The 72,089-nt window shown below is 42.4% G+C and overlaps 1 protein-coding gene across 2 annotated transcripts; it reads right to left on the bottom strand.

The window, feature by feature from the left end:
* Positions 1-480: 480 nt before the first annotated feature.
* On the bottom strand, positions 481-48,561 carry LOC145348469 (protein phosphatase 1 regulatory subunit 1C-like). 2 transcript variants are annotated; one of them, XM_080196654.1, is made up of 6 exons: positions 48,430-48,561; positions 41,464-41,530; positions 22,177-22,208; positions 16,800-16,863; positions 10,758-10,886; positions 481-620 (listed from the first exon to the last, which is right to left on the bottom strand). In XM_080196654.1, exons 1-6 carry the CDS (start codon positions 48,505-48,507, stop codon positions 580-582), a joined length of 411 nt encoding a protein of 136 aa, XP_080052780.1. In that variant the 5' UTR covers positions 48,508-48,561; the 3' UTR covers positions 481-579. The 2 variants fall into 2 exon arrangements, with proteins under 2 accessions (XP_080052780.1, XP_080052781.1); XM_080196655.1 differs by having other exon boundaries at positions 10,754-10,886.
* Positions 48,562-72,089: the final 23,528 nt, after the last annotated feature.

A 72,089-nucleotide genomic window follows, 5' to 3' on the forward strand; every position in this document is an offset into this window, starting at 1 on the left:
TGTCAGAGGTAGGTTCTTTACCCAGAGGGTGGTGAGGGATTGGAATGCCCTGCCTGCTGCAGTTGTAGATGCGCCTAGTTTGGGGCGTTTAAGAGGTCCGTGGATAGGTTTATGGATGGAAAGGGATTGGTTTAGGTTAGACAGTCATTGCTTTTTCGTAATTGGTCAGCGCAACATCGTGGGCCGAAGGGCCTGTTCTGCGCTGTTCTATGTTCTATGTTCTATAATATAGACATCATAAAATGAGCAGTGGGAATACAATAACAGAAAATGGTGTACATTATAATCAAAATTTAAATAGTTGAAATGTGCTTCTGAGAAAGTGCTAATACTGGGACTATTTGATTCTAGTATGTCAATAAAATGATCCAAAAAAATGCCAACAGTATACCAGACCATATTTTATGAAAGAAAGGTTTCATAAAATACCTTTATGAAAGAAAGGTTGAAGTGTACATAAGAGTGAGAAACTGGCAACAATTCGGAAAATACATGTTTTTAATCCTGTGTAATGCAACATGGCCAATTACCACCATTAGATCTGCTGCTGCCAATGCTACCAGATAGTGAGTGATGAATTTACTTTCGTTGGAAGAAGTTTGCAATCGCCGACAAGTTAACTGTTAGAAACAGAAAAGAACAAAAAATGTTAAGTCTTTCCCAGGAAAATGTAATCAAACTATTTGAAGTTGCTGATGGAAATATGGTGATATCTGTCCTCTAGTTCTAAACAACAATATGGCTTAAAGTAATGTTTACTCCTTAACAGCAACATTAGGCAAAATATGAGAGGAGGGTATGGGAACAATTATAAATGTCAGTAAATTGTTAATATTGGAGGTTTCTCAAAGCCCGTGTTTTTCCTGGATTACTTTGGCTTTACAGGCACACAGCTGACTCCTTATTTTGTAGTAGCAGTCCTAGAGATGAGGAACTTCCCATGTTGCGGCCTTTTTAATATGGAGCTTGCCCTATCTCCCTTTTGAGTTATAGTCAGTTCAATGTGGGAGATCATTCTTTCCACTGCTGAGTTCAGAACTGTAACATTATGGAATGTGACATTCAGAACTGCTGTCAAATATTTTTAGCCACAAACCTGGAAATCATTATCTGGCAGGGCAAATCATCAATAATTGAAATCATCTAGATTTCCCTTCCATTCACAACCAAATACATCATAAATGTTGGATTTTGTTTCGGGTTTGCAGAGGAGTCATTTTGGACTCAAAATTTTAACTGTGTTTCTCTTCCCACACATACCACCAGACCTTGAGAGATTTTCTAGCATGATTCATCAGCATGAACAATCTCCAGAATTTGAATTATATTGCATTTAGTACAGATGTTCAGACATTGACAAGGTCCCAAGCCTCTAACATTACAATTTGGTACATAAGAACATAAGAACATAAGAAATAGGAGCAGGAGTAGGCCATCTAGCCCTTCGAGCCTGCCCCGCCATTCAATAAGATCATGGCTGATCTGTCGTGGCTCAGTTCCACTTTCCCGCCCTCTCCCCATAACCCTTAATCCCCTCTCTTATCAAGAACCCATAGAACATAGAACATAGAACATAGAACATTACAGCGCAGAACAGGCCCTTCGGCCCACGATGTTGCGCCGACCAGTTACAAAAACAATGACCCACTAGCCTATACCAATCCCTTTTCGTCCATAAACCTATCCAGAGATCTCTTAAACGCCCCCAAACTAGACGCATTTACAACTGCAGCAGGCAGGGCATTCCAATCCCTCACCACCCGCTGGGTAAAGAACCTACCCCTGACATCCGTCCTGTAGCTACCCCCCCTTAATTTAAAGCCATGCCCCCTCGTGCTAGCTTTCTCCATCCGAGGAAAAAGGCTATCACTATCCACCCTATCTAAACCTCTAATCATCTTATATGTTTCAATAAGATCCCCTCTTAGCCGCCTTCTTTCCAACGAAAACAACCCTAGATCCCTCAGTCTCTCCTCATAGGACCTCCCCACCATACCAGGCAACATCCTAGTAAACCTCCTCTGCACCCTCTCCAACGCCTCCACATCCTTCTTGTAATGCGGGGACCAGAACTGCACACAGTACTCCAAGTGCGGCCGCACTAGAGTAGTGTACAGTTGCAACATTACACTGCGACTCCTAAATTCAATCCCCCTACCAATAAACGCCAAGACACCGTACGCCTTCTTGACAACCTTATCTACTTGATTCCCAACTTTCAGGGATCTATGTACACACACACCTAGATCCCTCTGTTCATCCACACTATTCAAAGTCCTCCCGTTAGCCCTATACTCGACACATCTGTTGCTCCTACCAAAGTGAATTACCTCACACTTCTCCGCATTAAATTCCATCCGCCACCTCTCGGCCCAGCTCTGCAACCTATCTAAGTCTCCCTGCAGACTATGACACCCTTCCTCACAATCTACCACACCTCCAACTTTGGTGTCATCAGCAAATTTACTAATCCACCCAACTATACCCTCATCCAGATCATTAATAAAAATTACAAACAACAGTGGCCCCAAAACAGATCCCTGAGGCACACCACTCGTAACTGCACTCCATGATGAATATTTACCATCCACCACCACCCTCTGTCTCCTATCTGATAGCCAATTCCTGATCCAACTTCCTAGATTACCCACAATCCCATACATCTGCATTTTCTGCAGAAGCCTACCATGGTGAACCTTATCGAACGCCTTACTAAAATCCATGTATACCACGTCAACTGCCTTACCCCCATCCACCTCTTTGGTCACCTTCTCAAAAAACTCAATAAGGTTAGTAAGGCACGACCTACCTGCTACAAAACCATGCTGACTATTTCTAATCAATTCATTACACTCCAAATAACTATAAATCCTATCCCTAATAATTTTTTCTAAAACCTTGCCCACAACAGAAGTAAGACTCACCGGTCTATAATTCCCGGCAAAGTCTCTGTTCCCCTTCTTAAACAATGGGACAACATTCGCTATCCTCCAATCCTCCGGGACTACACCAGAGACCAATGACGACCTGAAGATCTGAGCCAGAGGCTCTGCAATCACCTCTCTAGCCTCCCAGAGAATCCTAGGGTAGATCCCATCCGGACCAGGGGACTTATCTATTTTCAGCCCCTCAAGAATTTCCAGCACATCCTCTTTATCAACCGTAATACTGTCTATTTTACACCCCTGCAACCCAATGTCCTCCTCAGCTATATTCATGTCCCCCTGCGTGAACACCGAAGAGAAATATTGGTTCAATACTTCTCCAATCTCCTCTGGTTCCACACACAACTTCCCCCTGCTGTCTGTAACTGGCCCTAATCTTGCCCTGACCAACCTTCTGTTCTTGACATACTTATAGAACGCCTTAGGATTCTCCTTAATCCTATCAGCCAAAGTCTTCTCATGTCCTCTTTTAGCCCTTCTCAACTCACTCTTCAACTCCCTCCTAGCCAATCTAAAGCTTTCTAGTGCACTATCTGAGCCCTCCAATCTCAACCTGCTTCTTAAAAATATTTAGCGAGGCAGCCTCCACCACTTCAACGGGCAGAGAATTCCAGAGATTCACCACCCTTTGAGTGTACATAGGCGCTCAGAACCACAGAGTGATAAAATGATAAGATTTGTAGACATGCACATGGTCAGTGTCTACAGTCAATCAGATAGATAAAGATAGTAAAGACACAACATCACTGTATCTACAAATTCAAATAAAGGCGGCAGTGTATAATGTCATTGAGACAGTGCCAAGTTCGACAGGCAAACACACAATGAAATGCTGCACATGTACACACACAATAATCAACAGACTACCACTGTTTTTGATTCATAGAATCATAGAATACCGACAGTGCAGGGGAGGCCATTTGGCCATCAATTCTGCACCGATAACAATCCCACCCAGGCACTATCCTTGGAACTCCATGTAACTCCTGACATTAAGGAGAAATCCCACCCAGACCTGTTTGCCATAACCCCAAGTATTTACCCTGCTAATCCCCTAAACTACATATCTTGAGACACTAAGGGGCAATTTAGCACAGCCAGTCCAAGTAACCTGCACATCTTTGGGGTGTGGGAGGAAACCAGAGCACCCGGAAGAAACCCATGCAGACACGGGTATTAGGCAGATACACACAGTGAAAGGACCCACAGGGAGTACAAGGCACTGCAGACCCTCATGCAAAGACAAGCTCTATAGAGCCTCAAACAATTATTGTTGAAAGATAGAATCAATGAAAAGTTCTACACACACACACACACACACACACACACTGTGGGGAAATACAGGTAACATGAAAGCTTTAAAGAAATCGACATAGTGGTGTGGATATAGACAATGCAGCGACACTCAGAGTGGCCGGCTCTCCTGCCACTCATACAGAAATCAGAACTATAGTCACTCACAATGAAGGTGTAATTGATACTGATACAGTGACAGTGTCTTGATGAAATCAATAGTATCAATGATGGTATTTTGGGATCAGGCCTAATTGAAAATAGAAACAAAGAAAGAGAATGAGGTAGGAAGCTGGCCTTTACAGTTTTGCAGGAACATATGTTGAATGCAAGTTTTGGAACCAATACAACTGAGGAAACAGAATTTGTTAACACCTTATGAATAACACAGTGATGGTGATGTTAATCATACCAATGGTGAAATATAGATAGGCTAAAAAAAGACACTCAGATTTGGCAAATGTGCATGCAGTTACTTCGTCTGCTTCTGTTTCTTCAAGATATTGCTCTTGGATCTGTGCACTCCAGGTAGTCATAAGCAGAATTGAGTAGATTCTTTACAGCTCTGTATCATTTTGCTTAAGATCTTGCCAATGGTTGGTTATGCACTGCTGCTGACTGGGGGTGTGTTTGAGTGGTAGAAGGAGCTGAAATTCTTTGTGAAAAAGCCTGTGTTGTGAAGCACTTTACGACTGAGAGTTAGGATATCTATGCAGTGTGCATTGCTGAGCCAATTCATAAGATGTGCCTGAGTTGGATCTGCCACTTTCTATGAAATTTATGTGTTATAACTTTACCTGTTATATCATGTTTTAATGCACATAGATGTTAATGTTTGCTAAAAAGGTTGTCACTCAATGTAATGTTCACTGTGTGCTTTGACATTTATATTAGAAAGCCTTATTGTGCTGTAACTCATGCTTGTGGCTTTGTATTTTCAGTAAAAAATGGCAATTTTGTATTTATTCTTTTTCTAAAAAATATACTGCCCTTGGTCAGGATGTTAAAAGTTTACATAAACACACAAAGGGACAGGTTCTTCAGAATTAGACATGATGAGTCTAGAGTCTAACACACAATGATAGGTTCTACAGATGCAAGAGCAATTTGAGGATCCATAAACCTAAGCACGATGTTTGGTTCACATATGACAACAGGTTCTGGACACGGGTATAATGACACATCTACGGATACAAAAGCATTGAGAGTCTTGTGACACTCACATGTTGAGAGTGAATATGAACACTCGCACAATGGGATGGTTTAGAAAGGTCCAAAGAGTGAGCAGTCCGATAGGTTCACAACAGCACAGCAGAAGAAAAGAAGCAGAGTGGTAAAAACCAGGAGAAAATGCAGCTGTATATCGGGAGCCTAATAGAGCAGAACAGAAGAATGGTGGTGGCAAATGTGGATCGCTAGAAAGGAACATATGTATATTGTACACACTTTCCGTAATGGGGGCCATCCAGTTTGATTCAGTCATTGATTAAATTAAGAGCATGGTGTGTATTAAAAAAAAACAAGTCGTAGGAAGTTAGGAAATATTGCTGCGGTAAAATCAAGCATGGAGAAAGACAACAACTTGTATCTGAGTGAAGATATGAGCACGTGCGCTTGGAAATGTGTTGAGGGACAGAATTTTAACTGTTATTTTAAGCATTAGTTTTTCTTAAAGTTAATGACATTTGCATTTAGAGTTTAGCTACATTTCACTGCTCAAGGTAAGCTACTTTCAATCTTATTCGGGGAAAAAGACAAGCTCCCTTCATAAGAGCTGGCCTCTTTAAACTTGTTTAGTGTTTTGGTGTTCACTGCATTCTAGGCAGAAAATACCAAAGATTCATGACCCTTTGAGTGAATTAATTCCTCCGCACTTCTGGTTCAAATTTGACACCAATTAGCCTAAAATTATGGCATTTCATTCTAGAATGCCCAACAAGAGAAATGTCTGCCTTACGTCTCTAATTTCATATTTATACCTAGCATATTTATACTTAAATTAGATCTCTTCTCATTCTTTTGAACTCAAGCATGAATTTCTCAATCTCTCTTCATAATCAAGTCCTGGAATCATCCCTGGAATCAATCTAATGAACCTTCTCTGAAACTCATCCAATGCATTTCCGTTCTTCCTGCAACAAGCAAAACTGTGTGCAGTATTCCAGGTTCAGTCCTGTCAATGCCTTATAAAGTTGCAACGTCAATTCCCTACTTTTATACTTGACAAGGAATGCCAAAATTGCACTCATCTTCCTTATTACCTGCTGTGTGCTTTCTTGCTGAGCACAAGGTAAGCATGCACAAAAACAGCAGCTGGTCATTGTGTGCAGCTCTACAAAGAGCTTGTACTTGGAAATTTTCTGAGTTAGGAAATTGAGTGTAGGAGTTGCTGCCGGCATTAAAAGCTGGATTACTGAGGTGTTTATAAGAATGAAGACAATAACAGACCCACTCAATAGTGCAGGCCGGCTCTATTGAGTACTTCAGATTTTTTAAGCATTTGGAGCCGATGACACCTCTACAAGGTGTAAATGTGGCATCTTAGGACGGTCAGACAAATACTGTGTTTGGAAAATTTTGCTTGAATTGCTTGGCAGTTTTTAAAATAGGTTGTTAGAGGGATTGTCACCAATGACAGGGGGTCATACAATGTTGCCAATGGTCCAACGCATGGCAGTAAATGACACTGGAAAGGACACAAACATCATCAAATAGTTTCATATACATGTTAAAATGAAAAAAATGATTACATCTGAAGTTGTGAAGCAGTCATAATAAGGTAGATGAATTGGTGGTATTTATAAAAGTAAATGGGTGTGATCTTATAGAATAGAATCCTTACAGTGCAGAAGAGGCCATTCAGCCCATGAGTCTGCACTGACTCTCTGACAGAGTATCTAATCCAGGTCTTCTCCGATGCCCTTTCCATGTAACTCCACACATTTAACATGGTTAATCCATCTGACCTTGGTATACTAAGAGAGAATTGAGCAGGGCAATCCACCTAACCGGCACATCTTTGGAGTGTAGGAGGAAACTGAAGCATCTGAAGGAAACTCACGCAAACACCGGGAGGGCAAACTCCACACAGTCATCCAAGGATGGAATTGAACCCGAGTCCTTGGAGCTCCGATGCAGCAGCGCTAACCACTGTGCCACTGTTCTTATAATGGAGCTAAGCCTGTAGGGAATTAAATGTTCCATGGTTTACATTTAAGAGGGATACTCAAAATCGAAAAGGAAAAGTGTTATTAATAGCCGACTTCAGTAAATGAGCATTAGATGTTCTTTGATTGAGTTTAGGTGGGACTAGATGGCAGCAAGAGAAATAAACCATTGTTCATTAGGCATCAAAATTTTATGGCAATGTAGGATAAGCTATCCATCAGGAACTCCAGATGTAGGTGCATGTAAGACAGACAACTCTTGCTATGTGGGATGTCAAATGTACAGACTGGACAAATATAAATTGATCAAATGTGGTGTGGCATGAATTCCTAGAATATATGTGACATTTTATTTTCATTCCTTCACAGGAAGTGGGCATCACTGGCTTAGCCAGCATTTATTGCCCATCTCTAAGGGGCAATAAGTTGCAGTTTATTGCAGTCACATACCAGAGAAAGGCAATGGATTTCCTTGCCTATGTCAAATTTCATTATTTGCAGTGGTGGAATTTGAATCCAGGTTCCCAGAAAATTATCCCTAGTCTCTGCTTTATTAATCCAGTGACAATACCATTCCATCCCTGCACGCTTTTTGGCAACATTTCCTTGAGGAACCAACTATGATACAAACTATTTTACATCTTGATTTGCAATGATTGAGGGCTAAAAATATTTTTTTAAACTACCGTTAGAGTTGGGTGATGACAACATGCTTCGAATATTGCAGAACGTCTTAGGTTCATGAAGTTCAATCAGGAAGCAAGGTTTTAAATCTAAAGTATGAAATCTACAGAAGTATGATTAGTAAGGTGGTGATGGGTAGACCTGGAAACTGCATTAAATGATATGACAGTATCCAGAAATGGTTAGCACTCAAATAGTTAATGCATGACTTACAACAAGTGTACATTGCTTTGAAGCACAAACAAACAAATCAGGGAAGGCTGGTCCAATGATCGCTAAAATTAAAGCTCAGATTGTATTGGATTAAATAAGTGGTTAAGGTAAATGTCTAAACGTGCAAACTTGGGGCTTACAAACTTGTTTTTACAATTTATCACATGATAGTGAAAACAATGACACGACCATAGCTAATAGGATTTTTGAGTAAACTGATGAGAAACAGAAAGCGGGATTATAATCATTTGTCTGAGTAGGTGAATGTTGGCAAAGACAAATGTGAGCCCAACACAGACAGAGCGTGGATAATTTATAATGGAAAATATGGAAATGCCATAGAAACAAAACATTTTGGCTGTCATTATGGAAAGAAGTACACAATGCTTCCAGAAATGGTTGAGTATAAGGGACAAGCAGTGATGAGGAACAGGAAAAAAATATTAAGTGATACTAGAAATTAATGCAAATTAAATATAATAAGTCCTGTGCATCTGACTATCCACTGCCAAGTGTCTAGAAAGAGGTAGCTGTAGAGATAATGGATGCATTCTTGACCACTTTGCAATATTCTATACATTCTGCAATGGCGCCTGTATACTGTATGGCATGAAGCATAACTCAGCTACTTTATAAACAAGGTGCCACTAAAGGGTGAGGAATCGACCTGTTTAAACTAGCCTCAGCAGCAGGGAAATAAAGAATACGTTCCAAATAATGAGATATTAAATGCTCACAGTATAATGGTGGGAAGAAGCAAAATCAACATGGATTGGTGAAATGGAATTCAGGTTTGGCAAACGTATTGGAGTTTGCTTTAAGGATGTTACCTCAGAACAGTTAAGGGAGAATCAGTGGTTATGGTGCATTTCAATCTCTTGGAATAGAAATTTTTCTGAAATGTTCCACACAAGACCTCAGTAAATAAAACTGCAGCACATTGGACTGAGTATAATAAAGCTAACTCCCAGGTGTACCAATCTATTCTGATATTTACAGGTGTCTTAGCATTTATCTAAAGGGAATCTGAGACAGGATATCTTCATTAATTTGTATGGAATCATACTTTGATAGCATGTGGAGTTTTGCTCTCCTTCCCTCAGGAAGAATGTTTTTGCCAAAAAGGGAGATAAATGACAATACATCAGATTGTCTCTGGAATTGTTGGAGTATCTCCTGAAAAAAGATGTGGCAAAGTGGGCCTTTGTGCTCTAGAATTTCAAAGAATGGGAGGTGATCTTAATTAAACCTGTAACATATTTAAAAAGGTAGATAGATCTATAAACATGAGAGCGATCTCAAAATAAGGGCTAGATAACTTTGAACAAAGATGGGAAGGGATTTCATGTCACAGAGTGTGGCAAATGTCTGGAATTCTCTAGCGAAGAGTGTTATGGAGGTCAGTCAAGGCAGTGATTGATAATATTTTCGGTAGAATGATAACACCTTAGGATTGTTACAGCACAGAAGAACAGATTTGAGATCAAATGGGAAATGGCATTGAGGGAGCAGATAAGCATGATATAATTGAATGGTGAGACATTTTGTAGGGCTCAGTGGCCTAATTCTTATTTCTGTTTCAAAGAACAACAAAGAACAAAAATTACACAACAGGAACAGGCCCTTCAAGCCACCACTGGCCATGTTGCTCGTCTGAACTAAAACCCCCTATCCTTCTGGGGACCATATCCCTCTATTTCCATCCTATTCATGCATTTGTCCAGACACCCCTTAAAAGTCACTATCTTTTTTGCTTCCACTCCCTTTCCCAGCAGCAAGTTCCAGGCACCCACCACCCTCTGTGTAAAAAATTTGCCTCGTACATCTCTTTTAAATCTTGCCTCTGGCATTTTAAACCAATGCCCTCTCGTAATTAATGCCCCTGCCAATGAAGGCAAGCCTGCTGTGTGCCTTCTTGACTGCCTTCTCCACCTGCACTGGCACTTTCAGTGACCTGTGTACCTGTACCCCCAGATCCCTCTACCTATCAATACTCTTAAGAATTCTGTCAGGGTTTCCTATGGTTCTTCTTTCTTATGGTCTCAAATGTAATATTGCATCCACTTCTGGGCACAGACTTTAGAAAGGATGTGATGATGGGTCAGAAAACCACTGCCTGACTGTCCTCAGGATAACAAGGTGAACATCGGCGGGCAGTTAGGAGAATGTGTGTGTCAAGATAATGAGTGTATGATGATTGCTACATTATTACCGATGTATTGGTCATCTTCTTAAAGTGCCTGGACATTTTGGGAGGATCATTACTATTTGCAGCAAAAAAGCACAGTTGAATTTTGCTGTTGTGCTTCTCTCGGCACAAAATTGTGCAGGTACTGCAGAGACAATGCTTCATACTTATACACGCTTTCCATGTTAAACAGGCCAGCTAACACAATGTAGAATGATCATTCGATAGTGAACATGGAAACTGATATTGTGAAATCTCCTCACCTACTTCCTTCGTGCAGAGTCTCGTTCTCTATTCCCACTAAAGAATGCTCAGTTGTGGGACGATCTATTCCCTCTGACCCACTGCAGCATGCAGTGTCCAGATTATCATCTCCAAACTCTGTCTCCTGGATTTCTGCAATGATACAGAAGAGACCTGAATGCACAGTGAACCTGTCAATAAGACAATTACCGACAGTATCCCATTCAACAGCATCAATGGTCAAGTCTACGAAAGGTTTAGGTTAACTAAAATCGATAAGATGGGGGGACTGAGCTTCACAGCTAACTGATCCCCCTTTTCCTATCTCAAAGAACAGAGAACAGTACAGCACAGGGACAGGCCCTTTGCCCTCCAAGCTTGTAACGATCATGATGCCTGCCTAGACTAAAACCTTATGCGCTTACCGAGTTCGTATCCTTCCCATCCTATTCGTCTACATGCCCCTTAAATGCCACTATCGTACCTGCTCCCATGATCTCCCCAGGTACAGCATTCCAGACATTCCACCCTCTGTAAAAATCGTGCCTCGCACATGTCCTCTAAACTTCTCCCCACATACCTTAAACCTATGTCCCCTCGTACTTAACTTTTCTACGCTTGGGAAGAACACCTGATTATCCACTCTTCCCGTGCTACTCATAATCTTGTAAACCTCTATCAGGTCACCTCTCAACCTTCTTCATTACTGTGAGAACAAGCTGATTTTATCCAATAGGACAGAACAGCTAATATCTCTTCTGTACCCTCTGCAAAGCATCCACATCTTTCTGGTAGTGTGGTGACTAGAATTGTACACAATATTCCAAATGAGGCCTAATTAAGGTTCTTAATTAAGGTTTTTATACTCAATGCCCCGACTGATGAAGGTAAGCATGCTGTATGCCTTCTTGACCACCTGCGTTGCCACTTTCAGTGATCGATGGACATGTACGCCCAGACCTCTCTGCCTGTCAATACTGAGAAGGGTTCCACTATTTACTGTATAATTTCTACATGTTTTGGATCATCCAAAATGCATTATCTCACACTTGTCTGGTTTAAACTCCATCTGCCATTACTCAGCCCAAACTCCAAGCGATCTATATCTTGCTGTATCCTCTGACAAACCTCTCCACTATCCGCAACTTCACCAATTTTTGTGTTGTCTGCGAATTTACTAATCAGATCAGCTACATTTTCCTCCAAATCATTTATATATACTATGAACAACAAAGGTCTCAGAACTGATCCCTGTGGATTACTGCTAATCACAAGCTTCCATTCAGAAAAGTAACCCACCATGGCTACTCTCTGTCTTCTATGCCCAAGCCAGTTCTGTATCCACCTTGCCTGCTCTCCTCTGATCCCGTGTGACTTCAGCTTTTGTACCAGTCTACCATGAGGTACCTTGTCAAAGTTCATGTATACGACATTCACTGCCTTTCCCTCATCTATCATCTTCGTCACTTCCTCAAAAAACTCGATGAACTGAGTGAGGCATGATCCCCACTTCACAAAAGCATGCTCTCTATCACTAATAAGTCCATTTGCTTCCAAATGTGAGTAAATCCTGCTCCTAAGAATCTTTTTCAATAAATTCCTTACCACTGACGTAAGGCTTACCAGTCTATAATTTCTTGGATTATCCCTGCTGCCCTTCTTAAACAGTGGAAAAATATTGGCTATTCTCCAGTCCTTTGGAACTTCACCTGTAGCCAATGAGGATACAAAGATTTCTGTCAAGGCCCCAGCAATTTCCTCGCTTGCCTCCCTCAGTATTCTGGGGTAGATCCCATTAGGCCCTGGGGACTTACCTACTTTAATTCTTTTTAAGATGCCCAACAACTCCTTTTTGGTATCGAGATGACCCAGAATATCGACCCATCCTACCCTAGACTCTCATCCACCGAGCCTTTTCTTTGGTAAATACTAAGACAAAATATTCATTTAGTATCTCGCCCAATCTCCTTGAAGATTTCAGTTCAGATCTCGATCCTGTGGCCGCAATGATTCTCTGGTCATCCTCACAATGCTGGAAGATCAGTTAACACATGCACATTCCATTTATGAGTCGCTACTTCCTAATAATTCACACATATCCTGATGGTGACATCAATAGTTTCCTTCTATGGTACATTGTTCCGACAGAATGGAAGCTATAACATAGCAATCACTGCATTGCAGAAAGCTCCCTCATTGCATCTTCACCATGCAATACCTATAACATTCAACACAAAAACACTCAGCCAGCAAAAATCCCAAAATACACAACGTTAATGATCAACACCAAAACAATTCAAAACTGCCAAATGCATCCAGAAATCCAAACTCCCTGAAATACTTAACAAAGAATAAAGAACAAAGAAAGTTACAGCACAGGAACAGGCCCTTCGGCCCTCCAAGCCTGCACCAACCATGCTGCCCAACTGAACTAAAACCCCAGACCCTTCCAGGGACCATATCCCTCTGTTCCCATTCTATTCATGTATTTGTCAAGATGCCCCTTAAAAGCCAGTATCATATCTGCTTCCACTATCTCCCTGGGCAATGAGTTGCAGGCACCCACCACCGTCTGAGTAAAAAACTTGCCTCATATATCTCCTTTAAACCTTGTTCCTCGCACCTTAAACCTATGCCTATTAATAATTTGTGGGCGGCACAGTAGCACCGTGGTTAGCACTGCTGCTTCACAGCTCCAGAGTCTTTAGTTCGATTCCTGGCTCGGATCACTGTCTGTGTGGAGTTTGCACATTCTCCTTGTGTCTACGTGGGTTTCCTCCAGGTACTCCAGTTTCCTCCCACAGTCCAAAGATGTATGGGTTAGGTTGATTGGCCATGCTAAGAAATTGCCCCTTAGTGTCCAGGGGTGCATAGGTTAGAGGGATTAATGGGTATAATATGTAGGGATATGGGGGTAGGGCCTGGGTGGGATTGTGTTCGGTGCAGACTTGATGGGCCAAAGGGCCTCTTTCTGCACGGTAGGGTTCTATGATTCTATGAATAATTGATTCTTCTACCCTGGGAAAAAGCTTCTGACTATCCACTCTCTCCATGCCAATCCTTGTAGATTTCCATCAAGTTGCTCCACAACCTCGTCATTGCAGTGAGAACAAATCACGTTTCTCCAACCTCTTCTCATAGGTAATGTCCTCCATACCAGGCAACATCCTGGTAACTCTTTTCTGTACCCTCTCCAAAGCCTCCATATTCTTCTGGTCATGTGGCGACCAGAATTGAACACTATATTCCAAGTGCAACCTAAATAAAGTCCTGTAAAGCTGCAACATAACTTGCTAATTTTTAAACTCAATGCCCTGGATGATGAAGGCAAGCATACCGTATGCTTTCTTGACTACCTTCTCCACTGTCATCGCCACTTTTAGTGGCCTGTTTACTTGTACACACAGATCCCCCTGCCTATCAATACTCTGAAGGGTTCTGCCCTTTACTGTATTAGACCTTCCAAAATACATTATCTCACATTTGTCCAGATTAAACTCCATCTGCCATCTCTCTACCCAAGTCTCCAACTGATCTATCTTCTGCTGTGTCCTCCAACAGTCCTCATCGCTATCCACAATATCACCAACCTTTTTGTCATCCGCAACCTTACTAATCAAACCCGTTACATTTTCCTCCAAATCATTTATATATATTACAAACAGCAAAGCTCCCAGCCCTGATCCCAGGGGAACACCACTAGTCACAGCCCTCCATGCAGAAATGCATTGCTACTCTCTGTCTTCCATGACCGAGCCAGTTCTGTATCTATTGTGCCAGCTCACTTTTCATCCAATGTGACCTCACCTTCTGCCATGAGGGACCCTGTCAAAGGCCTTACTGAAATCCAGGTAGACAACATCCACTACCTTACCCTCATCAATCACCTTCTTCACTTCCTCAAAAAACTCAATCAAGTTAGTGAGACAGGACCTCCCCTTCACAAAAGCATGTTGCCTCTCACTAATGGGTAGGTCCATTTATTTCCAAGCAGGAGTAAATCCCATCTCGAAGAATCCTCTCCAATAATTTCCCTACCACTGATGTAAAGCTCATCCACCTGTAATTACCTGGATTATCTTTGCTATCCTTCTTAAACATGGGAACAATATTGGCTATTCGGCAATCTGGAACCTCACCTGTAGCTGGTGAGTACACAAAGATTTCTGTCAAGGCCCCAGCAACTTTCTCCCTTGCCTCTCTCAGTATTCTGGGGCATATCTTTTCTCGCCCTGGAGATTTATCTCTTAATATTTTTCAAGACTCCCAATACCACCTCCTTTTTGATCTCAACATGACTCATGTTATCTCACAGCCTTCTCCAGACTCCTCATTCACCAAGTCCTTCTGTTTGGTGAATACTGACACAAAGTATTCATTTAATACCTCGCCCATTTCATAGAAACATAGAAGCATAGAAACCCTACAGTGCAGAAAGATGCCATTTCGCCCATGGAGTCCGCGACGACCACAATTCGACCCAAGCCCTACTCCCGTATCCCTACATATTTACCCACTAATCCCTCTAACCTTCGCATCACAGGACTCTAAGGGGCAATCTTTAGCATGGCCAATCACCCTATAGGTTCCCTCCCCTGTCCTTGAGTGGGCCAATCCTTCGTGATCAACATCTAATCATTAAAAATGATTAAATGTCCAAGCACAGTTAGAGTTCCCATCTCCACACATCCCAATTTTTCTGAAACACCCTTAACACTTCCCAAAGCACCCATCTATTTTGCTCAACACCACCACAAATAATAAGCCACAAAGAGATACATGCACAGCAACTTTTTCATGAACACGTCAAATATTCTAAACGAGCAAAACATATATGACACTTTCCCTTATCCACCACTCATCCACTGCAGAACTCATAACATACTCACTCGAAGCAATGCATACTCGTGTCAAATCACTTACATATCTAAACTCCACAACACACTTCTCATATTGCTAACCAAATTAACATACATGACTACTAACAATAAATTCAAAATTCCCAAATTCATTTACATCACATGAATACCAGAAACCACACTTGACCATTTCAAATTGCTCAGGTATCTTCACACCCTCTTTTGTGTTCACACATTGCCATATCCAAAGCAATGAAAACTCACAAACACTGCATCTAAAGCATACAGTGTTAAACTCCTGAAATCTACTTCATGCTTCATTGCCCACTGTTTTTCATTCTCCAAATAGGTAGCCTCAATTCATCTGAATACCCAAAATCATCTAAGCTCAGCCCACATAAGTTGCATGTCCCCAGAAAGCACTCAGACTGCAAAACCATAACATTTGCAGCCACAAATATATGCTCATTCCTATCACAGTCAACAGAAGTCATACAGCCCATTCATTTATCTTCGCATATTTTCTCAATATACGGAAACCAGTTTGCAGTCCTTATAAAACAAGTTAAACCATGAAGCCCGTTAACCCACAAAAACTTCATTTCAATCCACAAACCTCATTTACCCCAGAAAAAGAATATTCGCACACCCCCAAAAATATGTTACATCCATTCTCCATCTTCATACCAAGACGCCGATTTCACATTCCCAAAAACATCTTCAGGCCCCCACAATCCTCCCCCACACCCAAAGAAAATCTTACATTCCCACAATCAACTGCACACAGCAGGAAACGATATAACAGTTCCAGAAAACTACATACACAACGCACAGCGCACACACACGCACATTCACAAACAAGCTGCACTTGCCCCAAACCCTTTAAAGCCACAAAATCACAGTGGCGCTTCAAACTGACGCAACCAAATGCCCTTTTCAAACCTACAAACTACATAAATTTCCACACTCCTCCTAATGTCGTTATCATCACCCAAATTTCATTAACACAGTCTTCACAACATAGCACCAATATTCCCATTATCAGAAAGCCTGTTAGCACCCCAAGAAAATGTCTCTCAGCATCTAAAGTTGTTTTAAACTTCCATTCCAAACTACAGAATGTAAAGTAAAGATTAAGGTTCTGTTTGTAATGTAACTTTTTGACAGTGCTGTATCCTGTTGGAACCCTGGTCCTGTTCTCACATACCTGTCACAGTCGCAGTGAGAGGGAAGCTCCTTCGTTTTTCTTTATGGGAGAGCATTTTGGACACCTGGAAGAAAGGAGGAAACCATTGTGTTTGGGAAATTCAAATCAGAATGCGGATAGCCAGTTATGCGCTGTAATGTTCTATGTTCTATGTTCTAATATAATCTCACAGGTTGAACAATCATTTGGAATTGCTCTGAAGAGATCTAAATTCAGAAACTCAGTTTGCTTATTGCCTTTGAAACCGCATTGTCTATCAGAGGCTATGGATGACTGCTGGAGTTCCTCTCCACCACCAAAGAGGGATGACATATCTTCCCTTTTGATTAGCCCAAATCGGTAGGTGAAATTTATGGCCTGATGGCAGAATGGGGAAGATTACACTGAATGGATGTACACAAGCTTGATGTGACAACTGGAGCAGTACTTTCTGAGTTCTTGGTTCCCACTTCATGTTCTTGGTTCCCACGTTAACATTCTATACATTGTTCAGCTAGCTGACAACATATTAAGTATTTGATAGGGCATAGTAATCACGGTTTCACCTCCAAAGCAGAGTCTGACATAATGAAAAAGTAAAACAAAAACAGTGAACGCTAGAAATGGGAAAGGCAGTAAGCAAGGCTATCGAAGGCAATCGCTGGAGCAGCTAGGGAAAGTGGAACTGAGCAATTCAGATCAGCCATGATCTTATTGAATGGCGGGTCAGGCTCGAAGGGCTAGATGGCCTACTCCTGCTCCTATTTCTTATGTTCTTATGTAGTACGTTGAGGAGAAAATATGATTTTGTTCAGTCTCAAAGCCGATTAGAAACAGATGAATATGAAATAAGTTGAATATATCCGCACTGATTGGCGATGACACACAAGTAAACACACCAACAAAAGAACACACATACGCACAAAGACAAACACACAGGCATAAAAAACCATGCACACACATATTCACGCATGCACTCAGATACACACAGGCCCACAGCCGCACACACATGCACACAATGTAACATTAATGTTTGCATTTATTGCAAGCCATGTGGGAAAGAAGTAGGAAATATTTAATGCAGATTCCATGAGCTTTGGTGAATAAGCTATGTGGTTTTTGTCTCCTAATTAGGAACAATGAAATGCGTTAGGAGCAGCAAAGTTTCACTTGAATCATCCCTTTATGATTCTTCCTTTATGAAGAAATGTTGAACAATTTGGTGCCTATGGATGTGGTATACTTAGATTATCGGAATAAATTAATGTGACACAAAATCAGAGCTCATGATGTATGAGATAACATACTGGCAATGATAGAGCATTGCTGAGATACCATGACAAAGAGGTAGTGCACAACTTGGGCCACTTCTGGGTAGGTATAACAAGTTGAGTTCCACACTTGTCAGTGCTGGGGCCTTAACTCTTTAATGTTCATATCAATGAACTGGATGAGGGGACTGAACGTATGATTTATAAATTTGCTGATGATGCAAATATCCGTTTGGAAAGTGAGTTACAAAGAGGACATAAGGAGTTCGAAAGTGCTTTCGATTGACTAAGTTAATGGGATAGAGATGGAGATTGCCAAACTGTGGGAAAATGTGAACGCCTCGTTGGCAAGAAAAAAATCTGTGAAAGATTGCAGTACCCTGCGGCAGTAAGGTATTTAGGAATTGAAACACATTTACAGGCATTTACAGAAAGGCACATGTGTTTGTCAAGGGAAACACAATATAAGTGTACGGCTGTTTTGCTACATTTTTATCGTGTAATGGTGAGACCACATCTATAGTGCTGTGTAGAATTATGATTTCCTTCTTCATGTAAGAGGATGATTATATTTGAAGCAGTTCAATAACGGTTCATGTGGACAGATTCCTGGCATGAGAGATTGATCCAATAAGGAAAAGCTGGATAGCTTGCGGCTGTGCCCACTGAAATTTCAGAGAATGATGTGTAACCTTATTGAAACATACACGATCGTAAGGCACATTTACATGATGGGCGCTGAAAGGACATTTCCGCTTTTAGGAAAGAGTAGAACCGGGAATATCATTGAAGACCGTGTTGAGGGGTTGCTTTTTTTCCCTCAGAGAGATAAGAGTATGAAAAATTTACATTCCAGGAGAGCAGCCAAGATATTATAATTGGATGTGTTTAGGGTGAATTCAGATGGCTTCTTGATAGACAAGGGAGTCAATAGGTATAGTGGGTAATAATGCAAAAAGAGTTGCAACAACAATGGAATCATCCAACAATTTTAAAATACTATATCAGGCACAAAGAGCTGAATGGCCTTCAGCTAGTCCTAATTTGTCTATTATTATGGATAGGGAATTAGATCTTCACCTATAAGACTTAAGAGGAAAGGAAATTTATTTTATCAAAACATTCATGTTTGTAAGGGGATTTGATAGGTTGGATACCAGGAACGTATTTCTTCTTGAGGAGAAGAGGCTGAATTTAAAATAATACTATAGAAACATAGAAATGATACAGCACAGAAGGAGTCCATTTGGCCCAACATTCCCATGCTGACCTGAAGACACCCAGCCGCCCTTTGTAATCCTATCTTCCTGAACTCGGCCCATAGCGCTGCAGCATGCAGCACTTAAGGGGTAGATACATGTTCTTTTTAAATGAGCCTCCAGCACCAACTCAGGGAATGGATTCTAGACACCCAGTACCTCAGCAAAATAATAGCCTTTTGTCCTTTCTAATCCTTCTGCCACTTAGCTTGAATCTATGACCCCTTTTTTCACCATGGGAAATAGGTTCCACCTGTCTAATCTATTTCCATCCCTCACACTTTTGTACACCATCTATATGTCTCACCTCAGCCTTCTCTGTTCCAAGTAAAACAGTCCCATCCTCTCAAATTTCTCCTTGTAGCTACAATTCTCTAGCCCTAGCAACATTCTAGTAAATATTCTCCACACTTTCTCCAAAGCAATTGCATTCTTCCTTTAATGTGTGACCAGAACTGCACACAGCACTCCAGTTGTGGTGTCAACAGTTTCTTATACAATTTCATCATTATATCCCTACTTCTGTATCCTAAACCTCTTGCAATGAAACAAAACATTCCATATTCCTTCTTTACAACCTGATCTATCTGTACAGCTACTTGTAGGGACCTGTGCACTTGCACGCTAAGACATCTCACTTCATCTACAACTCAATATTTTCCCACTTATTGTGTTTTCCCTGTTTGACCTCCCTAAGTTCAGTACCTCACCTTCATCAGTTTTGAACTCCATCTGGCACTATCCTACATCATTTTGGTGCTTACAGCTATCCTCCCAATTGTGCCCTCACTTCACCCCATCCCCTCCCATCCCAAGATCAGGTCCAAATTCTTCATATAGGGAACAAAATGCAGGATCCAGACTCTGAGCCCTGTGGAATACCTGTTGAAATGGCTTTCCATTCACAAGGGCAGCCAATGAGCATAAAACTGTGTGCCTTGTTACTAGGCCAACTTTGCATCCAATTGGCCACATTTCCCTGTTTCCCATGGACTTTTGCTTTTTTGACAAGTCTGCCAAGTGGGACTTCCTCAAATCTCTTCCTAAAATCCATATGGATAACATCCACTGCACTACCCTCATCCTTGTCACTTTCTCAAATAATTCAAACAACTTTTAATGCATGACACTCCCTTAACAAAGGCATACTGACTATCCCTGACTAATGCATGCCTTTCAGATCGCTCAGGATTCATTCTATTTGCCCACCAGCAAAGTAAGGCTAATTGGCATATAATTGTTTGGCATTTCCTTCGTGCCATTTTTAAACGGCAGACCACATTCACATTCCACTGGTATCTCCCGTGTCTATTGAAGTTTTGAAAATAACCCTCTGTTATTTCCTCCATGACCTCATTCAACATCCTAGGCAACAACCCATCCAGCTTTGGTGACTTATCCAATTTCAAGGATTCCAAATCTTTGAACACTTCCTCACTCCTTACGATTATTTTATCCAATACTTCACACTGCTCCTCTTGGATTAGTATATGCACATCATCCCTTTCCTTTGTGAAACTGAGACAAACGGCAGAATTTTACCCGCAAGTCCGCCCGAGATTTGTGTGATCCCACCTGAGGCCAATGGAGAATGCTGTTCTCCAAGCCTTGCCCATCCCTGGAATTGGGGGCTGATAGGTCCCTTGCTTTCCTTAACTGTAATGTTGCTCTTCATATAATGGTAAAATATCTTTGGATTTCCTTAATCTTGCATGCTAATTTCTTTTCATGCTCTCACTTTTATTTCACTTGATCCCTGTGCATTCTATTCTCTTCTAGGCTATCTGCAGTGTTAAGACTTTTTTGACTATCAAAAGCTTTCTTTTTCTCTTTACTCTTAACCCTGTATTTACTGATGAAGGCCAGCATGCCAAAAGCCTTCTTCTGTACCTGTGACTCCATCTTTAGAGAACCGTGCACCTGTAATCTAAGGTCCCTCTGTTTCATGATACACCCTAAGGTCCTACCATTCACCATGAAAGCCTTACCTTGATTTGACTTTCCAAAATGCAGCACCTCACACTTATCTGTATTGAACCCAATTTGCCAGTTCTTGGCCCACTTCCCCAGCTGACCAAGATCCTGCTGAAATTTTTGCTAATCTTTTTCACTGTCTACAATACCACCTACTTTAGTGTCACCTGCAAACTTACTGATCATACCTTGTAAATTCTCATCCAAATCGAAGCTCATCCTGCTAACAGAATATGCACTCACAATATACGCAAGGGACTCAGACTCAGAAAATAATTGCACCAAGGTACACAGACTAAAACAAAGATCACAGCCACACTGAACACTCACACAGATTGACTTGTATTTACACTGTTCATTATGCGAGCACCCACACAGTGAATACAGTGAAGGGTTCGAGTAGCACGTCTTGTGTACTACTGATATTGTCATTACTTCTGAACAAGAAGCACCTTGTTCAAAATCTGCGTCAGGTCTTGAAGGACAAATTTCATAACATGACCGAAAGGTTAATTATCAACAAGCAAACCTTTGCAGTACCTCATGTCATGCGTTAAAGCAGGGAAACTCTAATTTAGTATGAATCTTCGCAAGTTTGTTGCAAACTATTGGAATATTTCTCTATATAAACTTTGACCAATGCACGATCAATAACGCCCTATACAAATGGCGCTGCACGCATAGAGATCATAATAAGAGATGCAAAGATGGTCAAAAGAAGGATCATGCTTAACAACTGCTTTCAGTGAACTTACATATTAATCACACTCACTCTGGCCTCAATGAGAGATTCATACTCACGATGACCACCCAGAGGGTTTTACACTCACAGATGGAAAATATAATTCGGTTGTAGTCCTTGTAAATGGTCACTGCAGAACGGAGTTGTCTTACCTGTGCTTGACAGACTGTGACATTCTTTTCATCTGTCAGAGAAGAAAGTCAATGAATTTCCTGCAGTTAGCGTAATCTAATAAGAAATTTATTTAAATTACACATGTAGATATCGATGTTGAAGTGTAGGTGTGTGTGTGTGTGTTTGCGTTGCCTGACAGAAATACAGATAGAGGGAGAGAGAGAGAGAGATGGGTGGTGAGGGAATGGGGGCGGGGAGCATATATTGAATGGTTTCTCCATACTAATTCTATCTTCCCACAAAAGTAGGCATGCAGTGAAAGAAAAACTAGTCCCTAGAAAGAGGCAATAGGGTAGCATTAGATGGTAGTACCAGTTAGCTGGCTTTTATGCACTGTGCCAGGAATCCTCCTTCCTAATTGTCAACATTCCGTGATTCTATGTAGTTTCTCTACCGAATTCCATTACAAAGCCACTTACTCCATCCTTCACTCCAGAGCTGCCTGAGGCCGAATTAGGAGTTTTGCGACTTTGTTGATATATGGCCATTTTGCTGGGACATCAAACACATTAACTGACTACCTAAGCACTGTGAAAGAGATTGCATGCCAATAGGGAAACAAAATTTTCAGTCATCACATTGGTTTTAGGGTCAGCTATAAATTTAAGGAGTTATTGCAGATTACTGCAAAAACAATAGAGTTAGGTGAGTTTGGGTGGTTACTGAGGAGTTTGCAGCTTGAATATTAATTCATTGGGTCATTGTGGCATTCACTGGATTGCCGTGGGATTGGAGTGTAATTGTGGTGTAAATTATGCTCAGGGGGACTGTTGACTGAGATTCTAAATGTGTGCAGGAATTTCCTTTTTGTGGGGGTTTGTGTGTATTTAAAAGTTTAACATAAGAAGAAGATTACTGTTGGGTTGCAGTGATACTTTTCCTTTCAGAGGCACGTGAGTGGTTCTGTTATCTGGATGAATGGAGTTCTAGTGGCTTTAGAAGCTTTGTGTATTCCTGGACTCACAGTGTGGTTGGTGAGTGTGTTGGTAAGTTTTTGACTGTTAGGTCTGCAGTACAGTGCAGTCAGGTTTGACTGTGGACTTGGATTTTAACGTGAGTCAGGTGCTTCATCTGAATTTAGAGTTTACCATGGGTTCAGAGGGATTACTGTGGGGTAAGAGGTGTGCAGTTGATTCCATAAATGCTCACAGTGATCATTGTGTCATTAAATTTCACTGTGGGTTTCAGGTTATTATTAGTCAGCTGGGTTATTGTGTGATTAGTACATTTACTGTCGTGCTATAGGCTTATCTTTCTGCTTGGACTCTAGTGCAGGATCAGGTGGGATTATACTGATGTTTGGATAATTGCTTATACTCTGTCAATTTCCAACAAACTGTGGTGTGGGGACATAACTCGTGTTGCAAAAGCACCCCATGATTCTTGAAAAATTAATTGATGCAAACTGCTGTCAAACTTCCCACAAACTTTCCCTACTTTCACACCAGTAGAATGCTCACACAACATCCAAATAATTTCAGCAACATGCCCAAGTCAGGAATGTGTGTCGCACTCAGGTACATTATCTGACATTCCACAATTTGGAGGAAAAAAAATGCTAGGAAGCTATTTCCTACAGCCTGGCAGTAGCTGTCTGTTGAGTGACAATAAGACTGGCATGTGAATAGTACTGGGTGACTACTAGTAACTTATATCTGTAGCCATATATGAAGGGGAAGAGTATTCCATCATATTTGTGATGTATTCTTTGCAGATGGTGTACACACTTTGTGGAGTCAGAACGTGAGCTACTTGCAGGAGAACACCAACATGCCATCCAACTGTGGCAGGGATAGGACATTCCTGATTTAATCATTCCTATGTCTGCTGAATGATGTTGTCAAAAACATTTCTGGTTGAGGATTGTTTTAGAATTGAAAAGTGGCAGAACAATTGTATAAACCCACAATCTTATGTCCCGACCAATTCTATATCTATCAAACTAGGGATCTACTGTGCTTCATGAAATGAATGTGCCTTATTAAAAATAATGGTCAACCTGCTGCAGCTACAGTATAGGATCATCTGCATGTTGAACAGTGGAATAAATAAGTGATAGCCAGGGCTAAGCGACCACATAGCAAACTGATCAGATTTGAGCTCTGGAGTCCTGTGACATGTAGCCATAAATGGTGATGCACAATACAAAAGAAAACAGAGAAGGTTGTTCCACAATTACTGCAATGCTTAATGACTGAGCAGCCCAGCACACCTGTGGAACAAATGAAGCTGAAGAATGTGCAGCAACTCTCAGCCAAAAGTGCCAAGTCAGAGAATCATCTATTCCTCCTCCGGAGATCCCAAAATCACGGATGCCTGTCTTCAGCAATTCAACTCACTGCACATGATATCAACAAACTAATGAAAACACTGGATCCTGAAAAGACTATATGGACTGAAAATATTCTGGAAATGTTACTCAAGATTTGTATTCCAGGACTGGCTGCACACTTAGACAAGTTACTCTAATACAGCTACACCATGGGCATCTACCAAGGGAATATGGAAAATTGCCGTTGTATGCCCTGCACATAAAAAGCTGTGCACATCCAACATAACTAATTAGCCCCCCCCATTCAGCTGTTGTTGATGCTCAGAAATTTGGTGGAAGGTATCTCCAACAACGTCATCAAATGACAACTTACTTGACAACATCTGATCAATAAAGCTGAGTTTGGATTGCAGCAGGGTCATTGAGCTTTTGCCATCATTATGGCCTTAGCTCATACATAGAATGGACAGCTGAATTCAAGAAGTGAGGTGTGGGTCAATACATTTAGCACAAAAACAGTATTTGTCCAAGGGTGACATAAAGGAGGTTTGGTAAAATTAGAGCCAGGAAGCAAAGGAGAAAGCTCCCAATTGTTGGAGCCTGACTAACATAGAGCATGATGGTTGCAGTTGTTGAAGGTCACTCATATCTGCTCCAATTTATCATTCCAGGATTTCCTGTCCTGGTGGTCCTCAGGTCCCAACACCTCCAGTTGCTTCAAAAATGACCTTACTTCCATCATAAGGTAAGAACTGGGATATGCGCTGAAAATTGCACAATGATCGGCACCATTCCTAACTCCTCAGAGAGTGAAACAGTTTCTTCTGTCAACCCACACAACATGGGCAACATTCAGGTTTGTGCTGATAATGACACGTATCATTCACTGCGCATAAGTCCCTGGTAATTATCATCTCCAAAAATAGACAATTTAATCATCTCCCATTGATATGTAATAACATTATAATCACTGAGACCACAACTTCCTGTTACCAGCACTGGCCAAAAACTGAACTGGATGAGCCGTACAAATGCTGTAGCTACAAGAGCAGGTCAAAAGCTGGGAATTCGGCAACAATAAACTCACTCCCTAACTCTACAAATCCTGAGCGTAATCTGTGGGATGATTACATAATGCGTTTATCTATGTTTGCCTGCATCAGAGAAGCTCCAGCTGCACTCAAGAACACCAATACCATCCAGAACAAAGCAGCTCGCTAAATTGCATCAAATATACCACCTTCAACTTGAAGTCCCTCCACCACAAATGAACAGTGGCAGCAGTGTGCACCACTTAAAAGATGCATTGCAGCAAATCAATAGCATCATTCACACCCGCGGCCTTTATCTATAAGAATTCAAGTGTCACAAATGACTGGGGACATCAACACCTGCAAGTTCTTCTCCAAGTCATACAATATCCTGTATTGGAAATATATGGGCATTCATTCACTAACTCTGGATCAAAGTCCTGGAACTGCCCCTCAATGAATGACTCTACATGCTCCTGCACTACATGTACCACAACTATTTAAAAAGCTGGTCACCACCATCTTGTCAAGAACTATTGCAGATGAGCTAAAAAACTTAGATCAAACCATTCACGCCCACTTCCTGTGGAAGTATAAGATTAAATAAACTTTAGCATGTATGTGGATGGCGTATGTGGAGATGTAAAGAAGAGAAACGCTATTTATTAATCAGCTATTGCTGAAGCTTTCCTAGCAATTGCTAGCGATATTCAAAATCATGAGGAAATTGGACAGAGAAGATAGGGTGAAACTGCCCTCGCTCATCAAAATGATCAAGAACATGGGGTAACAGGTTTAAAGTGAATTATAAAAGATGTTATTGTGATGTGATCAAAATCTTTCTTTCACACTGCGAGTGATTATGGTTTGGAATACAATGCCTGGAATTGTGGTTGATGCAGGTCCAAATGTGGCATTTAAGGGGGGCATTAGATGATTTTTTTACAGAAACAATGTAAAGGGCACCGGGAAAAGGCAGATGAATGGTACTATGCAGTGATGCTTGTTTGGAGAGGTGATGCAAACACGATGAGCCAAATGGCCTCCTTTTGCAGTGCAATGGTTATATGCTTCTGTATATCACGGATAAGAAGGACAGAGTGCTGTGACCTGAGTACAAGAGAGACATTACATATTTAACTTCATAATAGTAAAATATTCTATTGATAAAAATAAACACTATTTATCCAATGACATCAGATCCTTTGAGTGTCAGTCTCTCCAACCTCAGAAATAGACGTACCTCTATTGTAGCCAGCTAACAATGGATTGGTGAGACTGGAATTGTTCTCCACCAGGAAAAGAAATTTCAAAGAAGCTTTCATAGTGGTGTTAATACCATGACATAGTCAATGTGAGACTTCCCCATGGCTGATCAATTGAGACTCGGAGGGAACAGATTTAACGCGAATGACAGAATAATCAAAGTTAACAAATCAGCATTTTATCACACAAAGAACCAAGAAAATTACAGCACAGGATCAGGCCCTTCGGCCCTCCAAGCCTGCACCGACCATGCTGCCTGACTTAACTAAACTCCCCTAGCTTTCCAGGGACCATATCCTTCCATTCCCAGTCTATTCATGTATTTGTCAAGACACCCCTTAATTGAGGGAAACTGATTTAGGGAAAATTTATTACTGTTAGGCTGATTGGCAGGAATAAATTGTCCCTAAATCAGTTTCCCTCAATCTGGATGGCCATAAATCATTAGACAGTGGTCGTGGGTGGAGAGGGGGACTGGTGGTGTTGAGATGGCGGCGCGGGCTCGTTGGGCCAAAGGGCCTGTTTCCCGGGCTGTTTTTGTTCTTTGTTCTTTGTAAAAGTCACCACCATGTATGCTTCCACTACCTCCCCTAGCAACGAGTTCCAGGCACCCGCTACGCTCTGTGTAAAAAAAAACTGTCTCGTGTATCTTCTTCAAACATTGCTCCTCACATCTTAAACCCTAGTAACTGACTCTTCAACCCGGGAAAAAGCTTCTGACTATCCACTCTGTCCATGACTCTCATAATCTTGTAAAACTCTGTCAGGTCGCCCCTCAACCTCCGTCACCTCAGTGAGAACAAACCAGGTTTCTCCAACCTCTCCTCATAATATTCTCCATACCAAACAATATCCTGATAAATCTTTTCTGCACCCTCTCCAAAGGCCTCCACATTCTTCTGGTAGTATGGTGACCAGAATTGAACACTATGGGCCTGATTTTACCAATCAGAGGCTAAGGGCCGGATCCGGACATAAAACGGATCTGAGCCTGGAATCCCCGTTCCAGCACATCCATACGCTTTCTGTCGGCTCCGATCTGATCCGCACTGTGGGCGGGGCTTAGTGCTGCCAGAACGATCGGAGCTCTGCTGGAGATCATCCTCCCCCCACCCCCCACCATTCTCCACCACTCACCTCCCTCCCCCCAACCAGAGATCCATATGAGCCCCTCCCCACCTCCTCCGGCAGACACCACCAGAAGTCCAGGAAGGTGCTGCAGGCTGTCCCACGAGTGCAGATCAGAAAGATGGTGGAGGGAGAGCAGTAATCAAGGCAGCTTGGGGATGTGCTCTGTCGAGAGGGGCCTGCCTCCTGGGGGTCCGATCCTGGGGGAGGGTCTGCCAGGGGTGCCTGCCTCCCAGGGCCATTGGATTGCGGTGTGGGGGGTGGGGGAGGAGTCTGCCAGGGTGGTTAGCGGGAGGTCTGCAAAGGGTGTTCGAGGAGGATAGACTTCCGAGGTTCCCCTGCGGAATAGGAATCAGCTTCGGACTTTTATTCTGCAGGTTGATAACAGCGCGGATCCAGAATGGATACAAAGACAGTAAAGTGGGATTTGGCGGTAGAGTTGGGTGCGTGGTTCATTAAGTTGATTTAAATGCACGCCCAAATCGGGTGTCGGTAAAGGCGCGATCTGCTCAGAATCGGGTGCAGATTGTGTTACAGGCCCGAGGGCCGACTTTGCCATGATTTCGTGCCCAAAAATGGGCGTGAAGTTTTGGTAAAATTGGGCCCTATATTCCAAGTACGGCCTAACTAAGGTTCTATAAAGCTGCAACATGACTTGCTAATTTTTAAACTCAGTGCCCGGCCGATCAAGCATGCCATATGCCTTCTTGACTACCTTCTCCATCTCCATTGCCACTTTCAGTGCCCTGTGTTCCTGTACACCCAGATCCCTTTGCCTATCAATACTTCTAAGGGTTCTGCCATTTACTGTATATTTCCTATCTGTATTAGGCTTTCCAAAATGCATCACCTCACATTTGTTGGGTTAAACTCCATCTGCCATCTCTCTGTCCAAGTTTCCAACTGAGCTATATCCTGCTGTATCCTCTGATGGTCCTCATCGCTATCCACAAATCTACCAACCTTTGTGCCATCTGCAAACTTACTAATCAAACCAGTTACATTTTCCTCCAAACCATTTATGTATGTTACAAACAGCAAAGGTTCCAACACTGATCCCTGAGGAACTCTACTTGTCACAGCCCTCCATTCAGAAACACACCCTTCCACTGTCATCTTTGACCGAGGCAGTTTTGTATCCACACATAATGTGTGATTGGCATCTAGAATAATAGTAAGTTTCAGGTAAATTCAAAATCTAACTTTAGAAAAGTTTCAGCTGATTATCCGCATTAAGTTAAATTAGAGCCAACATTAAAAATTCATCGGCCAGTGTCCATGTTGGAAGCCTTTGGAAAAATAAATCAGGCACAATGGAATAGATTACCTCCTGTACTGATGATCCATGATTAAGCAAATAATGTCTACTTGTTTGAATAATACTGTGCCTAATAATTGAGCACATGCTCTTGACTGAAATTATAGTTGTTCATGTGGCTCAGATTGCTGTAGATTATATCATCACTGATTAAGAGTTTAACAATGGGGAAGAAATTCTGCAATTCAAGCCCTAACTTATGTGGGATAAATGGCATGATTTCCTTTCCCATATGCAACAAGGCCTGGACAATATTAAGTTTTAGCCTACTAAGTAGAGCAGTATTGCCAGGCAATGACAACATCCAACAAGAGAATTTCCAACAATCTCATGATGACCTATATTAGCATGACCCAGGAAAATCCCTGAGCATCAAAATTTTACATGCAACCATTGGTGGCTTAACACCTGCATGACGCTCTTCAGCAACTCATGAAACATCCTTTGACACAGCTTCCAAACTTACAATTTCTATCATCGAGAATTGTAAGGGGTCATGTGAGCATTTCCACCTGCCAGCACTCTTTCAAACTACACAGCAAAACAATTTAAATGTATTGCCATTTCTTCACTGTTGTTTGGCCTAAAGCTTGGAACTCCCTCCCTAACAGCACTGTGTGTGTACCTAAACAACAGAGAGAGAGCATCGGTTCAAGAAGGCTCATTACCGTAACATTCTCTGGAGCAACTAGGGATAAGCAATAAATTCTTGCCCAGCCAGTGCCACCTAAGCTGCACAAGAGAATTGACAAAAAAATGTACTACACATTCTTTTCCATTATTACCAGTTATTGGGAGATGCCGTGCAGGCATTTCAGGTCATAATGATAAAACACTGACATTATACTAAAGGTGAAATGATAATGAGCCAAGGACCTGTTGACCTCAATGAGACCTTATTCCCCCAAATTCAACTTTTTATCAGCACTTGAAATGTGAGCACATCGAGTATGCAACATAAACTTTTCAGGGTGTTCGCCATCAGTTGCCAAATGATTTGGTAGGAAGAAAACAGCTACATGAAGCCATCAACATTCTATAACACTCCATAGACAAGATGTAGATGTATACAAACCAATTTACCTCAGTTCATGTTGATTTCTGCCAGCTTTACCTACCAGCAAAATGCTTCAATCCTACTATTCTCGAACTGGAAGTGCATGTGACAGATCTTTGAAAAGAGTATGGCCTGCCAGAAACCCGCCCATCCCCCACTGACCTCATATCTGTCCTGCGACCATGACAATATGACCTGAGCATTGAGCCTGAACCCTAACCTCAGCTCGTATCAATAAACTCAGCTGACCTTCCCTGCACAAGAGAGAATGCAAAATATAGTGTTGCAGTTATAACTGGAGAAAGATCAATTTAAACCATTATTTTTATTATTTGAATGGCAATGATCCTTCAGGAAATCTCGGCATATTCATCAGGCCAATTTACTTGTTTCAACTAAAGTCGGCTGTTCTGAGGAGTTGCACTTTGTGATAAATTGCAGTCCACATATTGAGACTGTTTATAAGCATTACGATGTGGGTATGCCGGCGTTGGACTGGCGTAAACACAGTAAAAAGTCTGACAACACCAGGTTTTAGTCCAACCGATTTATTTGATAATAGACTCACAAGCTTTCGGGGTTAGCCCCTTCGTCAGGTGAATGGAGAGTTCTGGCCTCAGACAGAGCATATAAAGCACAGACAGTTTAGAGATTACTGATTAGAATGCGATTCCTTACACCTAACCTGCTGTTCAAGACCTGAAGTGGCTGACAATGTGAGTGGAAGGAGCACTGATCACAGGTTAAAGAGATGTGTATTGTCTCCAGACAGTACAGTAAGTGAGGTTTTGCAAACCCAGGCAAGTCACGGGGGTTACAGATAGTGCGACATGAACCCAAGATCCCTGTTGAGACTGTCCTCATGTGTACGACAACGGATGAATGAACATCGCTCGACAATCACCAGGCAAGACTGTTCCCTTCCTGTTGGCAAACACTTCAGTGGTCACGGGCATTCCGCCTCTGACCTTTGGGTAAGCATTCTCCAAGGCGGCCTTCACGACACACGACAGCGCAGAGTCGCTGAACAGAGACTGATAGCCAAGTTCCGCACACATGAGGACGGTCTCAACAGGGATCTTGGGTTCATGTCGCACTATCTGTAACCCCTGTGACTTGCCTGGGTTTGCAAAACCTCACTTACTGTACTGTCTGGAGACAATACACATCTCTTTAACCTGTGATCAGTGCTCCTTCCACTCACATTGTCAGCCCCTTCAGGTCTTGAACAGCAGGTTAGGTGTAAGGATTCGCATTTTAATCAGTAATCTCTAAACTGTCTGTGCTTTATATGCTCTGTCTGAGGCCAGAACTCTCCATTCACCTGACGAAGGGACTAACCCCGAAAGCTTGTGAGTCTATTATCAAATAAATCAGTTGGACTAAAACCTGGTGTTGTCAGACTTTTTACTGTATAAACATTACCACAGCGATATAATTTCAAATAATGCATTAGTTGTCACTTAGGACTTTATAAGAGCATAGAGGCATCAAATAGATCAATGTAGAGTGTGACAGTTTGGTGCACAAAGGTTTTTTGCCCAATGACAGTCAGCACTGCTCTTTCCTTGTTTGAGTCAATATCTTCATGCTCAATAATTTAATCAGTTCCATTTACGACATTCACATTGATTCTGATTTCACCGGCATTTGAGACAGCAGAATCACAGAACCATAAACAGACAGAGAACATATTTCCCCTTGCAAATAAAATAAGTCCTGCAACTTAGCCAATCCTAAATGCCAGCCATTTCCCATTGTAAATTATTTCCATTTAGGTACTGTGGCTGTATGGTGTTGATTTGATTTGATTTATTATGGTCACATGTATTAGCATACAGTGAAAAGTACTGTTTCTTGCATGCTATACATACAAAGCATACCATTCATAGAGAAGGAAAGGAGAGAATGCAGAATATAGTGTTACAGTTATAACTAGAGAAAGATCAAGTTAATGCAAGGTAAGTCCATTCAAAAGTCTTATGGCAGCAGTAAAGAGGCATGTGATCTCAGACTTTTGTATCTTTTTCCTGAAGGAATAAGGCAGAAGAGAGAATGCCTGAGGTCCTTAATTATGCTGGCTGCTTTACCAAGGCGGTGGGAAGCATAGACAGAGTCAATGGATGGGAGGCTGGTTTGTGTAATGGATTGGGCGATATTCACAACCTTTCGTAGTTGATTGCGGTCTTGAGCAGGAGCCATACCAAACTGTGATACAACCAGAAGGAATGCTTTCTATGGTGCATCTGTAAAAGTTGGTGAGAGTCGTAGCTGACATGCTTTAGTCTTCTGAGAAAGTAGAGGCATTGGTGAGCTTTCTGAGCTATAGTGTTGGAATGGGGGGACCAAGACAAGCCATTGGTGACCTGGACACCTGGAAACTTAAAGCCCTTGACCCTTTCTACTTTATCCCTATTGACGTAGATAGAGGTACGTCCTTGTCTATGTTTCCTGAAGCCAGTGACAATCTCCTTTGTTTTATTGACATTGAGGGAGAAATTATTGTCGCTGCACCAGTTCAGCAGATTCTCTATCTCATTCCTGTACTTTGTCTTGTCTTTGTTTGACTCACTACAGTGGTATCGTCAGCAAATTTGAAAAACGAGTTGAAGGGGAATTTGGCCACACAGTCATAGGTGTACAAGGAGTATAGTAGGGGAGTGAGAATACAGCTTTCTGAGGTACTGGTGTTGAGGATGACTGTGGAGGAGGTTTTGTTGTCTATCGTGACTGATTGTGGTCTGTGGGTTAGGAAGTTCAGGATCCAGTTGCAGAGAGAGGTGTCGAGACCCAGGCCATGGAGTTTGGAGATTAGTTTTGTAGGAATAATGGTGTTGAAGGCTGAGCTGTAATCAATAAATGGGAGGTTGACACTTTTTTTTGTTATCCAGGGTTGAGTATAGGGCCAGAAAGATTGCGTCTGCTGTGGATGTGTTGTGGCAGTAGACAAACTGTAGTGGATCCAAGCTGGAATTGATTCGTGTCATAACTAGCCTTTCAAAGCACTTCATAATGATGGAAGTCAGGGCCACTGGACAATAGTCTTTAAGGCATGCTGCTTAGCTTGTCTTTGCCAATGGGATGATAGTTGTCTTCTTGAAGCAGTTAGGGACCTCAGATTGTTGTAAAAAGAAACTGAAGATGTCTGTGAATACCCCTGCCGGCTGATCTGCACAGGATCTGAGTGCACGTCCGGGTAACCCATCCGGGTCAGTTTTTTTTCCATGGGTTGACTTTCGAGAAAGCTTCTCTGGTGTCTACAATGGTGACCCCAAACACAGGTTCATCCAAAGCTTCCAAGGTGGAGGGCATGCTCTTAATCATAGAGGTTTACAGCATGGAAACAGGCCCTTTAGACCAATTTGTCCATGCCACCCAGCCTTTACCACTAAACGAGCCCCAATTGCCTACATTTGGCGCATATCCCTCTATACCCATCTTACCCATGTCTAAATTCTTTTGAAAAGACAAAATTGTACCCGCCTCTACTACTGCCTCTGGCAGCTTGTTCCAGACACTCATCACCCTCTGTGTGAAAAAAATTGCCGCTGTAGATCCATTTATATCTTTCCCCTCTCACCTTAAACCTATGCCATCTATTTTTAGACTTGGCAAAGATAGAACATAGAACACTACAGCACAAACAGGCCCTTTGGCCCACAAGTTGCACCAATCATATCCACACCTACCAGGCCTACCTATAACTCTCAATCCCATTAAATCCCACGTACTCATCCAGAAGTCTCTTAAAAGACCCCAGCGAGTTTGCCTCCACCGCCACCGATGGCAGCCGATTCCACTCACTCACCACTCTCTGAGTGAAAAACTTACTCCTAACATCTCCTCTGTACCTGCTCCCCAGCATTTTAAACCTGTGTCCTCTCATAGTGACCATTTCAGCCCTGGGAAATAGCCTCTGAGAATCCACCCTATCTATACCTCTCAACATTTTATAAACCTCTATCAGGTTGCCTCTCAATCTTGGTCTCTCCAGGGAGACGAGACCTAGCTCCCTCAACCTATCTTCATAAGGCATGCCTCCCAATCCAGGCAACATCCTTGTAAATCTCCTCTGCACCCTCTCAATAGCTTCCACATCCTTCTTGGATTTGGATAGACGTTGACTGTCTACCTTATCTATGGCCCTCATTATTTTATAGACCTCTATAAGATCACTCTTAAGCCTCTTTTGCTCCATGGTAGAAAGTCCCAGTCTATCCAGCCTTTCCTGATAACTCAACCATCAAGACCTGGTAACATCTGTTGGGCTTTAATGTTTCCAAACCAGGGCAGCACGGTGACACAGTGATTAGCACTGCTGCCTCACAGTGCGAGGGACCAGAGTTCAATAATGAACTCCTTACCCTCCCTTAACACCATGGGCACTTAACTTATTTAACAGTCTCCTACGCGGCACCTTGTCAATGGCCTTCTGGAAAACTAAGTTAATCACCCTATTATAGAAAGGATATTATTAAACTAGAAAGAGTGCAGTAAAGATTTACTAAAAAGTGTGAGGTGATGCACTTTGGAAGGAATAATTTGACAAGGAAGTATACGATGAAAGATCTTGACACTGGGAAGTTCCAAAGAACAAAGGGCTCTTGGTGTGTTTTTCCATAGATCTCTGAAGGCAGAAAGGCAGGTTAATAGGGTGGTGAAAAAGACATATGGTACACTTGCCTATATAAATCAGGGTATAGATTACAAAAGCAGAGAGGTCATGATGGAATTGTATAGAACTTTGGTGAAGCCACAGCTGGAGTACTGTGGGCAGTTCTGGTCACCACATTATAGGACAGACGTGAATGCACTGGAAGAGATGCAGAAGATTCACCTGGATGTTTCCTGGGATGGAACATTTAAGTTATTAAAACAGATTGGATGGGCTTGAGTTATTTTCTCTGGAGCAGGGAAGACTGAGGGACAACCTGATTGAGGTGTTCAAGGTTATGAGGGGCATGAACAGGGTGAATAGGGAGCAGCTGTTCCCCTTATTTGAAGGGTCAGTTATGAGGCAACACAAGTTAAAAGTGAGGGGTGGGTGGTTTAGGGGGTATTAGAGGTGATGATCTGGAATGCACTGCCTGGGAGGGTGGTGGAGGCGGGATGCCTCACATCCTTTAAAAAGTACTGGATGAGTACTTGGCAGGCCATAACACATTCAAGGCTATAGGCCAAGTGCTGGCAAGGGGGATTAGGTGGGCAGGCATCAGTGCAGACTCAATGGGCCGAAGTTACTCTTCTGCACTGTGATTCTGTGATTTTAATGCCTTCCCATTGTTCCTAAATGAGATATGCACCTTATCTTAATTGCTGCTGTGTGCACATCCCTATTTATAGCACCTACTCATGCATTTTCAACTGTATTGCTACCTTGAATGATTAAAGAACATATTAGTCCATCCACACTGTGTATGTCTCTACAAATTATATCCTTATTTCCATTATCTCTCCTTTTATCAGCTTTCTGAAAGGGTATTCTGGATTCGAAACATCAGCTCTTTTCTCTCCATACAGATGCTGCCGGATCTGCTGAGATTTTCCAGCATTTTTCCTTTTGGTTTCAGATGCCAGCATCTGCAGTAGTTTGCTTTTATATCTCCTATAGTACTTGCCATATTCTTCTGCACACTCCTCTACATGAAATTTCTTCTGCCACATATCAAGCTATTCCACCAGCCTGTATTTATCCTTTTTAAGTATAATAATACTCTTCTAGACTATTCTCCACACAATCCTTGAAATATACTTACCTTTTGTTGTTATTGGCGATTTGAGATTGTATCGTACACATATAGGTATAAACCACAATTAATGTCAAAAACTCCATTTGATTTAGTACTGTTTTCTGCGGAAAGCCAATGCATTCATTTCTACTATTAAGAAAAATAACCACCCCCTACTACTATATGTTATTCAGCAAATATTATATTTGTGGTGCCACTCTGCATTATTCAATTTGCTCCATCATTGTGACCGTCCTACTTAAGCACGTCATCAAAGAACTTTCAACGGTTCTTGCACTGCAAGTCGCATTTATTATTTTCTTCAATCTTCTCTCAGGGGGAGATACCAGCAGCAGCCAGGCCTGTGACATCACAGTTGGTTCTGCTTTGGGACAGAGTCGGGCAAAGAGCAAGCAAGCAGTAGCAATAAGGGATTCGCTAGTTAGAGGCACAGACAGGCATTTCTGTGGCTGCAATTGAGGCTCCAAGATGGTGTGTTGCTTCCCTGGTGCCAGGGTGAAGGACGTCTCTGAGCGATTGCAGGACATTCTTAAGGCAGAGGGTGAGCAGCCAGAGGTCGTTGTATATATTAGTATCGACAACATAGGTAGGAAAAGGGATGAGGTCCTGAAATGTGAATATAGAGAGTTAGGCAGAAGGCTAATGTGCAGGACCTCGAAGGTAGTAATTTCAGGATTACTACCAGTGCTAGTGAAAGTAGGAATAGGAGGATTAGACAGATGAATGCCTGGCTTGAGAGTGGTGCAGGAGGCGAGGATTTAGATCTTTGGATCATTGGGATCTTTTCTGGGGAAGGGCTGTACTGTTCAAGAGGGTTGGGTTACATTTGAACTGGAGGGGAACTAACATCCTGGCAGGGAGATTTGCTGGAGTCACTTGGGAGGGTGGCATCCAAAGCAGGAGGGAGACAAAAGAGAAGTTTGAGGACAGCATAGAAGTTAAAGAGAGAGTTAAAGGCAGTGTCAATAATCCTAGTACCAGAAGATCAGGCAAAAACAACTCAGAGAGCAAGGGAAGTCCAGATTAAACTGGATTTATTTCAATACAAGGGGCCTGACGGGCAAGGCAGATGAACTCAGGGCATTGATGGGTACGTGGGACTGGGATATTATAGCAATTACTGAAACATGGCTAACGGCTGGCAACTTAATGTTCCAGGGTGCAGAAGCTATAGGAAAGATAGAACAGGAGGTAAGAGAGGAGGGAGAGTTGCACTTTTGATTAGGAAAAAAAATCACATCTGAGAGGGGATATATCCGAGGGTTCGGCCACTGAGTCTATATGGGTAGAACTGAGAAATAAGAAGGGGGAAATCACTTTGATAGGGTTGTACTATAGGCCCCCAAATAGTCAGCGGGAAATTGAGCAGCAAATATGTAAGATTACAGATAGCACCAAGAAAAATAGGGTGGTAATAGTCAGAGATTTTAATTTTCCCAACACTGATTGGGACAGCCATAGTATTAGAGAGTTGGAAGGGGAGAAATTTGTTGAGAGTATTCAAGAGGAATTTCTCATTTAGCACGTGGATGGCCTGACTAGACAGGGGGCAAAACTTGACATCCTCTTGGGAAATAAGGAAGGGCAGGTGACAGAAGTGTTAGTGAGGGATCGCTTTGAGATCAGTGGCCATAATTCTATTAGTTTTAAGGTAGCTTGGAGAATGGTAAGTCTGTCTCAAAATTTGAATTCTAAATTGGTGCAAGGCCAATTTTGATGGTATCAGGCAGGAACTTTCAAAAGTTAATTGGGGGAGTCTGTGGGAAGGCAAAGGGACATCTGGTAAGTGGCATGCTATCAAAACTGTGTTAACCAGGGTTCAGGGTAAAACCATTCCTCTTAGAGTGAAGGCAAGGCTGGCAGAAGTCGGGAACCCTGGATGATTCAGGCTATTGGGACCCTGGTCAAGATGAAGAAAGAGGCACATGACATGCATAGGTGGCTGGGATCAAGTGAATCTCTTGAAGGGTATAAGGAATGTAGGAGTAGAGTTAAGAGAGAAATCAGGAGGGCAAAACGGGGACACAAAATTGTTTTTGCAGATAAGGCAAAGGAGAATCCAAAGAGCTTCTACAAATACATAAAGGGCAAAAGAGTAACAAGGGAGAGAGTAGGGCCTCTTAAGGATCAACAAAGACATCTAAGTGCAGATCCACAAGAGATGGGTGAGATCCTAAATGAATATTTCTCATCAGCATTTACTGTTGAGAAAAGCATGGATGTTAGGGAACTTGAGGAAATAAATATTGATGTCTTGAGGAGTGTACATATTACAGAGAAGGAGGTGCTGGAAGTCTTAAAGCGCATCAAGGTAGATAAATCCCTGGGACCTGAAGAAATATTTCCCAGGATGTTGTGGGAGGTCAGGGAGGAAATTTCAGGTTCCTGAGCCGAAATATTTGAATCATCGATAGTCATGGGTGAGGTGCCGAAGATTGGAGAGTGGCAAATGTTGTGCCTTTGTTTAAAAAGGGCTGCAGGGAAAAACCTGGGAACTACAGGCCGGTGAGCCTCACAAGTGTGGTGAGTAAATTGTTGGAAGCTATTTTGAGAGACAGGATCTACAGGCATTTAGGGATGCAAGGACTGATTAGGGACAGTCTGCATGGCTTTGTGAGTGAAAAATCAAGTCTCACAAATTTAATTGAGTTTTTTGAAGGGTAACCAAGAGGGCAATGCAGTCGATGTTGTCTACATGGACTTTAGCAAGGCCTTTGACAAAGTACCGCATGGTAGGTTGTTGCATTAAGTTAAATCTCACAGCAGCCAGGGTGAGGTATCTAAATGGATACAAAATTGGCTTCTTGACAGAAGCCAGAGGGTGGTTGTAGAGAGTTGTTTTTCAAACTGGAGGCCTGTGACTGGTGTTGTGCCTCAGGGATCAGTGCTGGGCCCACTGTTAATTGTCATTTATATTAATGATTTGGATGAGAATATAGGGGGCATGGTTAGTAAGTTTGCAGATGACACCAATCTTGGTGGCATAGAGGACAGTGAAAAAAGTTATCTCCAATTGCAAAGGGATCTTGATCAATTGGGCCAGTGGGCTGAAGAGTGGCAGATGGAGTTTAATTTAGACAATGCATTTTGGTAGATTGAATTAGGGCAGGACTTATTCAGTTGGGGAGAATTACAGAACAAAGAGATCTAGGGGTACATGTTCATAGCTCCTTGAAGTGGAGTCACAGGCAGACAGAATGGTGAAGAAGGCATTTGGCATGTCTGGTTTCATCAGTCAGAATATTGAAGTTGGGACGTCTTGTTGAAGTTGTACAGGACATTGGTAAGGCCACAGTTGAAATACTGTGTGCAATTCTGGTCACCCTATTATAGAAAGGATATTATTAAACTAGAAAGAGTGCAGAAAAGATTTACTAGGTGCTACTGGGACTTGATGGATTGAGTTATAAGGAGAGGCTGGATAAACTGGGACTTTTTTCTCTGGAGCATAGGGTGCTGAGGGGTGACCTTATAGAAGCCTATAAAATAATAAGGGGCATGGACAAGGTAGATAGTCACTATCTTTTCCTAAAGGTAGGGGAGTCTCACACTAGAGGACGTAGGTTTAAGATGAGAGTAGAGAGATACAAAAGTTCCAGAGGGCATTTTTTTCACACAGACGGTGGTGAGTGTCTGGAACAAGCTGCCCGAGGTAGTGGTAGAGGCGGGTACAATTTTATCTTTTAAAAAACATTTAGATAGTTACATGGGTAAGATGGATAAAGAGGGATATGAGCCAAATGTGGGCAATTGGATTAGCTTAGGGTTTTAAAAAAAAAGGGTGGCGTGGATAAGTTGGGCCGAAGGGCCTGTTTCCATGCTGCAAACCTCTATGACTCTGAGTCTATGACTCCATGATTCTCTCTTCCAACATCAATGCTCAATCATGTGATAAAGCATGATTTGCTGATAAAAACCCTTCTGACTATCCTTATTTAATCCACATTTTGATAAATTTGCTCAGATTATCGCTTCATAAAGCTTTCCGAAATCTGAGCTAAATGCAACTGGCCTGAATTTGCTGCCTGCATCATTACTCTTATTAATTCCCTCAATCTGGATGGCCATAAAACATCAGACAGGGGTCGTGGGTGGAGAGGGGACTGGTGGTGTTGAGATGGCGGCGCGGGCTCGTTGGGCCAAAGGGCCTGTTTCCCAGGTTGATTTTGTTCTTTGTTAATTAAACAATAATAATGATGTGGAGATGGAGTGGACACAGTTAGAAGTCTCACAACACCAGATTAAAGTCCTACAGGTTTGCTTGGTTTCAGGAGCTTTCAGAGCACTGCTACTTCATCAGGTGAAAAAATAATAATACACTTGAAATTCTTCACAGTACCATCCATATTCCTAAAGACAATTGGTACAATATCACAGTTTCCATATTTACATATTTTGTGATCAACCCTCTGGTTACTTTACCAATAACATTGGCTCAGCTCAATTAAATAATAATCTGTCTTCCATTCAAATTCTAACTATGGCAGGTACACTTCTGGTTAATTATTTTGGCCCTGGAGGGAGTGCAGAGGAGGTTTACTAGGCTGATACCGGAGTTGAGGGGATTGAGCTATGAGGAGAGGCTGAATAAACTAGACTTGTACTCGTTAGAGTTTAGAAGAATGAGGGGAGATCTCATTGAGACGTATAAGATGATGAATGGGATGGATAGGATAGAGGTGGAGAGACTCTTCCCGCTCAAAAAAGACAGTAGGACTAGGGGGCACAGCCTCAAGATAAAGGGGAGGCGGTTTAGAACGGAGTTGAGGAGGAACTTCTTCACTCAAAGGGTGGTGAATCTCTGGAATTCTCTGCCCGTTGAAGTGGTGGAGGCTGCCTCGCTAAATATTTTTAAGAAGCGGGTTGATGGGTTCTTGATAAGAGAGGGGATTAAGGGTTATGGGGAGAGGGCGGGAAAGTGGAACTGAGCCACAACAGATCAGCCATGATCTTATTGAATGGCGGGGCAGGCTCGAAGGGCTAGATGGCCTACTCCTGCTCCTATTTCTTATGTTCTTATGTTCTTATGTTATAACAGTAGGATGCTGATGGCGGAGCTTCAGGGATAGTTACACCATTGCACATAAGGGCAGCTTGTTAGGCTCTCCCCATACTGATTGCGTGGCCTATATGCAATGTTCTTTTTACCAGGCACTTTGCAGCTCACAAATTGAACATTCTATATGTCTTGCTCCAGGCATGGAATGCATAGAGGAAACTATTGGTGAACAATCAGGGTATGAAATCATTGTCAAATGCTCAAAAATGAAGATGATAACATTTGACACAGGGAATCATCAGAAGCTTAAGCACTGAACAGGAAGTATTTGATTCTTCAAATAAATATGAATAATGGGATGTACTTAGACTTGTGCCCAACACAAAATGGCTCGATTTGTAACTGTTTTTTAGTTGAGATTGTCTGTCAGTTTGGCGTGATTACCTGATTTGCCAGAGAAATGTTGATGGGGGATCATCAGAATTGCTGGAGTCGGCCTTCTTCTTCGTATCTTAAAGAGCAAAGAAAGAAGCTTCAAATTTCCACACATTTTTGAATTGTTTGAAGCGCTGTTATTTGTGCACCAGAGGCGCAGCATACTCCCCGATCAAGACATCGGTGCCTAATGGGAGTTAAAACAAAATATAACACACACCTCTTAACAAGTGAAATTATTTTAGGACTTTGGTCTGAACTTACTTAAGATACCATTGGATAGAAGTCAATAATAAATACTCATGATACATGATATGCGGTTTATCAGATTAACAGCTCGCAGGTATTAATCCAACTTTACACAATTCGCTTTATGTTCATTAAATGCTTCCTGTGTCTACAATATCTATATCTCCATTCTATCCTACAATACATGTTTCCTGTTTATTTTACACTCCTACCTCCTCCTGTCTGTTTTACAAGTTATGTCTCCACTAGTGTCTCTGACGCTCTGGGTGTCATGCAGTCAGGCGGGATTTTGTAACTATTGCCAATTGAGATTTCCACTGTCTCGCCTCCTCCGATTTCGTGGCGGGCAGGGTGATGGAGAATGCCTGCAATCTTCTATTGCAAGTTAAATTGGAGTAAATTGCCGCACTTGGAGTATTGCGTACAGTTTTGGTCGTGCATTATAAGAAAGATGTGGAGGCATTGGAAAGGGTGCAGAGGAGGTTTACCAGGATGTTGCCTGGTATGGTGGGAAGGCCTTATGAGGAAAGGCTGAGGGACTTGAGGTATATTTTCATTAGAGAGAAGAAGGTTATGAGGTGACCTAATTGAGGCATACAAGATGATCAGAGGATTAGATAGGGTGGACAGTGAGAGCCTTTTACCTCGGATGGTGATGGCTAACATGAGGGGACATAGCTTTAAATTAAGGGGTGGTAGTTATAGGACGGATGTCAGAGGTAGGTTCTTTACTCAGAGGGTAGTAAGGGCGTAGAATGCCCTGCCAGCAGCAGTTGTGGACTCGCCAACTTTAAGGGCGTTCAAATGGTCAGTTGATAGGCATATGGATAACATTGGAATAGTTTAGGTTAGAGGGTCATTAGATTGGTTCCACTGGTCGGTGCAACATCGAGGGCCGAAGGGCCTGTACTGCGCTCTAATGTTCTATGTTCTATGTTCTAAGTTGGTCAAGCTCACAAGAATGCGTGGAAAACCAAACAGGAACTAATAATAATTCTCAAGTATATTCTTCTTTAAAGAGGACTTGATTTTTATAATTTATATCAACCATTAGCGACTTTTATATTCTGAATGTGTGCTATGATTTTATGAATGCAATTTGGACTGTTCTATTATTCTGGAATGTCATATATAGGAAATAACTCGATGCTGCATCTCCAAACCTAAGTAATAAAATTTTAAACAAAGTTGGATTCTTGCTTTAATTGAGAGCAACATTGCTTCCAGGCAAATTGAAAACAAAAATGATTTTAGTGTCAAATGTACATACCAGCTGCTAACATAGCAGAGCAGGTATCTTCTACACTGTCCCTTTTGAAACTTCCAGGGCAGAGAGAACAATGTATAGGTAATGAGCAAATGTTATTCTCCAATGGAACATTAAATTCTCCAAAGTCAGGCATGTCACGGTTTGGATAATCAATAAATCTCACTAACCAATGATCCAATGCATGGGCAATTTTTAAAAATATTCTGCTTTTCTTTTGCTTAACAGATGCATAAAATAATTTACTGTATCCTTATTGAGGATTCCGTGCTGATTATTTATAGAAAGATTTATACAAATTAGTTCATGAGATAAAACTAAGCCAAAATCCATCAGACTTAGGAGCTTGCTGTTTATTATATTTAGAATTCAGGGTGATCAGGAATAAGTAAAATGATGAATTCTATTCAAAGATTTTCGATAGTTCATTAACAGAGCAACAGATCCCCATGGGTGTATTATTGAATGGAATTTAATCGAGGGCTTTTTGTGATTTATATGTGGCATTACAGAAACCTGGGAGTGATGTACAGACTGCAATATGATGGAAGAACTGATATAAAACATTACAGTGAGCAGGAAATGAATTACAGACTGGAATCTAACTGAGAAGTTCCGAGATTATTAATAATACACTTCTAGCCATTCGGTAGAGTTTTTTTAATGCAGAGAGAAAGGTTATTCGGCCTATAAATTCAGTCGATAAATAAAGAATATTATGCCCTCAATTGCATTCAATACTTTAATATACTCTCGCATATCTATTATTCTATTTTTGACTCTGCACTGGATCCTCAACACTCAAACTCTGACATCACAGCATGAAATTCACCTCGGAAGTCAAGAGTCAAATTGATTGATCCGGGTGGCTTCTGCATAAAATAAGTGAAATCCTGGACTGTATAATTGGCTGGAATATAGTTGCTGAGTTTGAGTGGTTTTCATATCGAGATTTAGATGTCTGGGGGTAAGATGCATTCAATGGTTGACATATGGGAGTAAGATACAACAAGAAGTCTGAAATTCAGCTGTTTTTAAATGAATGTGACACTTTTCGTGAAATGTTTTGAATTACATTTTACCAACAGTTAACGCAGATGAATAATAAATGATCCTGCCATCAGAATGATTGAGTGGGTTGTTTATTGTTTTGATTGTCTGTGTGTGGAACAGTATGCATCAAAAGCATGTGGGCCTGACTTTGACCAGCATGTGGTTTAGGAAATAAGTTCCTGCTAATCACTGATTGGACTTAACCCCTGTTGATGCAAGGACATATTTTTGGGATAAATTGTGCCAATATTTAAATGTTCTCTGTCCCTATTCTCAGATATTTTGCTGCTTTAGATGATCAGATAGTGAAACTGGAAACACACATTGGTAGGCTGTCTGTGGTGGCTAACATTATGATCTAATATATTTTAATGCTCAGATACAGCAATTACTTTTCTTCCGATAATGAAGAGATTTGGAAAGTGGGCTGGAAAATCATTTTTAATCAGGATGCTCACATTCGATCCTAGAATAGGTTCTCCTGCTCCTTTTACTTATGTTGTATTTCTCCTCCCAATTACCACCTCTCCCCTGCCATTCTTTGGTCACCGGCATTTGGCCTCTGATCTTCAGGTAAGCGTTCTCCGAAGTGGCCTTCCCGACACACGACAGCGCAGTGTCACTGAGCAGAGACTGATCACCAAGTTCTGCACACATGGGACGGCCTTAACCGGAATCTTGGGTTTATGTCACACTATCGGTAACCCCCACAACTTGCCTGGACTTGCAAAATCTCACTAACTTTCCTGCCTGGAAACAATGCACATCTTTTTAACCTGTGCTTAATGCTTTCTCCATTCACATTGTCTGTACCTTTAAGACTTGATTAGCTGTAAAGACTCACATTCCAATCATTATTCATGTAAATTGAGTATGTGTCTTCATATGCCCTGTTCGTGATCAGAACTCCCACTCACCTGACGAAGGAACATCAGTTCTGAAAGCTAGTGGCGTTTGCTACAAATAAACCTGTTGGACTTTAACCTGGTGTTGTGAGATTTACTTACCCCAGTCCAATGTCAGCATCTCCACATCATTCCTTGGTTGAGCATCCTATCAGCATTTAATGTTGATGTTCTTTTAAAGTTCAAAGCCTTCATGCGACGGTTAAAAATATATTAATTTGGCACAGCCAAATTTGGACGGGGCCACTTACATTCAACCTTATTGTGAGGTCTCTTTAATCTGGGTGAAAGTTTCCACATGGCCTCAGCTTAATGGCGATTGTTAAATTTAGCAGCTCAAGGTGTACACACAGATCACAAACACATTGTCTGCACCTTTAAGACCTGAATAGTAGATTAGCTGTAAAGACTCGCATTCTAATCAGTATTCTGTAAACTATGTGTACCTTTATATGCTCTGTTTGTGATCAGAACTCTCCACTCACCTGACGAAGGAACAGCGTTCCAAAAGCTTGTGGTATTTACTATCAAATAAACCTGTTGGACTATAACCTGGTTTTGTGAGCCTTCTTGTTGTGTTTACCCCATTCCAACGCCGGCATCTCTACATTCTGTCATCAAGCCAATTTTGTTTTCATTTAGCTACCTCACCCTGCATCCTGTGAGATTTAACCTTATGCAACAACGTGCTATGTGGTACCTTGCCAAAGGCCTTGCTAAAGTCTATGTAGAAAACACCAACTACAGTGCCCTCGTCTACCTCTTGGTTACCCCTTCAAAAAACTCAGTCAAATTTGTGAGACTCCACATTTTCCACTCCGCATGTACATTCTCATGCTAGTTGCCAAAGTCTGAGTGAGCAAAGTGAGTATAATTATGTTTATTTGTGAGTCCATGTGTGGATATAGGTTTACATGTCTGCACATTAAATTTTTATATTTATGTTACAGTGAGTATGCACACTCTGCCACTCTGTTTGCTTCTCTGTTTGTGCGCAAGTGCTCACACGATTCTTTCTCAAACTAAATGCCACATTTCATATAAACATATTGGGTCTGCAAGTGTGTGCATTCAGATATGTAAGTGCATGTGTGCATACTGACTATTTTTACAAAGGATGTCTCATTGTGTGACCTTGTGTGAAAGTTTGTGTTTGCATAGATTTGTGTGCCTGAGCATGAGTTCGTGTCTTTACATGTTTCCTTTTCTTGCCTGATGTGAAAATGACTGTGAACATGGAGTGAACGTGTCCTTCTGTTCTTGTTAGCTTGTTTGTGTGCACATGATCACATTATTTATTTCCACACTTGGTAGATTAGTAATTCTGCGTGTGTGTGCATCTGTGTGTGTGTGTGGGTGTGTGTGATTGTGTGTGTTGTGAATGGGGCGGGGGGTCACTCTACACATTCTGAAATAGAGTCATAGAGGTTTACAGCATGGAAACAGACCCTTCGGCCCAACTTGTCCATGCTGCCCTTTTTTTAAAAATCCGTAAGCTAGTCCGAATTCCCTGCATTTGGCCCATATCCTTCCATACCCATCATGCTCATGTAACTATCTAAATGCCTTTTAAAAGACAAAATTGTACCCACCTTTATTACTACCTCTGGCAGCTTGTTCCAGACACTCACCACCCTCTGTGTGAAAAAAATTGCCTTTCTGGACACTTTTGTATCTCTCCCCTCTCACCTTAAAATGAGGATGAAATTCTGAGCGAGCAGTTGTGTATGCATCCATGTGTTTGAGAGTGTGTTTGTGCGCCTGTGTGTTAGAGATCTGTTACATTCAGTTTTCATGCTTTCACTGTGTCCTTTCTTCAATACTTGCTGTTCCATTCTGGCAGCCACCTTAAGGGTTAATTAAGTCTGTTGTATTTAGACAGGAGGAGTTAGCAGTTTGCTACCAATAACAGGAATTCTACTGAAGTTCTGCTGCACAAAATACTGGAAGTTCATAAAAGTCATGAGGGTGGTGAATTTATGAGAAAATGCCTTGCGGCATGTGCAATAAAGATAAGAAAGAACATAAAATAATATTGCCTAATCATGCTTCTGCGTCACAATGTCACTCTATAGGACACAGAATGCAGGTTCCCGCATTCATTCCCAGCTGTCAGTCAGCAGTCAGTATTGTCATCGATCATTTGTACTTGATGGAAAACCAACAGGGCTTACATTTAAACAAATGCTTCCGAGGGGCCTTCATTACAAGATTTTGGAAAATTACTTTCCCAGTACACCCACAGACACCAAGTGGAACTTGAATGTATATATTTTTCTGTCATGTCTGTTTACTCTCCGCCTTGTACTCAATTATTATGATCTATATTGGAAGGCACAGTGGTTAGTACTGCTGCCTCACAGCGTCAGGGACCCAGATTCAATTCCGGCCTTGGGTCGCTGTCTGTATAGAGTTTGCACATTTTCCCCCTATCTCGTGGGTTTCCTTCGGGTGCTCCAGTTTCCTTGCACAGTCCAAACATGTGTGGGTTAGGTTGATTGGCCATGGTAAATTGACCCTAGTATCTGTGGGATTTGAGGGGTTAACGTGTGGGGTTACGGGAATAGGACCTGGGTAGTATTGTGGTCAGTGCAGATTCAATGGGACGAATGACCTCCTTCTGCAACTGTAGGGATTCTATATTTAACAGGTTTTGTGAAAGCTGTAGGAATTATTCTAATTGAATAGTTTAGTAAACATAATCGAGACAGGCAGTGAAGAATTTAATTAGAACCTATTACCTTTTCTACATTTGCACACAGATTACATTACATATTAATTTGCAATCATTGTGGTGGCACGGTGGCACAGTGGTTAGCACTGGTGCCTCAGCGCCAAAGACTCTGGTTCAATTCCAGCCTCGGATGATTGTTTGTGTGGAGTCTGCACGTGTCTCCCCGTGTCTGTGTGTTTCCTCCGGGTGCTCTGGTTTCTACCCACAGTCCAAAGATGTGCAGGGTAGGAGGATTGATCACGCTAAATTTTCCCTTAGTGTCAGTGGGATTACATGGGGACAGGGCTTGGATGGGATTGCTGTCTGTGCAGGTTCGATGGGCCGAATGGCATCCATTTCATTCGATGATTGCATAATTAACAACCCTACCAAAGATCCGGAACAGGCAGAGATGGCCTCATGTTATTCCATACCATCCTGTAAATTCTGGACTGAGCAACTAACATTTAACAATGTATTCAATTTCCAGTTGGATGTTACTGCTAAATCTGCTTTCCCTCTTTAAAGAACATATTCTCGATCCCAATCGCTATGCAAAAAAGATAAAACACTCCTTCTCATGCCACCCCGGTTCTTCTCCCAGTAAATCTTTTACTGACCCACATGTCAAGAAAATATTTCTTTCGATCTATTTCAAAGTGGAATCCAATTGGATATAGTGCATATGATCCTATTGAAACATAAGTTTTAATCATTATTAAAATCACTTTGCTAGCTGTGAGTTCACATTCTACACATTATCCTTGTAGCAGGAATTATCTGGTTACCTGCTCCGCCATCTGTGGGTCCAGACCCAAATCCAGTACAGGCTCGGTGAAATGGATCTTCCGAGCATCATTTGCCATTCCAACTCTCCAGTGCTGTTCACAGCTTACCACTTTGCTGCACTACCTGCACCGCTGCTCTCAGCAGCTCCAGAGCACAGCTCTAGCCCCTCCTCCTCCACATCCATACAAAGGCAGTGAGATTCAGATAACCAGCTGGACACAAGAACAGTCAAACCAGTTTCCAAACAACAGTTTCAGCAAAGATTAGATCATAAAATCTCTCTTCACGTCCCATCAAATACTGCCCGGGGTGGGGCGGGGGGAGAGGAAAGCACCAGGAGGGGACAAGTACAGGACTTATACACGCTCCTGTGAAAATTTTCCAATGCTAAAAACTATTACAACATGGACATAAAGTTTTGTTGACCCACCAGTAATTTAGAGCAAAGGCACAATGCGGATTGCTTGTATAAAGTATAACTTCCTCTCCTTTCTTATTAAACATGCCAATGATATATACATCTGGATCAATTAGTTATTTCTACCAGATCTGAAAGTGACGGTTGCTTTCAGATTCCCATCTGCAATTATTTCAATTCTATATCATTGCAAATTTCCAAAAGTCATCACTGAAACCACATAATGGGAATTCACAAGATTGAAATGAAATTAATATGGTGCATTATTTACTCATTTATCTCTCTCCATATATTGTCATGTTGCCTCCCCCATGTGCCAAAGTCCCACCTCATCTCAGAATCACCATGCTTTGTTTTCCTTTCTGTGGAATACAGTACCGAAACTGAAGGTGCTGCCATTTTCCAACTCCTGTTATATGACTGTCCCTGATTGGGTTTAGAGCTACACTTAGAAGTTGATATTGACTGTGAGGCACATTTTTTTTAATACATTTTATGGGCCGTACCCATCGCTAGCTGGACAAGCATTTTACTGCCCGTCATCAAAAGCCCTTCATTTCAGTGGGCATTGCTGTGGAACTGGAGTCACAAATATGTCAGAGCCGGTAAGGTCGGCAGATTTCCTTGTCTCAAATATATTAGTGAGCCAGATAGGTTTTTACAACAATCAACTATAGTTTTGTGGTCATCATTAGACTCTTGTGACAGCTTTTTAAAAACATTCAGATTTTACCTTCTCCACTGGCGCAATTCAAACCCGGCTTCCCAATTTCAATATACCTCCATTTCCCTCCATAATGAGTTCCCAAAAGTGAGGATCATCACCAATGCTTCACAAGGACACTTTCTGGCATTGTCACGCTAGCTCGTGTCTCAATTGGTAAACGGCCCACACAGTTAATGAGGTGACAGGACATCAGCAGATTTAGTCAAGATCCTTCTTTTTATTCTCACCACGGATGGGATGTGGAAGTCCCTGACTTGGCCAAAATTTTTGCTGATCTCTAATTGCCCCTGAGGTTTTAGAGGTGACCCTCCTTCTTGAACTGCTGCAGTTCACATTTTGTACGATCACCCTTTTTTTTCGGAGAGTTCCAGGATGTTGACCCAGTGACAGTGAAGAACTGGCGAAGTAGGTGCATTTGAGGATAGTCAGTGATCAAGTAGAACTTGCTTCTGGAGATCTCTCTATGTATCTTCTGCATTTGTCATTCTAAGGGGTTGTGGTTGTGTGCTTTTAAAAGGCTGTTCAGGGAAAATTGATGATCTGTTGCACTGCATCATGTAGATTATGAACACTGTTGTCACTTTGCATCGATGTGGAGATGCCAGCATTGGACTGGGGTAAGCACAGTAAGAAGTTTCACAACACCAGGTTAAAGTCCAACAGGTTTATTTGGTAGCACAGGCTTTTGGAGTGTCACTCCTTCTTCAGGTGAGTGAGGAGTTGTGTTCACAAACAGGGCAGATATTGACACAAACTCAATTTGCAAGATAATAGTTGGAATGTAAGTCTTTACAGGTAATCAAGTCTCAAAGGTACAGACAATGTGAATGGAGAGAGGGTTAAGCACAGGTTAAAGAGATGTGTATTAGAACATAGAACATTACAGCGCAGCACAGGCCATTTGGCCCTCAACATTGCACTGACCTGTGAAACAAATCTAAAGCCCATCTAACCTACACTATTCCAATATCATCCATATGCTTATCCAATAACCCTTTAAATGCCTTTAATGTTGGTGAGTCCACTACTGTTGCAGGAAAGGCATTCCACGCCCTTACTACTCTTTGAGTAAAGAACCTACCTTTGACCCCTCAATTTAAAGCTATGTCCCCTCACACTAGCCATCACCATCCAAGGAAAAAGGTTCGCACTGTCCACCCTATCTAATCCGCTGATCATCTTGTATGCCTCTATTAAGTCACCTCTTAACCTTCTCCTCTCTAACAAAAACAACCTCAAGTCCCTCAGCCTTTCCTCATAAGATCTTCCCACTATACCAGACAACACTCTGGTAAATCTGCTCTGCACCCTTTCCAATGCTTCCACATCCTTCTTATAATGCGGCGACCAGGACTGTATGCAATACTCCAAGTGCGGCCGCACCAGAGTTTTGTACAGCTGCAACATGACATCATGGCTCCGAAATTCAATCCCCCTACTAATAAAAGCTAACACACCATACTCCTTGTTAACGAACCTATCAACCCGGGTGCCAACTTTCAGGGATCTATGCGCACGGACACCGAGATCTCCTGCTGATCTACACTATCAAGTATTTTACCATTAGCCCAGTACTCTGTATTCCTATTACTCCTTCAAAGTGAATCACCTCACACTTTTCTGTATTAAACTCCATTTGCCACCTCTCAGCCCAGCTCTACAGCTTATCTATATCCCTCTGTGACCTGCAACATCCTTCCGTACTGTCCACAACTCCACCGACTTTAGTGTCATCCGCAACAGAAGTAAGGCTCACTGGCTTATCAATATCAGGGTTGTCTCTACTCCCCTTCTTGGACAAGGGGACAACATTTGCTATCCTCCAGTTTTTTGACACGATTCCTGTAGACAATGACGACATAAAGATCAAAGCCAAAGATTCTGCAATCTCCTCCCTAGCTTCCCAGAGAATCCTAGGATAGATCCCATCTGGCCCAGGGGACTTACCTATTTTCACACTTTCCAGAATTGCTAACACCTCCTCCTTATGAACCTCAATTTCCTGTAGTCTAATAGCCTGTATCTCAGTACTCTCTTTGACAACATTGTCTTTTTTTGTATTGCCTTCATAGTATTGTCTAGTTACTCTAGTTATTCTCTACGAGGGGGCATACATTGAGGGGTGATAGATAATAAATAATAGTATTGTCTCCAGCCAGGACAGTTAGTGAGATTTTGCAAGCCCAGGCAAGTCATGGGGGTTACAGATAGTGTGACATGAACCCAAGATCCTTGTTGAGGCCGTCCTCATGCGTGCGGGATTTGCCTTTCAGTTTCTGCTCTGCAATTCTGCATTGTCATATGTCGTGAAGGCTGCCTTGGAGAACGCTTACCTGAAGATCAGAGGCTGAATGCCCGTGACTGCTGAAGTGTTCCCTGACAGGAAGAGAATAGTCTTGTCTGGTGATTTTCGAGCGATGTTCATTCGCTGTTATCATAGCGTCTGCATGGTCCCCCCAGTGTACCACTCCTCGGGACATCCTTTCCTGCAGCGCATCAGGTAGACAACATTGACCGAGTCGCAAGAGTATGTACCATGTACCTGGTGGATGGTGTTCTCACGTGAGATGATGGCATGTGTGTTGATGATTCAGCATGTCTTGCAGAGGTTGCTGTGGCAGGGTTGTGTGGTGTTGTGGTCACTGTTCTCCTGAAGGCTGGGTAGTTTGCTGTGGATAATAGTCTGTTTGAGATTGTGCAGTTGTTTGAAAGCAAGAAGTGGGGGTGTGGGGATGGCCTTGGTGAGATGTTTGTCTTCATCGATGACGTGTTGAAGGCTCCAGAGAAGATGTTGTAGCTTCTTCGCTCCGGGGAAGTACTGGACAACGAAGGGTACTCTGTCCACCATGTCCCTGCGTTTGTCTTCTGAGGAGGCTGGCGCAGTTTCTTGCTGTGACACGTTGGAACTGTTGATCAATGAGTCGAGCGTTATATTCTGTTCTTATGAAGGTGTCTTTCAGCATCAGGAGTTGTCTGTTGTGATCCTCCTCACCTGAGCAAATACTGTGTTTATGGAGGGCTTATCCATAGGGGATGGCTCCTTTAACATGTTTAGGATGGAAGCTGGAGAAATGGAGCATCGTGAGGTTATCCATGGGCTTGCGGTACAGTGAAGTGCTGAGTTGACTGTCCTTGACAAAGATACAAGAATGCAACTTTCGTTTGTCCAGTACCTCTCTGGAGTGGAGAAGCTACAACATCTTCTCTGGAGCCTTCAACATGTCGTTGATGAAGACGAACATCTCGCCAGGGCCATCCCCACACCCCCACTTGTTGCCTTCAAACAACTGCACAACCTCAAACAGACCATTGTCCGCAACAAACTACCCAGCCTTCAGGAGAACAGTGACCACAACACCACACAACCCTGCCACAGCAACCTCTGCAAGAACTGCCAGATCATCGACACGGATGTCATCATCTCACGTGAGAACACCATCCACCAGGCACATGGTACATATTCTCGTGACTCGGCTAACGTCGCCTACCCGATACACTGCAGGAAAGGATGTCCTAAGGCATGATACACTGGGGAGACCATGCAGACGCTATGATAACAGATGAATGAACACCACTCAACAATCACCAGGCAGGAGTGTTCTCTTCCTGTTGGTGAACACTTCAACAGTCACAGGCATTAAGCCTCTGATCTTCAGGTAAACATTCTGCAGAAGGCAGAGAGTGGTTGTGGATGGGGCTTTTTCTGAATGGAGGTCAGTCACCAGCGGAGTTCCTCAAGGATCTGTTCTGGGACCCTTGTTGTTTGTCATTTTCATAAATGACCTGGATGAGGAAGTGGAGGGATGGGTAAGTAAGTTCGCTGATGACACTAAGGTCGGTGGTGTTGTGGATGGTCTGGAAGGATGTCAAAAGTTGCAGCAGGACATAGATAGGATGCAGGACTGGGCGGAGAAGTGGCAGATGGACTTCAACGCGGATAAATGTGTAGTCGTCCATTTTGGCAGAACCAACGGGATGAATGAGTACACTATCAAGGGCAGAAGTCTGAGTAGTGTTGAAGAGCAGAAGGATCTAGGGGTCCGGGTCCACAGGACTCTTAAATCGGCCTCGCAGGTGGAAGAGGTGGTCAAGAAGGCATATGGTGTACTGGCCTTCATTAATCGAGGGATTGAGTTTAGGAGTCGGGTGGTAATGCTGCAACTTTATAAGAACCTTGTCAGGCCTCATTTAGAGTATTGTGCGCAGTTCTGGTCGCCTCACTATAGGAAAGATGTAGAAGCTATTGAGAGGGTACAGAGGAGATTTACAAGGATGTTGCCTGGACTGGGAGGCATGCCTTATGAAGTTAGGTTGAGGGAGCTGGGACTCTTTTCCCTAGAGAGACGAAGGTTGAGAGGCGACCTGATAGAAGTTTACAAAATGTTGAGAGGAATAGATAGGGTGGACTCTCAGAGGCTATTTCCCCGGTTTGAAATGGTTGCTACGAGAGGACACAGATTTAAGGTGCAAGGAGGGAAGTTCAGAAGTGATGTTAGGGGTAAGTTTTTCACTCAGAGGGTGGTGAGTGAATGGAATCGGCTGCCGTCAGTGGTGGTGGAGGCGAACTCGCTGGGGTCTTTTAAAAGACTTCTGGATGAGTATATGGGGTTTAATGAGATTGAGGGTTATAGATAGGTCTGTAGGTTGGTAGGTGTTGATGTGATCGGTGCAACTCGTGGGCCGAAGGGCCTGTTTGTGCTGTAGTGTTCTATGTTCTATGTTCTATGTTAAGGTGGCCTTCACAACACACGACAACGCAGAGTCACTGAGCAGAAACTGATAACCAAGTTCTGCACACGTGAGGACGGCCTCAACCGGGATCTTGGCTTCATGTCACACTATCTGTTACCCCACAACTTGCCTGGGCTTGCAAAATCTCACTAACTGTCCTGTCTGGAGACAATACACATCTCTTTAACTTGGACTTAACCCTCTCTCCACTCATGTTGTCTGTACCTTTGAGACTTGATTACCTGTAAAGACTTGCATTCCAACCATTATCTTGTAAATTGAGTTTGTGCCTATATCTGCCCTGTTTGTGAACACAACTCCTCACTCACATGAAGAAGGAATGATACTTCAAAAGCTTGTACTACCAAATAAACCTGTTGGACTTTAACCTGGTGTTGTGAGACTTCTTACTGTTTTTACACCAGTACAACAGGAAAATGTTCTTTTGTTCTGGATGGAGTGTTAATCAAGCTGATTGCTTTGACCTGGATGATGCCAATTTTTTTTTAGCTGTTGGTGCAGCTGCACTCATACAGAGAATTTATTTTTATTTGATTTATTATTTTCACATGTATTGGTATACTGGGATAAATATTGTTTCTTGCCTGCTATACAGACAAAGCATTCCAAAGAACAAAAACAAAGAAAATTACTGCATAGGAACAGGCCCTTCGGCCCTCCATGTCTGCACCGACCATGCTGCCCAACTGAACTAAAACCCCCGACCCTTTCGGAGACCATTTCCCTCTATTCCCATCCTATTCATGTATTTGTCAAGACGCCCCTTAAAAGTCACTATCATATCTGCTTCCAGTACCTCACCTGGCAACGAGTTCCAGGCATCCACCACCCTCTGCGTTAAAAAAAATTGTCTCCTACATCACCTTGCCCCTTGCACCTTAAACCTGTGCCCCCCAGTGGTTGACTTTTCCACTCTGGGAAAAAACTTCTGACTATCCACTCAGTCCATGTCTCTCATAATCTTGTCAACTTCTATCAGGTCTCCCCTCAATCTCTGTTGTTCCAGTTAGAACAAACCAAGTTTCTCCAACCTTTCCTCATAGTTAATGCCCTCCATACCAGACAATATCCTGGTAAATCTTTTATGTAGCCTCTCCAAAGCCTCCACATCAGCCACGAGGATTGAACACTATATTCCAAGTGCGGCCTAACTAAGGTTCTATAAAGCTGAAACATGACTTGCCAGTTTTTAACCTGAATGTCCTAGCTGACGAAGTCAACCATGCCTTCTTGACTACCTTCTCCACCTGCAGTGACCTATATATCTGTACACCCAAAAATCCTTTGCTATCAATACTCTTAAGGGTTCTGCTATTTACTATATATTTCCTATCCATATTAAACCTTCCAAAATGCATTACCTCACATTTGTTTGGATTAAACTCCATTTGCCACCTCTCCCAGGTCGCCAGCCAATCTATAATCTGCTGTATACTCTGATGGTCCTCACCGTTATCCGCAAATCCACCAACCTTCCAACCTTTGTGTCAGCTGCAAACTTACTAATCAAACCATACTGTTCATAGAGTACACAGGGCAGGAGGAAATGAGAGGGTGCAGAATGTAGTCTGACAGTTATGGAGACCATACATGGAGACTGTTACAGTAAGAGTACACTTTTAAAGGCATAGAACGAGAGTACAAGATAGAATTAGAAGGTATACTAGGGAATGTTTGTAAGAAGTTGCCATACTCCAGCATCATTTTGAATGACTGCTAACATGCTTCATGCGATCAACAAGTAAATTACTTACAGTAATATTTGAAATCATTGTATTTCTGTATGGTCGAATTACACTTTTGGTCAATGATAATATTAATCATGTGAAATTCCATGATTTTCATGCAGTTGAATGCCAACAGGTGATGGGTTGATTCTCTCTTTTTAGACATAGTCATTGTCTAGCATTTCCATTTGGCGCAAAAGTTACTTTCCAACATAAGTCCAAACCTTGATATTGTCCATGTTCTGCGTTATATGGACACAAACTACTTCAGTATCACAGGAGCGGCAAATGGGGTCGTACTCTATATAATTATCCAGGAAGACCTCTTATCCAGAAGATCTTTGGACAATCGTTGATGATGCAGCTGAAGATGGGCCTAACATACTGCCTGAATAACTCATGCAACAATATCCTGTGCTCACTGACATCCAGAAAGCACATGTGCTTGGAGTGACTCCAACCAATGAAGAATTTATCACCTGATTACTGTTAACCTCAGTTCTACAAGGACACATTAATGACATACGCCATTATGTATTACATTGAAGCCAAGGACAATCTGTCTTGCCTCATCTCTTGAGTTAAGTACCTTTTCCACCTTTTCATCAGTGCTGGAATGATTATGAAGATGATTGATGAAGGTAGGGCAGTAGATGTTGTCTACATGGACTTTGGTAAGGTCTTTGACAAGGTCCCTCATGGCAGACTGGTGCAGAAGGTGAAGTTGTATGGGATCAGAGGTGAGCTGACAAGGTGGATACAAAACTGGCTCAGTCAAAGAAGGTAGTAAAAAGTCTGACAACACCAGGTTTTAGTCCAACCAATTTATTTGATAGTAAACATAGTAGCTTTTGAGGTTTCCCTCTTTGTCAGGTGAATGGAGAGTTCTGGCCTCGGACAGAGCATATAAAGCACAGACAGTTTAGAGATTACTGATTAGAATGCAAATCTTTACACCTAACCTGCAGTTCAAGTCCTAAAGTGGCTGACAATGTGAGTGGAAGGAGCACTGATCACAGGTTAAAGAGATGTGTATTGTCTCCAGGCAGTACAGTGAGTGAGGTTTTGCAAACCCAGGCAAGTCACGGGGTTACAGATAGTGCGACATGAACCCAAGATCCCTGTTGAGACCGTCCTCATGTGTGTGGAACTTGGCTATCAGTCTCTGCTCAGCGACTCTGCGCTGTCGTGTATCGTGAAGGCCGCCTTGGAGAACGCTTACCCGAAGGTCAGAGGCTGAATGCCCGTGACCACTGAAGTGTTCGCCAACAGGAAGGGAAAAGTCAAAGAAGACAGAGGGCAGCAGTGGAAGGGTGTATTTCTGAATGGACGGCTGTGACAAGCAGCATTCCTCAGGGATCAGTGCTGGGATCTTTGCTGTTTATAATATATATAAATGATTTGGAGGAAAATGTAATTGGATTGATGAGTAAGTTTGCAGACGACATACAGGCTGGTGGATTTGCAGATAGTGATGAGGACCATCAGAGGATACAGCAGGATATAGATCAGTTGGAGACTTGGACAGAGAGATGGCAGACGGAGTTTAATCCTGACAAATGTGAGGTAATGCATTTTGGAAATATACAGTAAATGGCAGAACCCTTAAGAGTATTGATAGGCAAAGGGATCTGGGTGTACAGGTACACAGGTCACTGAAAGTGGCAATGCAGGTGGAGAAGGCAGTCAAGAAGGCATACGGCATGCTTGCCTTCATCGGCCAGGCACTGAGTTTAAAAATTGGCAAGCCATGTTGCAGCTTTATAGAACCTTAGTTTGGCCGCTCTTGGAATACAATGTCCAATTCTGGTCGCCACATTAGCAGAAGGATGTGAAGGCTTTGGAGAGGGTACAGAAAAGATTTATTAGGATGGTATGGAATGGTACGGTGGGCATTAGTTATGAGGAGAGGTTGGACAAACTTGGCTTGTTCTCACTGGAGCAACAGAGGTTGAGGGGTGATCTGATAGTAGTCTACAAGATTATGAGAGGCATGTACAGAGTGGATAGTCAGAAGCTTTTTCCTAGGGTGGAAGAGTCAATTACTAGAGGGCACAGGTTTAAGGTACGAGGGGCAAGGTTTAAAGGAGATGTACGAGGCAGATTTTTTACACAGAGTAGTGGGTGCCTGGAACTTGTTGCTGGGGTAGGTAGTGGAAGCAGATATGTTCGTGACTTTTAAAGAGCGTCTTGACAAATACATGAATAGGATGGGAATAGAGGGATATGGTCCCCGGAAGGGTAGGGGGTTTTAGTTAAGTTGGGTAGCATGGTCGGTGCATGCTTCAAGGGCTGAAGGGTCTGTTCCTGTGCTGTGATTTTCTTTGTTCTTTGTTCTATTATGAACATGGCTTATCATCCAACTCAATATCCTAATCTTGCTTAGTGCTATATCGAACCGTCTCTTGAATATATTCAATTTTTTGGCATCAACTACTTCTTGTGATAATGAACTCCACAGGCTCACCACTCTTTGGGTGAAGAAATGTCTCCACATTTCTTCATCCTAAATAGCCTACCCCGAATCCTCAGACAGTGACCCCTGGTTCTGGACTCCCCCAACATTGGCAACATTCTCCCTGCCACTACCCTATCTAGTCCTGTTAGAATTTTAAAAGTCTCTATGAGATCCTCCCTCATTCTAGCAAAATCAATCCCAACCCCTACTCAATCTAGGCTATGGGGCAGCATGGTGGCAGAGTGGTTAGTGCGGCTGGCTCACAGTTCCATGGACCTGGGTCCAATTCCTGGCTTGGGTCACTGTCTGTGTGGACCTTCACTGAATCAGTCTGGTAAACCTTCACTGAATCAACCTGGTAAACCTTCACTGAATCAGTCTGGTAAACCTTCACTGAATCAACCTGGTAAACCTTCACTGAATCAGTCTGGTAAACCTTCACTGAATCAGCCTGGTAAACCTTCACTGAATCAGCCTGGTAAACCTTCACTGAATCAACCTGGTAAACCTTCACTGAATCAGCCTGGTAAACCTTCACTGAATCAGTCTGGTAAACCTTCACTGAATCAGCCTGGTAAACCTTCACTGAATCAACCTGGTAAACCTTCACTGAATCAGTCTGGTAAACCTTCACTGAATCAGTCTGGTAAACCTTCACTGAATCAACCTGGTAAACCTTCACTGAATCAGCCTGGTAAACCTTCACTGAATCAACCTGGTAAACCTTCACTGAATCAGCCTGGTAAACCTTCACTGAATCAACCTGGTAAACCTTCACTGAATCAACCTGGTAAACCTTCACTGAATCAGTCTGGTAAACCTTCACTGAATCAACCTGGTAAACCTTCACTGAATCAGCCTGGTAAACCTTCACTGAATTAACCTGGTAAACCTTCACTGAATCAACCTGGTAAACCTTCACTGAATCAGTCTGGTAAACCTTCACTGAATCAGTCTGGTAAACCTTCACTGAATCAGCCTGGTAAACCTTCACTGAATCAGTCTGGTAAACCTTCACTGAATCAACCTGGTAAACCTTCACTGAATCAACCTGGTAAACCTTCACTGAATCAGTCTGGTAAACCTTCACTGAATCAACCTGGTAAACCTTCACTGAATCAGCCTGGTAAACCTTCACTGAATTAACCTGGTAAACCTTCACTGAATCAACCTGGTAAACCTTCACTGAATCAACCTGGTAAACCTTCACTGAATCAGCCTGGTAAACCTTCACTGAATCAGCCTGGTAAACCTTCACTGAATTAATCTGGTAAACCTTCACTGAATCAGCCTGGTAAACCTTCACTGAATTAATCTGGTAAACCTTCACTGAATCAGCCTGGTAAACGTTCACTGAATCAGCCTGGTAAACCTTCACTGAATCAGTCTGGTAAACCTGCCCTGAATCAACCTGGTAAACCTTCACTGAATCAGTCTGGTAAACCTTCACTGAATTAACCTGGTAAACCTTCACTGAATCAGCCTGGTAAACCTTCACTGAATCAACCTGGTAAACCTTCACTGAATCAACCTGGTAAACCTTCACTGAATCAGTCTGGTAAACCTTCACTGAATTAACCTGGTAAACCTTCACTGAATCAGTCTGGTAAACCTTCACTGAATTAACCTGGTAAACCTTCACTGAATTAACCTGGTAAACCTTCACTGAATCAACCTGGTAAACCTTCACTGAATCAGTCTGGTAAACCTTCACTGAATTAACCTGGTAAACCTTCACTGAATTAACCTGGTAAACCTTCACTGAATCAACCTGGTAAACCTTCACTGAATCAGTCTGGTAAACCTTCACTGAATTAACCTGGTAAACCTTCACTGAATTAACCTGGTAAACCTTCACTGAATCAGTCTGGTAAACCTTCACTGAATTAACCTGGTAAACCTTCACTGAATCAACCTGGTAAACCTTCACTGAATCAGTCTGGTAAACCTTCACTGAATCAGTCTGGTAAACCTTCACTGAATCAGTCTGGTAAACCTTCACTGAATCAACCTGGTAAACCTTCACTGAATCAGTCTGGTAAACCTTCACTGAATTAACCTGGTAAACCTTCACTGAATCAACCTGGTAAACCTTCACTGAATCAACCTGGTAAACCTTCACTGAATCAACCTGGTAAACCTTCACTGAATCAGCCTGGTAAACCTTCACTGAATCAACCTGGTAAACCTGCCCTGAATCAACCTGGTAAACCTGCCCTGAATCAACCTGGTAAACCTTCACTGAATCAACCTGGTAAACCTTCACTGAATCAACCTGGTAAACCTTCACTGAATCAACCTGGTAAACCTTCACTGAATCAGTCTGGTAAACCTTCACTGAATCAACCTGGTAAACCTTCACTGAATCAACCTGGTAAACCTTCACTGAATCAACCTGGTAAACCTTCACTGAATCAACCTGGTAAACCTTCACTGAATCAACCTGGTAAACCTTCACTGAATCAGTCTGGTAAACCTTCACTGAATCAACCTGGTAAACCTTCACTGAATCAACCTGGTAAACCTGCCCTGAATCAACCTGGTAAACCTTCACTGAATCAGTCTGGTAAACCTTCACTGAATCAACCTGGTAAACCTTCACTGAATCAGTCTGGTAAACCTTCACTGAATCAGTCTGGTAAACCTTCACTGAATCAACCTGGTAAACCTTCACTGAATCAACCTGGTAAACCTGCCCTGAATCAGCCTGGTAAACCTTCACTGAATCAGTCTGGTAAACCTTCACTGAATCAACCTGGTAAACCTTCACTGAATCAGTCTGGTAAACCTTCACTGAATCAACCTGGTAAACCTTCACTGAATCAGTCTGGTAAACCTTCACTGAATCAACCTGGTAAACCTTCACTGAATCAACCTGGTAAACCTTCACTGAATCAGTCTGGTAAACCTTCACTGAATCAACCTGGTAAACCTTCACTGAATCAACCTGGTAAACCTTCACTGAATCAGTCTGGTAAACCTTCACTGAATCAACCTGGTAAACCTTCACTGAATCAACCTGGTAAACCTTCACTGAATCAGTCTGGTAAACCTTCACTGAATCAACCTGGTAAACCTTCACTGAATCAACCTGGTAAACCTTCACTGAATCAACCTGGTAAACCTTCACTGAATCAGTCTGGTAAACCTTCACTGAATTAACCTGGTAAACCTTCACTGAATCAACCTGGTAAACCTTCACTGAATCAGTCTGGTAAACCTTCACTGAATTAACCTGGTAAACCTTCACTGAATCAACCTGGTAAACCTTCACTGAATCAACCTGGTAAACCTTCACTGAATCAACCTGGTAAACCTTCACTGAATCAGCCTGGTAAACCTTCACTGAATCAGTCTGGTAAACCTTCACTGAATCAACCTGGTAAACCTTCACTGAATCAGTCTGGTAAACCTTCACTGAATCAACCTGGTAAACCTTCACTGAATCAACCTGGTAAACCTTCACTGAATCAACCTGGTAAACCTTCACTGAATCAGTCTGGTAAACCTTCACTGAATCAACCTGGTAAACCTTCACTGAATTAACCTGGTAAACTTTTACTGAATCAGCCTGGTAAACCTTCACTGAATCAACCTGGTAAACCTGCCCTGAATCAGCCTGGTAAACCTTCACTGAATCAACCTGGTAAACCTTCACTGAATCAACCTGGTAAACCTTCACTGAATCAGCCTGGTAAACCTTCACTGAATCAACCTGGTAAACCTTCACTGAATCAGCCTGGTAAACCTTCACTGAATCAACCTGGTAAACCTTCACTGAATCAGTCTGGTAAACCTTCACTGAATCAACCTGGTAAACCTTCACTGAATCAACCTGGTAAACCTGCCCTGAATCAGTCTGGTAAACCTTCACTGAATCAACCTGGTAAACCTTCACTGAATCAACCTGGTAAACCTTCACTGAATCAGTCTGGTAAACCTTCACTGAATCAACCTGGTAAACCTTCACTGAATCAGCCTGGTAAACCTTCACTGAATCAGTCTGGTAAACCTTCACTGAATCAACCTGGTAAACCTTCACTGAATCAGTCTGGTAAACCTTCACTGAATCAGCCTGGCAAACCTCCACTGAATCAACCTGGTAAACCTTCACTGAATCAACCTGGTAAACCTTCACTGAATCAGTCTGGTAAACCTTCACTGAATTAACCTGGTAAACCTTCACTGAATCAGCCTGGTAAACCTGCCCTGAATCAGTCTGGTAAACCTTCACTGAATCAACCTGGTAAACCTTCACTGAATCAGCCTGGTAAACCTTCACTGAATCAGTCTGGTAAACCTTCACTGAATCAACCTGGTAAACCTTCACTGAATCAACCTGGTAAACCTGCCCTGAATCAGTCTGGTAAACCTTCACTGAATCAACCTGGTAAACCTTCACTGAATCAGCCTGGTAAACCTTCACTGAATCAGCCTGGTAAACCTTCACTGAATCAGTCTGGTAAACCTTCACTGAATCAACCTGGTAAACCTTCACTGAATCAACCTGGTAAACCTGCCCTGAATCAGTCTGGTAAACCTTCACTGAATCAACCTGGTAAACCTCCACTGAATCAACCTGGTAAACCTTCACTGAATCAACCTGGTAAACCTCCACTGAATCAACCTGGTAAACCTTCACTGAATCAACCTGGTAAACCTGCCCTGAATCAGTCTGGTAAACCTTCACTGAATCAGTCTGGTAAACCTCCACTGAATCAACCTGGTAAACCTTCACTGAATCAACCTGGTAAACCTGCCCTGAATCAGTCTGGTAAACCTTCACTGAATCAACCTGGTATACCTGCCCTGAATCAGTCTGGTAAACCTTCACTGAATCAACCTGGTAAACCTTCACTGAATCAACCTGGTAAACCTTCACTGAATCAGTCTGGTAAACCTTCACTGAATCAACCTGGTAAACCTTCACTGAATCAACCTGGTAAACCTTCACTGAATCAGTCTGGTAAACCTTCACTGAATCAACCTGGTAAACCTTCACTGAATTAACCTGGTAAACCTTCACTGAATCAGTCTGGTAAACCTTCACTGAATCAACCTGGTAAACCTTCACTGAATCAGCCTGGTAAACCTTCACTGAATCAACCTGGTAAACCTTCACTGAATCAGTCTGGTAAACCTTCACTGAATCAACCTGGTAAACCTTCACTGAATCAACCTGGTAAACCTGCCCTGAATCAGTCTGGTAAACCTTCACTGAATCAACCTGGTAAACCTTCACTGAATCAGTCTGGTAAACCTTCACTGAATCAACCTGGTAAACCTTCACTGAATTAACCTGGTAAACCTTCACTGAATCAGCCTGGTAAACCTTCACTGAATCAACCTGGTAAACCTTCACTGAATTAACCTGGTAAACCTTCACTGAATCAGCCTGGTAAACCTTCACTGAATCAACCTGGTAAACCTTCACTGAATCAACCTGGTAAACCTTCACTGAATCAACCTGGTAAACCTTCACTGAATCAGTCTGGTAAACCTGCCCTGAATCAGTCTGGTAAACCTTCACTGAATCAACCTGGTAAACCTTCACTGAATTAACCTGGTAAACCTTCACTGAATCAACCTGGTAAACCTTCACTGAATCAACCTGGTAAACCTTCACTGAATTAACCTGGTAAACCTTCACTGAATCAGTCTGGTAAACCTTCACTGAATCAACCTGGTAAACCTTCACTGAATCAGTCTGGTAAACCTTCACTGAATCAGTCTGGTAAACCTTCACTGAATCAACCTGGTAAACCTTCACTGAATCAGTCTGGTAAACCTTCACTGAATCAACCTGGTAAACCTTCACTGAATCAATCTGGTAAACCTTCACTGAATCAACCTGGTAAACCTTCACTGAATCAACCTGGTAAACCTTCACTGAATTAACCTGGTAAACCTTCACTGAATCAACCTGGTAAACCTTCACTGAATTAACCTGGTAAACCTTCACTGAATCAGTCTGGTAAACCTTCACTGAATCAACCTGGTAAACCTTCACTGAATCAGTCTGGTAAACCTTCACTGAATCAACCTGGTAAACCTTCACTGAATCAGTCTGGTAAACCTTCACTGAATTAACCTGGTAAACCTTCACTGAATCAACCTGGTAAACCTTCACTGAATCAACCTGGTAAACCTTCACTGAATCAACCTGGTAAACCTGCCCTGAATCAGTCTGGTAAACCTTCACTGAATCAACCTGGTAAACCTTCACTGAATCAACCTGGTAAACCTTCACTGAATCAGTCTGGTAAACCTTCACTGAATCAACCTGGTAAACCTTCACTGAATCAACCTGGTAAACCTTCACTGAATCAGCCTGGTAAACCTTCACTGAATCAACCTGGTAAACCTTCACTGAATCAGCCTGGTAAACCTTCACTGAATTAACCTGGTAAACCTTCACTGAATCAGCCTGGTAAACCTGCCCTGAATCAGTCTGGTAAACCTTCACTGAATCAACCTGGTAAACCTTCACTGAATCAGTCTGGTAAACCTTCACTGAATCAGTCTGGTAAACCTTCACTGAATCAGTCTGGTAAACCTGCCCTGAATCAACCTGGTAAACCTTCACTGAATCAGCCTGGTAAACCTTCACTGAATTAACCTGGTAAACCTTCACTGAATCAGCCTGGTAAACCTTCACTGAATCAACCTGGTAAACCTTCACTGAATCAACCTGGTAAACCTGCCCTGAATCAGTCTGGTAAACCTTCACTGAATCAACCTGGTAAACCTTCACTGAATCAACCTGGTAAACCTTCACTGAATCAGTCTGGTAAACCTTCACTGAATCAACCTGGTAAACCTTCACTGAATCAGCCTGGTAAACCTTCACTGAATCAGCCTGGTAAACCTTCACTGAATCAGTCTGGTAAACCTTCACTGAATCAACCTGGTAAACCTTCACTGAATCAGCCTGGTAAACCTTCACTGAATCAGTCTGGTAAACCTTCACTGAATCAACCTGGTAAACCTTCACTGAATCAACCTGGTAAACCTGCCCTGAATCAGTCTGGTAAACCTTCACTGAATCAACCTGGTAAACCTCCACTGAATCAACCTGGTAAACCTTCACTGAATCAACCTGGTAAACCTGCCCTGAATCAGTCTGGTAAACCTTCACTGAATCAACCTGGTAAACCTTCACTGAATCAACCTGGTAAACCTTCACTGAATCAGTCTGGTAAACCTTCACTGAATCAGCCTGGTAAACCTTCACTGAATCAGCCTGGTAAACCTTCACTGAATCAACCTGGTAAACCTTCACTGAATCAGTCTGGTAAACCTTCACTGAATCAACCTGGTAAACCTTCACTGAATCAACCTGGTAAACCTTCACTGAATCAGCCTGGTAAACCTTCACTGAATCAACCTGGTAAACCTTCACTGAATCAGTCTGGTAAACCTTCACTGAATCAACCTGGTAAACCTTCACTGAATCAACCTGGTAAACCTGCCCTGAATCAACCTGGTAAACCTTCACTGAATCAGTCTGGTAAACCTTCACTGAATCAACCTGGTAAACCTTCACTGAATCAACCTGGTAAACCTTCACTGAATCAGTCTGGTAAACCTTCACTGAATCAACCTGGTAAACCTTCACTGAATTAACCTGGTAAACCTTCACTGAATCAGTCTGGTAAACCTTCACTGAATCAACCTGGTAAACCTGCCCTGAATCAGTCTGGTAAACCTTCACTGAATCAACCTGGTAAACCTTCACTGAATCAACCTGGTAAACCTTCACTGAATCAACCTGGTAAACCTTCACTGAATCAGTCTGGTAAACCTTCACTGAATCAGCCTGGTAAACCTTCACTGAATCAGTCTGGTAAACCTGCCCTGAATCAACCTGGTAAACCTTCACTGAATCAACCTGGTAAACCTTCACTGAATCAGTCTGGTAAACCTGCCCTGAATCAACCTGGTAAACCTGCCCTGAATCAGTCTGGTAAACCTTCACTGAATCAACCTGGTAAACCTTCACTGAATTAACCTGGTAAACCTTCACTGAATCAACCTGGTAAACCTGCCCTGAATCAGCCTGGTAAACCTTCACTGAATCAACCTGGTAAACCTTCACTGAATCAACCTGGTAAACCTTCACTGAATCAACCTGGTAAACCTTCACTGAATCAGTCTGGTAAACCTTCACTGAATCAACCTGGTAAACCTGCCCTGAATCAACCTGGTAAACCTGCCCTGAATCAACCTGGTAAACCTTCACTGAATCAACCTGGTAAACCTTCACTGAATCAACCTGGTAAACCTTCACTGAATCAGTCTGGTAAACCTTCACTGAATCAACCTGGTAAACCTTCACTGAATCAGCCTGGTAAACCTGCCCTGAATCAACCTGGTAAACCTTCACTGAATCAACCTGGTAAACCTTCACTGAATTAACCTGGTAAACCTTCACTGAATCAACCTGGTAAACCTTCACTGAATTAACCTGGTAAACCTTCACTGAATCAGCCTGGTAAACCTTCACTGAATCAACCTGGTAAACCTTCACTGAATCAACCTGGTAAACCTTCACTGAATCAACCTGGTAAACCTTCACTGAATCAACCTGGTAAACCTTCACTGAATCAACCTGGTAAACCTTCACTGAATCAGTCTGGTAAACCTTCACTGAATCAACCTGGTAAACCTTCACTGAATCAGTCTGGTAAACCTGCCCTGAATCAGTCTGGTAAACCTTCACTGAATCAACCTGGTAAACCTTCACTGAATCAACCTGGTAAACCTTCACTGAATCAACCTGGTAAACCTTCACTGAATTAACCTGGTAAACCTTCACTGAATCAACCTGGTAAACCTTCACTGAATTAACCTGGTAAACCTTCACTGAATCAGTCTGGTAAACCTTCACTGAATCAACCTGGTAAACCTTCACTGAATCAGTCTGGTAAACCTTCACTGAATCAACCTGGTAAACCTTCACTGAATCAGTCTGGTAAACCTTCACTGAATCAACCTGGTAAACCTTCACTGAATCAATCTGGTAAACCTTCACTGAATCAACCTGGTAAACCTGCCCTGAATCAGTCTGGTAAACCTTCACTGAATCAGTCTGGTAAACCTTCACTGAATCAACCTGGTAAACCTTCACTGAATCAACCTGGTAAACCTTCACTGAATCAACCTGGTAAACCTTCACTGAATCAGTCTGGTAAACCTTCACTGAATCAACCTGGTAAACCTTCACTGAATCAACCTGGTAAACCTTCACTGAATTAACCTGGTAAACCTGCCCTGAATCAGTCTGGTAAACCTTCACTGAATCAACCTGGTAAACCTTCACTGAATCAACCTGGTAAACCTTCACTGAATCAACCTGGTAAACCTTCACTGAATCAGCCTGGTAAACCTTCACTGAATCAGCCTGGTAAACCTTCACTGAATCAGTCTGGTAAACCTTCACTGAATCAGTCTGGTAAACCTTCACTGAATCAACCTGGTAAACCTGCCCTGAATCAACCTGGTAAACCTTCACTGAATCAACCTGGTAAACCTTCACTGAATCAGTCTGGTAAACCTTCACTGAATCAACCTGGTAAACCTGCCCTGAATCAACCTGGTAAACCTTCACTGAATCAACCTGGTAAACCTTCACTGAATCAGTCTGGTAAACCTTCACTGAATCAACCTGGTAAACCTGCCCTGAATCAACCTGGTAAACCTTCACTGAATCAACCTGGTAAACCTTCACTGAATCAGTCTGGTAAACCTTCACTGAATCAACCTGGTAAACCTTCACTGGATCAATCTGGTAAACCTTCACTGAATCAGCCTGGTAAACCTTCACTGAATCAGCCTGGTAAACCTTCACTGAATCAACCTGGTAAACCTTCACTGAATCAGTCTGGTAAACCTTCACTGAATCAACCTGGTAAACCTTCACTGAATCAGTCTGGTAAACCTTCACTGAATCAACCTGGTAAACCTTCACTGGATCAATCTGGTAAACCTTCACTGAATCAGCCTGGTAAACCTTCACTGAATCAGCCTGGTAAACCTTCACTGAATCAACCTGGTAAACCTTCACTGAATCAGCCTGGTAAACCTTCACTGAATCAACCTGGTAAACCTTCACTGAATCAACCTGGTAAACCTTCACTGAATCAGTCTGGTAAACCTTCACTGAATCAGTCTGGTAAACCTTCACTGAATCAACCTGGTAAACCTTCACTGAATCAACCTGGTAAACCTTCACTGAATCAACCTGGTAAACCTGCCCTGAATCAACCTGGTAAACCTTCACTGAATCAACCTGGTAAACCTGCCCTGAATCAACCTGGTAAACCTTCACTGAATTAACCTGGTAAACCTTCACTGAATCAGTCTGGTAAACCTTCACTGAATCAGTCTGGTAAACCTTCACTGAATCAGTCTGGTAAACCTTCACTGAATCAGTCTGGTAAACCTGCCCTGAATCAACCTGGTAAACCTTCACTGAATCAACCTGGTAAACCTTCACTGAATCAACCTGGTAAACCTTCACTGAATCAGTCTGGTAAACCTTCACTGAATTAACCTGGTAAACCTTCACTGAATCAACCTGGTAAACCTTCACTGAATCAGTCTGGTAAACCTTCACTGAATTAACCTGGTAAACCTTCACTGAATTAACCTGGTAAACCTTCACTGAATCAGTCTGGTAAACCTTCCCTGAATTAACCTGGTAAACCTTCACTGAATCAACCTGGTAAACCTTCACTGAATCAGTCTGGTAAACCTTCACTGAATTAACCTGGTAAACCTTCACTGAATTAACCTGGTAAACCTTCACTGAATCAGCCTGGTAAACCTTCACTGAATCAACCTGGTAAACCTGCCCTGAATCAACCTGGTAAACCTTCACTGAATCAACCTGGTAAACCTTCACTGAATTAACCTGGTAAACTTTTACTGAATCAGCCTGGTAAACCTTCACTGAATCAGTCTGGTAAACCTTCACTGAATTAACCTGGTAAACCTTCACTGAATCAACCTGGTAAACCTTCACTGAATCAACCTGGTAAACCTGCGCTGAATCAGCCTGGTAAACCTTCACTGAATCAACCTGGTAAACCTTCACTGAATCAACCTGGTAAACCTGCCCTGAATCAGCCTGGTAAACCTTCACTGAATCAACCTGGTAAACCTTCACTGAATCAGCCTGGTAAACCTTCACTGAATCAACCTGGTAAACCTTCACTGAATCAACCTGGTAAACCTTCACTGAATCAACCTGGTAAACCTTCACTGAATCAGCCTGGTAAACCTTCACTGAATCAACCTGGTAAACCTGCGCTGAATCAGCCTGGTAAACCTTCACTGAATCAACCTGGTAAACCTTCACTGAATCAACCTGGTAAACCTGCCCTGAATCAGCCTGGTAAACCTTCACTGAATCAACCTGGTAAACCTGCCCTGAATCAACCTGGTAAACCTTCACTGAATCAACCTGGTAAACCTTCACTGAATTAACCTGGTAAACCTTCACTGAATCAACCTGGTAAACCTGCCCTGAATCAACCTGGTAAACCTTCACTGAATCAACCTGGTAAACCTTCACTGAATCAACCTGGTAAACCTTCACTGAATCAACCTGGTAAACCTGCCCTGAATCAGTCTGGTAAACCTGCCCTGAATCAGCCTGGTAAACCTTCACTGAATCAGTCTGGTAAACCTTCACTGAATCAGTCTGGTAAACCTTCACTGAATCAGTCTGGTAAACCTTCACTGAATCAACCTGGTAAACCTTCACTGAATCAGTCTGGTAAACCTTCACTGAATCAACCTGGTAAACCTGCCCTGAATCAGCCTGGTAAACCTGCCCTGAATCAGCCTGGTAAACCTTCACTGAATCAGCCTGGTAAACCTTCACTGAATCAACCTGGTAAACCTTCACTGAATCAGTCTGGTAAACCTTCACTGAATCAGTCTGGTAAACCTTCACTGAATCAACCTGGTAAACCTGCCCTGAATCAGTCTGCTAAACCTTCACTGAATCAACCTGGTAAACCTTCACTGAATCAACCTGGTAAACCTTCACTGAATCAACCTGGTAAACCTTCACTGAATCAGTCTGGTAAACCTGCCCTGAATCAACCTGGTAAACCTTCACTGAATCAACCTGGTAAACCTGCCCTGAATCAACCTGGTAAACCTGCCCTGAATCAGCCTGGTAAACCTTCACTGAATCAACCTGGTAAACCTTCACTGAATCAGTCTGGTAAACCTTCACTGAATCAACCTGGTAAACCTGCCCTGAATCAGTCTGGTAAACCTTCACTGAATCAACCTGGTAAACCTTCACTGAATCAGTCTGGTAAACCTTCACTGAATCAACCTGGTAAACCTTCACTGAATCAGTCTGGTAAACCTTCACTGAATCAACCTGGTAAACCTTCACTGAATCAGTCTGGTAAACCTTCACTGAATCAACCTGGTAAACCTTCACTGAATCAACCTGGTAAACCTGCCCTGAATCAGCCTGGTAAACCTTCACTGAATCAACCTGGTAAACCTTCACTGAATCAACCTGGTAAACCTTCACTGAATCAGTCTGGTAAACCTTCACTGAATCAACCTGGTAAACCTTCACTGAATCAGTCTGGTAAACCTTCACTGAATCAACCTGGTAAACCTTCACTGAATCAGTCTGGTAAACCTTCACTGAATCAACCTGGTAAACCTTCACTGAATCAACCTGGTAAACCTGCCCTGAATCAGCCTGGTAAACCTTCACTGAATCAGTCTGGTAAACCTTCACTGAATCAACCTGGTAAACCTTCACTGAATCAGTCTGGTAAACCTTCACTGAATCAGTCTGGTAAACCTTCACTGAATCAGTCTGGTAAACCTGCCCTGAATCAACCTGGTAAACCTTCACTGAATCAGTCTGGTAAACCTTCACTGAATTAACCTGGTAAACCTTCACTGAATCAACCTGGTAAACCTTCACTGAATCAACCTGGTAAACCTTCACTGAATCAGTCTGGTAAACCTTCACTGAATCAGCCTGGTAAACCTGCCCTGAATCAGCCTGGTAAACCTGCCCTGAATCAACCTGGTAAACCTGCCCTGAATCAGTCTGGTAAACCTTCACTGAATCAGTCTGGTAAACCTTCACTGAATCAGTCTGGTAAACCTGCCCTGAATCAGTCTGGTAAACCTTCACTGAATCAACCTGGTAAACCTTCACTGAATCAGTCTGGTAAACCTTCACTGAATCAACCTGGTAAACCTTCACTGAATCAACCTGGTAAACCTTCACTGAATCAGTCTGGTAAACCTCCACTGAATCAACCTGGTAAACCTTCACTGAATCAACCTGGTAAACCTTCACTGAATCAGCCTGGTAAACCTTCACTGAATCAGTCTGGTAAACCTCCACTGAATCAACCTGGTAAACCTTCACTGAATCAACCTGGTAAACCTTCACTGATTCAACCTGGTAAACCTGCCCTGAATCAGTCTGGTAAACCTTCACTGAATCAACCTGGTAAACCTTCACTGAATCAGCCTGGTAAACCTTCACTGAATCAACCTGGTAAACCTTCACTGAATCA

This window comes from Carcharhinus amblyrhynchos, chromosome 9 (genome assembly GCF_965287045.1).
Source record: "Carcharhinus amblyrhynchos chromosome 9, sCarAmb.v2.hapA, whole genome shotgun sequence".
Taxonomy (NCBI): Eukaryota; Metazoa; Chordata; class Chondrichthyes; order Carcharhiniformes; family Carcharhinidae; genus Carcharhinus; species Carcharhinus amblyrhynchos.

Coding starts and splice junctions, on each gene's coding strand:
- LOC145348469 (XM_080196654.1), bottom strand. CDS start 48,507: ATGGCAAATGATGCTCGGAAGATCCATTTCACCGAGCCTGTACTGGAT. Junction 41,531..48,429: donor ACCCACAGATGGCGGAGCAG/GTAACCAGATAA, acceptor TTGCTCTTTAAG/ATACGAAGAAGAAGGCCGAC. Junction 10,887..16,799: donor TCTCACTGCGACTGTGACAG/GTATGTGAGAAC, acceptor GTATCATTGCAG/AAATCCAGGAGACAGAGTTT.